The 72,089-nt window shown below is 38.4% G+C and overlaps 7 protein-coding genes across 7 annotated transcripts; 1 reads left to right on the top strand and 6 right to left on the bottom strand.

Annotated features, from left to right (window-relative positions):
- Window positions 1–16,974: 16,974 nt before the first annotated feature.
- Window positions 16,975–19,225, bottom strand: LOC139722293 (uncharacterized). Its single transcript, XM_071633602.1, has 3 exons — window positions 18,961–19,225; window positions 18,284–18,586; window positions 16,975–17,852 (listed from the first exon to the last, which is right to left on the bottom strand). Exons 2-3 carry the CDS (start codon window positions 18,574–18,576, stop codon window positions 17,165–17,167), a joined length of 981 nt encoding a protein of 326 aa, XP_071489703.1. The 5' UTR covers window positions 18,577–18,586; window positions 18,961–19,225; the 3' UTR covers window positions 16,975–17,164.
- Window positions 19,226–28,826: 9,601 nt separating this feature from the next.
- On the bottom strand, window positions 28,827–29,777 carry LOC139722334 (uncharacterized). Its single transcript, XM_071633644.1, has 2 exons — window positions 29,763–29,777; window positions 28,827–29,526 (listed from the first exon to the last, which is right to left on the bottom strand). The coding sequence occupies exons 1-2, from the start codon at window positions 29,775–29,777 to the stop codon at window positions 28,909–28,911; spliced, it is 633 nt and encodes a 210-aa protein (XP_071489745.1). The 3' UTR covers window positions 28,827–28,908.
- A 9,232-nt stretch (window positions 29,778–39,009) lies between these two features.
- LOC139722333 (uncharacterized) lies at window positions 39,010–40,342 on the bottom strand. The gene is made up of 2 exons (XM_071633643.1): window positions 40,056–40,342; window positions 39,010–39,700 (listed from the first exon to the last, which is right to left on the bottom strand). The coding sequence occupies exons 1-2, from the start codon at window positions 40,340–40,342 to the stop codon at window positions 39,010–39,012; spliced, it is 978 nt and encodes a 325-aa protein (XP_071489744.1).
- A 9,031-nt stretch (window positions 40,343–49,373) lies between these two features.
- On the bottom strand, window positions 49,374–51,089 carry LOC139722292 (uncharacterized). The gene is made up of 2 exons (XM_071633601.1): window positions 50,804–51,089; window positions 49,374–50,170 (listed from the first exon to the last, which is right to left on the bottom strand). The coding sequence occupies exons 1-2, from the start codon at window positions 51,082–51,084 to the stop codon at window positions 49,480–49,482; spliced, it is 972 nt and encodes a 323-aa protein (XP_071489702.1). The 5' UTR covers window positions 51,085–51,089; the 3' UTR covers window positions 49,374–49,479.
- Window positions 51,090–58,636: 7,547 nt separating this feature from the next.
- Window positions 58,637–60,311, bottom strand: LOC139722332 (uncharacterized). The gene is made up of 2 exons (XM_071633642.1): window positions 59,974–60,311; window positions 58,637–59,327 (listed from the first exon to the last, which is right to left on the bottom strand). The coding sequence occupies exons 1-2, from the start codon at window positions 60,252–60,254 to the stop codon at window positions 58,637–58,639; spliced, it is 972 nt and encodes a 323-aa protein (XP_071489743.1). The 5' UTR covers window positions 60,255–60,311.
- A 4,302-nt stretch (window positions 60,312–64,613) lies between these two features.
- On the bottom strand, window positions 64,614–65,356 carry LOC139722331 (uncharacterized). The gene has a single exon (XM_071633641.1). The coding sequence runs from the start codon at window positions 65,354–65,356 to the stop codon at window positions 64,637–64,639; it is 720 nt and encodes a 239-aa protein (XP_071489742.1). The 3' UTR covers window positions 64,614–64,636.
- A 3,662-nt stretch (window positions 65,357–69,018) lies between these two features.
- Window positions 69,019–71,309, top strand: LOC139722291 (uncharacterized). Its single transcript, XM_071633600.1, has 2 exons — window positions 69,019–69,296; window positions 69,886–71,309. Exons 1-2 carry the CDS (start codon window positions 69,019–69,021, stop codon window positions 70,571–70,573), a joined length of 966 nt encoding a protein of 321 aa, XP_071489701.1. The 3' UTR covers window positions 70,574–71,309.
- Window positions 71,310–72,089: the final 780 nt, after the last annotated feature.

Below are 72,089 nucleotides of genomic sequence, written 5' to 3'. Positions count from 1 at the left end.
AGTTTCAGCCTCTGGCACGCAGACGACACAAGTGATATGCGTAAAAGCATTGTTTGGTTGTGTTCAAGGCCGGTGAGAAGTCAAAAAAATATATATGCATTATCTGTTTTGACAGAAAATAAAGATAAACGCAATTGATGATATCCACGATAACGCCAACAAAGAAATGTTTATCGGCACTGATACTTCGTTCCCAACAGAGTCCCTTTTATAGGTTTTCCCGGTCAATTTCATACCTTTGTCACTCAAATTCATTAATGTGCATTCAAATTCACGCAGCGCACGCACGGGTATTCGGGCTCGTTTTTCGAGGGCACTCGAATAGCTTGAATCGAACGATAGGATTCCCTCACACCGGTTCACATAAGAGGGCACTATTCGAAAGTACCGAATACCTGCGAAAAGTATAGCAAAGTGGGAATCGAGCTTGTTCGATTTTCTTGCAGCGTATACCGTCTCTCGTTTATGAAATAATGACAATTTTGGTCTGGATTTGCCCGTTAGCAAAAATAAGCATGTAGACTGACATTCTGATGCAGTTTAGAAATTGTTAATAAGATTTGCTGCGATGTAGTAGGAAGAAATCCTCACTACATGGGACGGTGAGTAGCGAATAGCGAATAACGAATACCGAATACCGAATACCGAATACTTCTATGTGAACGTAGCCTAACTGTGTCTTCTTGAGGGTTCTACCACATTTCAACAGCTTGGTGAGAGGTGGTACATGTTCCTGAGTTAGAGCGCCGTTCCTGAGAAGACCAACTAGCAAGTCATTGGATTTCGGGTATAATGGTAATGTGACTTGTCGCATAGTCCGTGCCCAATCCAAGTTCCAGTCGTCGCCGTTGGATTTCGGGAATAGTGGTAATGTGACTTGTCGCATAGTCCGTGCCCAATCCAAGTTCTAGTCGTCGCCGTTGGATTTCGGGAATAGTGGTAATGTGACTTGTCGGTATGCCCTGTGCCCAAACCAAGTTCCAGTCGTCGCCTGGGGAAGTTGGTAACGGTGCGATATAAAGCACTTTACCCCGTGCCATCAACGATACCTGTGCCACCATATGGTTGTGAAAGGTGTTCCACGTTAGCGTGACTGAGTTGGTAGCAGAACTTGGTAACAAGAGTTGGTAGCAAAAGTTGGTAACAAAATAAGTGTACCAATTTAACATCCTCTACAAGTGACGTTTGGGAGTGACATACTTTAAGTGATGCTGAACTTGGTATGTGTGCCGCTTGTGTTGGTGAGCTGCTTCTGACACGACATAATACATGGTAGGTCACGCATGGTAGCATACAGACTAGTAGTTTTAATAATTTAAAGGGATCGTTGTAAACTGCAACAAAACGAACCCCGCCTACTTGGCCATCCTGACACGGCTCGCGGAGGCATTTGTACAGACATGCTGTCAAATAATACTCTCACACTCACGACGAGAAGGCGAGTTCGTCACAATATATATATATATATATATATATATATATATATATATATATACACACATATATATATATATGTATATATATATATATATATATATTATATATATATATATATATATATATATATATACATATATTTGTTTGTTTGTGTGTGTGTGTGTGTGTGTGTGTGTACGTGTGTGTAAAGAATAAAACATCGAATAGTTGAGCTCCATTTGCTTTGTGTGGTTGACACAGATAGTCCATGGGCCAAGACCCGAAAAATGGGTTAATGGTACCACCTGAGGTGGCAAAACCTTTTTGGTGTCATTTTGTTTGTCGGGCATAGATATGCTTATCAAGCTACGATAGCATTTCCAAATGAGTAGCTTGGTCATAATAAATGAATTTTTAACCAATTTGGTCTCGTTTTTATATCCTTATACTTCTGAATCGAAACTAACCACTATACAAAGAAGAGCACTGTCTTCTGCATGTCCACAGGTGTTCTGTTGTAAACGCGGTGCTCTTGGTCTTTATTCAAGGCAGCGAAGGGAATATACAAAGGGTTATGATGTCCATAGCTGTCACGCGGTGCGCTTAGTCTTTATCTAGACCAATGTACCGTTATCATATCTAAAGTTTCTAATAAAAGGGATTATCTATACTGTTTTTATATTACCCTCTCAACGAATAGATCAGTTTTAAACAAAAATCACCCTGTTCATTTACAATATTATTTATCAAAATGTATTGTATTGTACCGGTACAGTGTTTTTGCATTATCTCTCATTGTTGGATGGAAATAAAGCGACATTGGCGTGGTATTAGTGTTTTCACCGTAACGTTTTCACCGGAAAATGATAAATGATTGAAAAATACCGTAAAATTCACGAGGAATTGCTTTTGTTGTTGTTGTTGTTGTTTTCAGATAAAGGGATATACAATGTATCATAAGCTTGGATATTCCCTTCGCCGTCTTGTATAAACACTAAAGCGCTGTGGACATCATAACCTTTGGATATTCCCTTCGCTGCCTTGAATAAAGACTAAGCGCACCGCGTTGAGGTAAGCGCACCGCGTTTACCACCAGAAGCCCAGAATGTCTGCTTTGATTTTATGTTATAATGGTTTCAAAATTTCTATATTTTGTTTTTTGGTTTCAGTGTTCAATCGGAAAAGGAAACGTTCACATTAACAGACACCATCCCAGTCTTGGTCGGTATTGGAGGGGCCTAGGCTTGCACGCGGGCATGCCCAAGCTGAGAAGCCTGTTCACGACGAACCGGGCTGGCCAGAAAATACACAAAAACGGCCAATGATGGGTGGGTGACAGTCTGTTTATAAAATCTCCACAATTGCAGCAATAATGCAGCGGAAAATGTTTGAATTTGTATTGAATGATAATATTCATAAAGATATTCATATAAAATTTAACAGGTATTAGGCGTAAATATTCATAAATGAATGATACACGCCAAAAAATTAAAATAACAACAACAACAACAACAACAAAACACCTGTAGATATACAGAAGACGGTGCTCTTCTTTGTATAGTAGTTAGTTTCGATTCAGAAGGATAGGGATATAACAACGAGACCATGTTGGTTAAAAATTCATTTATTATGACTAAGCTACTCATTTGGAAATGTTATCATAGCTTGATAAGCATATCTATTCCCGACAAACAAAATGACACCAAGAAGGTTTTGCCACCTCAGGTGCTACCAATATCTGGCCTGGCCCATGGACTAAGACACAGCACGGAGCAAAGTTGCTTGACTAGCTACCCTTCAGTGAGCGCGCTCTCTCACATTAAAAACTGCACCTGCATCGAACAGTACTGTACTGAGTACATCTCGCCTGCCTTTCCCGTTTCAACATAAATGCTGGAGCTACAAGGGATGCGTCGCTGATCAAAAATCGCTCATTCAAATCAAATGTTGCGTAACGAGCTGATTGAAATGGATGCATTTGCTGCGGCTGTCTCGGAGGCGCGCTGAATTCCCTCCAATTAAAACGTCCTCTGCTCATACACGATCGCTCGATGATGGGATCCCCTGATCAATCACGGTACCGATGGCTGATCCTAGCTGGGATTGCTTCAATCAATTTTCTCGAGTTGGGGATTCTAAAGTCGTACGAGATATTCTACAAAGATTTGACAGTACAGATTCATTTGTCACCAGCCACAGCGGGTTTGGCTATGTCTAGTAGCCAAGGTCTGGCCTACGCTCTCGGTAAGACGATTCATCTGACCATACGAACTGGCACGCTCTAGACGTGGTAAAAACTGTTATTTTACATGGCTCTATAAAGAATCATAGAATGCCCTTTTCGTGATTCAAGTTAGGTCAATGTAGGTACAGAACTTTTTTTTTCCCCTAGACCAACCCCTATATCCCGAGACAATGTAACTCACTGGAAAACAAAGTAACCACATGCAGGTTAGCGAAAATCATTCGGATGAACTTTGGCATACATGGTTACCTTTTGGTGGAAAATGAAAACATATAGGACTGTGATAGTCAATATCTGTGCCTGGTAACATACAGTTGTACGTCAAAATTCATTCTCTTGATTGCATCACTGAACATAACTTTACTCAATTCTACTCAATAATCGCTTTGATGCCCACCTCATCCGCCACTCCCCATCTTTTCTGCACCCTTACGTGTGGCCTTACTTTTAATCTCAGCCTCAATACCAAGAGAAGGCAAATGTAATTTGACAAAGAGAATATCAGAATGCTTATACGCACTCCCCTCGAATCACTCCCGCATATCCGTCTCGGGATCCCCACAGATTACTTCATTTTCTGACGAAGAAACCTTTCGTAATTTTTGAACTAACGAACCTTCTGAGTAACACATCTTCGGAATATACGCAAAATGTTCGAAAATTCGAAGGTTTGTTTGTTAGTTTCTTTCTTTCTTTCTTTCTTTCTTTTCCGGACCAGGGAACATGTAGGCGTACGGAATGTGTTTTCGGAATAACGAACCTTTGGAATAACGAATATCATCAGTTTTAAACGTTGTCACTCTTTCAAAACAGGATATGTCAGTAAGACGCTACTTGGCGGGTTAACTTTGAGACAACTAATAATCATCGGCAGTCTGATGGGTTCTACCGGTCTAATAACATCGGCTTTCGCTCAGACAGGCAGCCAATTCGTCATTTCTTTGTGTGTGTCAGGTATGTTATTTTGCTATTTGATAAGGACAATTATCGTTTTGGATCATAAAATGAATGGGAAAGTGTGTTTTAAGCAGTTTTTCTACAACCATTTTTGTAGAGTAGTGAGATCATGTATGACTTAGAGGCCCCTTTTCATTTTCTTGAAAAATCCTTTGCACGCTCTTCATTTTTAACTCTAATAACTTTTAAAAGGACAATGCTACTGCTTTGAAAGTTGGGATTGATCATGGACAGAATGTGTTGATAAACCATGGTCAATTTCAGCTTAATTTGATAATCTTGTCATTGTTGCTGCTCCGATAGTTTACATCCTGTGTTTTTGACTCATTCATTGCACAGCTAGGGCGGTTTGGCAAAGATTGAGCTCTTAAACTGACCCTGTACTTCAGAGCCTCTTTTCTCAGTTCACACTTTTCCAGAGTGTGTGCTTACTTTCCAAAAAAAAAAAAAAAAAACCCATATCCCGCGACTTTTTGTTGGTTTTGTGATGCAGGGTTACATAATGTGCCTTTCTCGGATAGAGTTATGCTGGGGAGGGTAAGTGGTTTTCACGCACAACAAAGATCTTCTGAATTCTGGGAGAATGGGAAAGATACAATTGATATAATGGGTATCACTTGGTCAAAGCACAAACTTAAAGGAGATCCACGGGACGGCCTAACCTTTATAGCAGACACGCAAAATACACTTCAGCAATATCGCCGGCTAAAAATTCCGTGAACACAGAAAAGAAAGGTGAGGTCTGTGTATTTGTTTTTTTCTGCTCCAGAATTTCACCATAAAGAAAAGAAGTCACTCATTATGACAAACTTTAATGCCTAGAGGTTTCAATCATGTCATCCTACCAATGCTCTGTTTTATGAAGAGTTTTGGTTTATCATGATTTGATTTCTATCATATAAGTCTATTGGAGCCTTTGTCGTAAGAAAATTTATAATCGATTATAAATGTAGCAGCTCAACTGTGCTCTCTTTCATTCTCCTCCACAATCTCTCTCTCTCTCTCTCTCTCTCTCTCTCTCTCTCTCTCTGGATAACTGACCCTCTCCGTTTCATCCCAATCGTGTGTTATTTCAGCAAACTCTCTAGTGATAATTTTCGAGCCTCCGCTCGCCAGTCGTCTGAACATAACTGAGTGTCTTAAAGGACATGTCCACCTTCATATACATAAGGATTGAGAGAATGCAGCAATATTAGTAGAACGCATCAGTGAAAGTTTGAGGAAAATTGGACAATCCGTTCAAAAGTTACAAATATTTTAAGTATCTGCGCAGTCACTCCTGGAAGAGAAGACTACTACAGTGTATGATGTCACATGCGTACAATTATATAAGGAAAATAAAAAGAGAATTTCACAAAACTTTACTTTTTGAATAAAGTGCACATTTCCTCGACTTGCTACTGACGTATGTTAAGGGTACTATTATTCCCCCTGCCTCCTGAAAGAGAGAAGTCGAGTGTTCTTTTGCTATGCGAGAAAAATGGAAATATGTTGAATTTTCTTTATTCTTTATTTATATCGTTGTACTCATGTGACATCACAAGCTATAGCAGTCTTTTCATCCAGCCGTGACTGAGCAGAAACTTTAAAAATTCATAACTTTTTAACGGATTGTCCGATTTTGCTAAAACTCTCACTGATGTGTTCTACTAATATTGCTGCATTCACTCAACCCACATGTCTATGAAGGTGAACTTGTCCTTTAAATTACGGCGGATACAAATTCTTGGTACAATGTATTCTTAGCCAGACGGCGGAACAAAGTCTCTCCCTAAGAGTTTTAATTTTCATCCCATTTTATTGTTTTCTCAACCCAGATAGAACACAGTACAGTGCACTACTGTCACAATGAACACAGTTATACAATGTAACAAAATGTTGGTAACAACAAAGCAAAGATTAAGGTCTCCAAATTACCAGCTACGTCTTTTGATTTATATGGATACTTATTATTTCTTATTTGGTAAAAAAAAAACAACACACACACATTTTTTTTTTATAACCACAGAAAGCTGCTGATCACCAGGACTTTGTTATGATGAGAGTGGACTTTATACAAACAAAATAGATAGTTATTTGATTGTGGAAATCTCGTGCTGCTATTAGCAGATAATACAAATATATCGTTTTCAGAATTTGCCACCCTGGCGTTTTCTACGATATGTCAAATTGTCAGTTATAAATGAAACGTTTCTTTCGAAACACACACTGTTCATGCACATGATGTATATAAGTAACTTACATTGTGATTTTTTTTTATATCACCTTGGTAGACTTTAGAATATTCAATAATGTTCCTGAAAATGCCTACTGTATTTCTAAACCTGCCAAAAATGATAAGTTTCACGCTGTAGTTTAGTGTGTCATGTGTATGTCACATGTGTATGACATGACACAATTCCATTGTTTTTTGTTGTGATATTTCTCTGAGTTTGGACAGCCATCCAAGTGCTTATGTTTAGACATGACAAAAAGACTCTTTCACATCTTGTTACGACAGGAATATTAAAGCCAGAAACAGTTACATTGTCACCAGACGTATTCATTCTGATACTGGCACATTGCATAGTTTAAGTGTATCGATGTTCTTTTTGTTATTTCAGTATTTGTATCCTTGTGTATAACAGGGTATATTCATTGCGTTGCATATTTACACAGCTTTCTGGTGCGAAATTCATCACTGTTTGACATTAGATTACATACATGTACATCGTAGTAAACCAAACATTGCAAATCAAAAGTTGCAGGTAAATGTCGAAGCATTTGATTACACATCTCCGAGTGCGCCAGCCGCTTGTGAATTATAAGTTGTTTCAGGCTGCAGCTAAATGTTATGAAATAATGTTCAAACTTTGGTACAGTAATTGTTTTTATTTTATTTTCCGTTATGAACAGTGTGATTTTTTATGAAATAATGCTTCATATGTATATTAAGATTATATAACAATAATTTTCAAGGGCTTCTTTAGTGCCCTTTTTTATTACTCTCAAATATCCCACATATTCCATGTCGGTGACTTTATGATAATGATGTGTGTGTTATTGAATGCACATATCATTTCTGTTGATGATTACAGATGTGTAAACTGTATCTATTCTTGCAAGATTAGGCTCAACATGAGCCATAAAGATACTGGTAACAGATTTCACAACTGTGCTGTAGGAGCTCTGAAGTGAGAAAGAATACAACATTGCAGCTTTTATCATCCTGATGCATGTATTGACCTTCGTCTGTGTTCTTGCTTCCTTAAACTTGGGCGATGCGAGATTTAGTTTTCTAGTCTGTCATTACCTTTTAAGAAGAGTGCCATGACATAATTGTTTTGAGTACTGTTAAGAATCTTGATACATTGTAACTCTCATTTTTTAATGTTGATTTACCATGGGATTGCTGGAATATTGTGCTACCAGGATGAAAGCCAACTCGCAGGCCAGATGCATCAGCTTTTCTTAACAAATTAATGTGGGAACAGAAATGTAGGGATATTACAATAGTAATTGGTTTGAACTGAAAACGTGATTGCCGTTCACTATTTCACAGGATTCCGCAGGCTGTTTTTTCGTTCGTATTCATTTTGCTTCTCAAATCAAATTTTGGACAGATTCTATGTGGAATGGAAGTTGGTGTGTATTTATTGTGTAGTGTAATAATGGAACAGATTTGCACCCGTGCGGGTGTAACATTGCACCATTGTGGGTGCATCATTGCACCCCATTAGTAGGATGCCTTACCAGACAGGCTGTAGAATAATGTACCCCTTTTGGTGCCGATTTTGCACTCCTCTTTGAGCTGAATTGAATTGGCAGGTGGAAAATTGCACCCGCAAGAGTGCAGATATTTCCAAAAGGATGCAATATTGAAATCTAAAGATGCAGAGGTGCACCCATAAGTTAAATGACTGGGTGCAGAATTACATCCCTTGGATGCACCTTTGCACCCGAGATTGTGGGTGCAAGTTTGAACTCTGTGAGTGTGGTGCAAACTTGCGCCCTATAAGATGTATAATAAGGTAGCGATAAAGCAGTCGATTCCAAGTTTACATGAAACGAGCATTTTTGTATTCTGCTTTCCTATCAAGAAACATTGATAGGCCCTAATACTACATGAGCTGAAAGATAACTTATCTGAACAATACCTGATCATTCTCTCTCTCTCTCTCTCTCTCTCTCTCTCTCTTTATATACAGTATGCGATCTTTTGATGTAGTAATTGTTAAAAGATGGAGTCGGAGAAGTACGACGCAATAATACACTATTGCCTTAAAAAAATCGCGCAGTTCAATCACAAGAAGTATGAACACGCGTTTTATAGAAGTCAAATTTGCAAATTTGCATTGCTATTATTATATATATATATATATATATATATATATATATATATATATATATATATTATTTTAACTATACCTAAGTTCAGTAAAGATCCCTGAATCAGTGAATCGATGAATTAGTCTTGTGAGTGAAACCTTTTTCATCTTTCTTTCAGTGCATGTTTTCAAGTTCACTGTGTGTTTGATAACTTATTCCTTTCCAAAAAACAATAAAGGTTAGTATTTGCCTATTATTTAACAGCGTTACAAAATCGATTTCATGTAAATTTACTATGATGCTTGATGTAAAGCTTGAGATATATGAAACGTGCGCAAATTGAAACCGACGGCCTTTTTTTCCGAGGCATGCAATTTTCACAAATTGCCACTGGCATTCAATGCATATATAGTGCAAATAAGAATTTTTTTGCGTGCGTTTTAATTTCGCAAATCTTGACTCCGCGAAAATTTCATGCACGCGAAATTTGGGGTTTTACATTTTTTACCAGCTGATATGAAATAGATAATATATAGGGATTGCACTATAAGGTTATCTGACGATTTTCCCTTCATACATTATCATTCAGATGTATATTATGGCATCGTTACAAATTATACCGTTTTCAGAAATGCACAACTGAATTGAACAGAAATAAAAACCTTAGGTTTTCTGGCGGTTTTCGTCATGCTGCAGCCAAACATTCCTCGTTATTCTCATAATCGTGTAATAGCGCCCTCTTCGTCTTCGTCAATCGGAGAACAGGCATTGCATATCAAGCAAAACAATAACAAGAACAACAAAGAGGGAGAGGTGGGAAGAAGGAAGAAGATGAAGAAAAGAATAAACAGAAAAAAGAAGAGAAGGGAAGTTTAAAAGGAAGAGAACAAGAAGAAGACACGGTACACGCCTGGTCTTTTCACAATTTTGCATTGGAAATGAAACCTGAAGATAGCTTAATTACATTTTATCATTTAATGAGCAAGTGACGTGAGAATACTGAATGACATTCAGCACTGTTCAGTATGACTCTGTTTGCATGTATATATATATATACATATATATATATATTCACGCGAAAAAAAAATGTCATGATACCCCATTTAGGATGAAGACTGAACGAAATAAATAAATATTTTTAATATATAACAGAACAACAATAACCGGTGGTAGGCATTCACGAAGAAATTATAATTTTTCTTGAATTCTGTCTTGCTTTCGTATGATATCAAACAAAAATTTGTCCCGGAAAGAAACAATACATCATGGAAAAACTTAAGTGTGTTTTTTTTTTTCGCGGGCTGTAATCCTTATCATGCATCATTTCATTCTGTTCAAATATCATCGTGTGAAAATTGTCCAAGTTGTAGTCATAATTATAATTGTGCTGGCTAAGATTTGAATTGTAGACATCAACTGACCCTCAGGTTAGAAGAGGGAGGTATGGATTAAAAAGAAAGCAAAAAAACAAAAAACAAAAAACCTGCAGCAATGGAATCTGACTGAAAGATGCATACGAATTTCGTGAACAATCGATCGACGAGTAATAACGAAGTTTAAGTGTGGCGTTCTTCAAGGTCTGATGTAAAGAGAATAAAAAGTTAAAAAAAATCTGTTTCGGTTAAATTTTTTAACATGATTTAAATGCACACGTAGAAGTTACATTTTGGAAAGATATAAAGCACATGATTGATTTGGGTGGGGTTTTTTTTCGTCAAAAAGGGTGGAATTATTTTCTTATTTTTTTTTCTTTTTAAACAAAGAACAACGACTCCTGAGTAGAATAATTAAGCAAGTGACCGCCGGTCTGATTTCTAATGAGAATTCAAACTGTACTCTTGTGATCTACGAGATCTGAAGACATTTTACATTTTGGACAGGAAGTATTAAGATCACTATTTTTCCAAACACGCACACACACAGACACGTTCTTTTAACGATAGTCTTTATTTGAATTCATTCAATTTCCGCATTATCTTCACAAAGAAACAAAGAAACAATCTTCACAATCTTCACAGAGAAACAATACAAACATACTTAAGTAATCTACATTCAATACAAATGCTGTATAGCAAATAATAAAACACACTTGAATGATATATTGCTTACTCATCAATTATCTAGCGATCCACGTCCTACAAGCTTAGCTTTTTAGTGGATCGCTATTTTCCAAAATTGAAGTTATTTTCTGAAAGATCGCGAAGTATACATGTATACGCATCGTTCCTTCTGATTATTGTACATATGTTGATGTATAAAATTTATTTCGTATATTACATGAACCTTTTGTAAAAGTTTAGACAATATCATTTTATGATATGTATACTTTGTATTACGTTTTGATTTTCGTTGATTGGAAATAAACTATGATTGATTGAATGATAGATTAAACAAAAAATAAGCAGCTGCATTCTTCACTTGTGCTGATGAATCACATCCTTTTTTAACATTCAATAAAACATCAGTATTCTGTATAAATCTCACAATACAAAAAAGCTATCTTAATCAATTTGATCAAACTAATCAACATCTGTTTCACACAAACTACATACTTGAGAATACAGCATTTCGCCAAAACCTGCAGACTATCATATATATATATATATATATATATATATATATATATATTTATATATATATATATATATATATATATATATACATATACATATATATAATGAAGAGTTTGTTCGCAAAAACCGATAAGTCCATATTTGCCAAATGGAGATATTTGCGATTAAAGGTCAAGAAAAATAAAGAGAATAATAGGGAAATGTTTGCTTCTTTTGACCATAACTTCAAAAATATACTTTTATATGTAGTGACCAATATATCATTTAAAAGGAATTATTTTGTACTTTATGACAGAAACCGTACTTCAAAATCTTCAGAAATGGACTTATCGGTTTTTGCGAACAAACTCTTTGTATATATATATATATATATATATATATATATCATGAATGCGTATGTATTTGTATATACACTCTAAAATGAAATGGCAAATCCAACTTTCTGAGTGTTAGATTAACACTAACTAAAAGATTGGTGAAATGATCGGCATTTAAAATTTGATTTACTATTTATTTTTATATCCTTATCGAGTGGTCATGCATTCTCACGCCCCCTAATTGGCTACATTTTCTGAACTTTATCAGGGCAATGCAAAGATGAGATGTTATCGGTGTACAAGTGATCTTACTGTAAAAGTGCGCAGAATTGATGTAAAGTTTGTTCAACTGTAGTGTAAGATAAACAAATGACGTCTAGCACCATATTCGTTGTATTTTCTGTAGCCTAGCTTCCAGGTCGGAGCAGTTATTTTCTACTACCAAGTTGCTCGATGAGATCATTGCAGTAGTTAACATGATTATTGATAAAACATATATCTGTCATTTCAGCAAACAAGACAGTTAGTTTATGAAGAGAATTCTTGTTTATTTGTTTGTCTGTTGATCGTGTGCTTTGTATCAATCAAATGTGTAGAGACACGATCTATGCACAGTTATATTGACGGAATGAGTTTCCAGAATTGCACAAAAAAATAATCACATCAATGTATATACCTAGTAAACGCATTCATAAGCTAAAATTTTGATGTGTCTATTTCGAATTAAAAAAAAAACGTAGATCGTACAGAATCTCGGCTGTTATACTGTGAGCGTTGTGCCGATCGAAGCGTAGTACTGTATTGCAAATTACGTATGTATGAATATTATTATAACTCATTTATATTTATCTTATTATTTTATCTTTTTATATCTATCATTATCATAACTTTCAACCAAACAGGCAAACGCGCACTTCTCTCTCTCCCTCTCTCTCTCGCATATGTATATGTATACTATATGTTAGATATTTTATGTTATATATATTATATATTATATATTGTATATTATTTATCATATGTTATATGTTACATATTATATATTATATACTCATGCATGCGTGTATGTATATTGGGTATACCTTGTATACACTAGGGCAACCAGGTAGGCGAGAAAGCACATGAAGGCTGTGAGAATGTTTATAAGGAAGAATGATGAAAATGAGATAACAATGCATTTCTATAGCCTGGACACCAGGCTAGACCCCTTGGGTGCAAAGTACAATAATTTGATTGTACTTGAACTGGCAATCAGTTAACGCCGTATAGCAGAGGTGCTCATAGTATTGTGCTCTAAGGTTCACGCTGAGTGCTGTTTGAATAATTGGTTTGCTGAGGTCCATATAAGTACTGGTAGATTTTCTTCAAACTAAACTGACCCTAACTAAATAGTTTGAGTCACGTTGCATTTCTAGTCTACATGTCTCATTGTCTTGTTCGTGTTCGACAGAAAAAAGCATGCAATAACATTCTAGGAGGCATCGGGTAAAATTGCTTTTACTTGCAGAAAAAGAAACATCACAAATCTTTAAAATAAAATCATTCTTTGGTTGCAATTAAAGAAATTACACCTTTAGTCCTTGCAACATGTGATTTTATTCTTGCTATGTTTCATAAAAGTCATGAGAGGATCCCAGGATATTGATATCCTAATGCAGCACGAAAATTATTGAAGATAAGGAGAATAAACCTCCAAACATTATGGTCAAAAGTTTCGAACCGTGTAGGTTCATGTAGTTTTGAAGAATCAGTCTTCAGGGAATTGCCCTGGATGTCTGTTTAATAGGCTCTCAAGCATTTTGATACAACAATCTTCAAAGCAAACAAAACCCCTTGTGTATCAAATATTATTCCTTTCTTGGAATAGAATATTAGAAAATTGTTAGAAGTGCAGTAAAAATGTATATTTGAAAATTGCATTTTTATTTTGCATGCCACAAGCAGGTAATGACTATATTTTTTGCTAATTGGGCTCTATGCTGCATGGCCTCTTGGTTGTAGACTGGTTGTATTTTGAATCGCATTGAGCTTGTTGTTCCACCCTTGCATGCATTATCTGAATACGTCCACTGTCTTGCCATTCTAGAATTGACATAACTTTAATACACAAATGTTTTCCGTCACTTACACACTAGTGGCACTTACTAATATTCCCTTTAAACATGTCAATATCTTTTGTAAATGCAAACAGTAATGTACTTCGTTCTTTGCCATAACTGTAAGTTTGCTGTCGCGACAAAGCGATACCATGTCATAGGTTACCTCAACACCGATACTCGAAAATCCACATGTGTATGACTCATAATGGCAGCTGTATTCCATGCAGCGAATCGAATACTAGGGTTGACATTATTTTTGATGGGATTACAAAATGTTCCCCGCGTTAAATTTCTAAGGGTAACCATTAACAAACTCTCTTGGAAAATCTTATGTTGGCAACAGAAAGGTTCTCTAACAATATCTTTTGATACATTGGTGTTAAAAACGTAAGCAGGTAAGTGCAGAAGCGGAGAAATCAAAAGCAAAGCATAAAATGATGTACGTGCCTCACGCGCACCAAGTTTAAGTGTAACACTTTTTAGGTTTACCTCTCTTTCACCTTAAAGGCAGGCTTTCAGTGTTTGCTCTAGTCGATGAAATTGACATATTTTCATATCAGAAAGGTGTTGTACGTTATAGAATATATAGAATATATGTATTTTCCTTATGATTTATAATGATGCCTATGTTTCCTTTCCTTTTCTTTCTTTTTCTCGCTTTCACACTCTCACTCTGTCACACTATCTGTCGTTGAAGTCAGTTGAATTTACATATAGTTTCATTATTCAGAGCACATGTTTCACAGTCCCATATTTTTCTCTTTTTTTTTGTTTTGCATTATTATTATCATTATGTTGTTGTTGTTTTTGCTGTGATTGTTTCCTGCGGCCTATCACTCAATCATATTGGTATCTATCATTTTGTTTAAGTCTAGTAGGGGATGAAAACATTCCTGTTTTAGCAGTATAAATAGCTTCGGACTGTAGAAAGATGTTGTGTGTCTTCATTCTGTGGTATTGAGGGAAAGACAAATGTTAGCCGTTATTTTGCTCATACGTCGAATCCCCTTTTGAAGATGATGGGTGCATTCGTGTGTGTGTGTGTGTGTGTGTGTGTGTGTGTGTGTGTTTGTGTGTGTGTATACGTTTAGGGAGGTTCTTGGGAGAGAAACGATTGTTTGCTCTTTCTTATTATCTCGACAATTATACAGTTGGCAATTAGACACACGCATTCCATATAATCAATTATACAAGTGAGGTGGGGAAGGATTAGGGTACACCAGGCGAGGACGGACAATGGTTGATCTCGTTTAATGTCAGCACAGGTTACTGAGGTCACAAAGATAATATTCGTTGTTCTTGCTTTTTACTGTACCTTGGAAAAATGCGATGAAACCTTAAATACAAAGAGAGAAAAAAAGCAACCTATGCTTGTGTATGTTTGCATGGTTATAGGCCTACGTTTATCAAGGTAATCATCTCTTCCAGATAAACACCACGCTTTTGATTCTGGCTTTATGAAACATGATGACTAATGGTGTTTCGGTTCGTGGCACTGAACAGAAAGATGTACATTCACATTTCCATTAGCACTCTTTTATCCAAATTTACATTTATCATTGCATGATGGTACTAAATAAAACAATAGGGAGACGTACATTTGCATTATCATTCTGATCTTAATTAACAGTATTTACACTGAAGTACGTTCTAAAGACAATATTCTAGAAGTAAACAAAACTTGCTATCAAAAGAATGAAAAAAAAAACAGCAGCGCAATTATTTCAAGATCGTATCGAATAAGGACATAATGATTATATGTGTTCAATGTTAACTGTAGTTCTTTTTCTTGTCAAACAGCTCTTTAAAATGATCATCATGAATAATTATGTAAATGAGTGCACTCAATGACAGCGTAAGCTCAAGCTTACGCTGTCATTATCTCACTATTCAGCGTAAAAAGAGAAGGTAGTGTCCTTTAAAAGGCTTACTGAAATGGTCTACTTCACTATATGTATAATCTACATAAATCCCTCTATAATAAAATGACGTTCAGAACTTCTGTCTATTCAACCGTTTAGCCTGTTATACGCTTTAGATATCTTCATTATCTTTCATAGCAGTAGCAACAACATACGAGAAAGATAGGCGGAGAAGATGAGAGTATAAAGCATAAACTTTGTACAGCTGTAGCAAAAAAAAAAAAAGTGAATTGCTTGTGGCTATACGGTACATTAATCTAAAAAGTTATACAAGATTTTAAGGATATTGTACAAGCTGGAAGATTCATGAAGAATCTTCTGGTAGCCATAGGAAAGTGATGATCACTCCCCTATGGTAGCTTTTCGTGATTTGGTTACATTTTATGGGAGATTATAGGCATTGCATCCTCTGTGTATTATGCGATGTCAACAAGGTGTTATGTTCTCCGTGTATTATGTTCGATAGAGCAATGATGTACATGCAAGGTTTAAGATCTGAGGGTACTTCCAGCCTCATATCTTGCTCCGATCTTCAATCATTAACATGCAAACTTATATCTTACGTTAAATGTTTGCAGAGATAAGACAAGGTGATAACGGCTGTGAGCTGTTATGGGGTACCAATATTCTTCATTATTCTGGAGAACACAACAATACTGTCGAACAAGCCCTAACAATGTTAACTGCATGCAATGGAGTAATGATTATAACGTACAATCATCAACAGTGGAAATTCAAAATTATATGCAAAAAACAACAACATGTTTTCATGACTGATATTAATATTAGCCATTTTCGCATCTGCTCGGAGCAAACAAACGTAATGGTTTTTCTCGGTTTTTGCTCGAAAATACAGAATCCGAACTTTACTACGATCTTCCTGAGTATGTATCGTGTAGATTCCGATATCTTTTTTGAAGAAGTATTGGTTTTCCCAAAGAATCGGCAACTTATTGTTATAATGGATTGAAGAAAAAACGAAAGCAGTTATTTTAAGTGATATGTGTACATTTGCTCATCGGAAATTGCGTATAACATGAGACAGCAGCATTCAAGTCAAGGTCACACTGAAACGTTATTACATCAGTAAGCCAAACCACTTTGCTAAATAGAACGTCTGTCAAATTTCTTGAACGCACGTCCAGCAAACAAACAGATACAGACGACTTTATCATCATTTCAGTAATGTAACACCATCAAGTGGGTGTTATTGCATCCGAGACTAACCTACAGGAGAGTTATCGTACAATGGATATCTGAGTCAAGAAGTTGGGTATCTATTAGCTGAGATAGAAAAAGAAGAAAGAACGAATGTCCCGAACAAACTATTTTAAGGGGTTATTCTAAGCTTATGCATTTCCTCGTAGTACGGCATTTCTTTCTCGGCAACCTCCCTGATATCCTTTGTTACCCCGTCAAGAGAAGCGGAAGTAGATGAAGCTTTAAAACAAGTACTCTTAAAGGCGTTGGCAAACCACATGTTATAGCGCGGAGCGTCGAGGACGTTTGAACAGACACTTTGCCACTTACGGACCACATCGGATGAGGCGTCCCAAGTTACGTAATCGTCGGAGTACGGGATACCCAGTGCGCGGAAGAGCAATGGAAGTATGGTTGCCGGATCCTCCATGAGTTCATCGATGTCGACAATGACCGGGTTGCTATCAACGTTTTCTCGAACGTAGCACCATAATTCGTGGATTGCTTTGAAAAAGTAGGGCGTTCCTTCTTTTGGTGGAGGAGCATAATCTATAATGTGGAAAGTTTCTGGATCCGGTTTCGAGAAACCTGGTGGTAGATCCTTGGGATCCGCTCCTTCTATTGCTTCCAGCATTGTCTTCCGAAAGGATTTGTACGCCTTCACAGGATGTCGTATGAGGAAGAAATGTCGAAAACCACTGGATGGATCAGGTAGGTACTGGTATCGGCTTGGTGGCATGCCGCTGGCCATGTCTTTGACGAAGACGAATTTTGTGGTAGAAGGAATCGAGTCGAATTTTTGCTTCAGTTTAATAGGTCTGCGGGTATAAGGACAGAACTATGTTAATGTTAGTTATTAATGAATCTTCAAGCTCCGTTATACTCTTATGCACGCCGAAAAGAACTGATTAAAATTAGTGCTCTTCAAATTGTGGTGACGCAGAAAGTTTTAGAACATGAATCACCTGGTCGCGACATTCTGGTAGATCTAACAAAAGCACCACAGTATTAGCCATGTACTTTAAGGTCAATTAAGATTTACATCAACATTTCAATTTCACTTTGCATAGCCCCTTCGGTTTTTGCGAGCGTTTAAATCGTTCAAGGAGAAACACGTTGTGATCCAAGGCATTTCTGTCAGCATTCCTATAATAAAAGTCGAAATGTTTGTTTATGTTTATACTGAACAATTTTGTCGCAAATACTTTGATGAAGTCATGGTACGTTTGAAAAACACTATAACACTTACGACAGTAGGTCGAGTTTGAAGCTCTGCGTGTCACATCCCAAATTCAATTTCTTTACTGCGTCTAAGTAAACCTCCTCGTTACCGTCAATATCAATAGGAAGCTGCTCGAAGTCGGTGTAATATAGTTCTCGAAAGTCTTTGGCGATTTTTGAAACGACATACGGCTCGAGCCAGACTTCGGCGCCGTCAACGAAGCTCATGCATTTTGTCATTGCTGTCGACACCGAGCGGGGAACGCACCACATGATGACTCGTGCGTTTCCGTCGCTTGTAAATTTTGCGTCAGTGGTCATTTCCGTCTTCCTACAAAGGGCGAACAGCACGTTGCATTGTTTCAAAGAGAATAATATTCTACATGAGATAAAAGAAGTTTCTACATTCACGCAGCAATTACATATCTTATGTATATCCCCTACCATCGTCAACATTTAAATAGACTTTTCATTATCTTCCTTTGAACCAAAAAGAAAGAAAATAGATCTTTTCATTACGATAGGAAAAAAATAAACAGATTGAGGATTTCAGTTTGAGCAGTTGGTCTTTCAAGACATTAGCAAGCTTTGAAAGATGATTTCTTTCTCTACATAAAATAACTTTTATTTTTCAAACTGACTTGTGGATACGTAGTTCTAGCTTTTCACTTTTGCTTGATCTCATAACATGCATCATAAGCTTACCAGACTGTACACGCCGTGTTCCGTTAAAACTGTTCTCTCTTTCCCTTCGAGACGTTTTGGCATCAATCGTCCTCTGACGAACGGTCAAATACGGCAATGCGTTTCGCGTTGAGAATGTAAGTGTATGTTCGATATCTTGCCGTAGTATTTTCAATCGTTCAGACACACACCGATCTTTTGTGAACTTTCTGAAGTGGTTCGGTCTCAAAGTGGCGTGATAGATAAATCAACGTGATTAGTGCAAACATTTTATATTGTGTACCTGACCTTTGTAGAGCATTATGACATGAATGCATAAACTTCAAGGTTATAAGACCTTTTACGTCAGTCCTCTTCAATGAAAATGGCAGTGTGTGAAAGTGTTTATTACATCTGTTTAACAACATTGCTGATACAAGTTATTGGCACAAATTAAAGTATGATGACCTCAGAAAAATTGTCTTTCTGTAACTTTTGCTGTATCTGGAATGGTTACAGTTCGCTATTCGGAAGATTCATTTTTAGAAGGTTCGGTAATCTCAATATGACATACGGTTAGTTATTCATTTCATTTTATTTTCATTCAATTTTATTTCATTTTCGAAGGTTCGTTAATGTAAAAATGAAATAAGGTTTATGATTACAAAGGTGAGTTAATCCAAAAAAGAAATAAGGTTCGTACAATAATGGTAATTCCGAAGGTTCGTTACTTACTACCTTATTTCATTTTCGGAATAACGCACCTTCGGAATAACGACCTTATTTCATTTTTAGATCAACGAACCTTCGGAATAACCAGCATCACCGATGTAAAATATTATATATCATTCCTTAAGGCCACATCACACCTTTCCGGGTAAGCCTTGCGTGCGACTTGCGAAGAACATTTTTTACTGCAAGGAGGTCCCCGCAGATGACCCGTACATGACAGTTACTAGCACGTATCTCACCCGTAGTTACGCGGAGTTACCCACGCAAGTCCCATTCACCCGCAGTCAAGTTTAGGACCTGTCACACCTTTAAATCGGACTTGCGTGCGTACCTCCGAGCAACAATGGGTGAGATTACGCGCTAGGTACATTCAGGTGCGGACTAACTGCTGGGAGGTCCGGGTAGCAAAAATCTTTCCCCGCAAGGCTTCCCAAGACACGGTGTGACAAGGCCTTGAGCATGCTCAAAACTCGTTCCGGGCGAGTCGCGGTGGTTTGTCCGCAGATGAACACGCAGTAGGAGGCCCTTAGCGGCAGTACTTCGCAGTCATTCGTTTATCTAAAAATGGATCGGTTTCAAAGCTCTCACGCAGGTCACACGTATTACACGCAAGTAGCAGGTAAATATCACGCATCTTAGCAGTAAGACGCAAGTACGGAACTCGCCAACATCCTTGTACGCCCGCAGAAAATTCTCCTGCGTACTGCAAAATCCCTACTCGCAACAAGCCCCCGTAGCTAACCCGGCAATGAGTGACAGGGCCGTTAGCAATATTGACCTACCACACAGTGCATTTGGGTTGGGGGCTAGCAGCTGCATAAGGATGTACATGTATTGCAGTAGCAAGTCAGTAGCAATGCAGGGTCGGCCTTCCCCATTGCGTTCGGTTGGTTGTGTATATAATATTTTTAATCGAATGACCATGTACACGCATTCGAGATCGCTCCTACGCAAGTGATCCAAAGGTACATTCCTTTGGCAGTGGGTGTTGACACTGATATCATCGCGACTGACACCAGTGTCATGGCTGCAGGCTCCCACGAATCAACTCCTGGATGATAACGCAACGCCGCGCAGTGTTGCCCAGATGGACCGGTAGTAATGACGAAAATGGCGTCAACAGGATGAAGTGCCCGGTACAATCATCAGATGCTAACCGGATGGAGAATCTGCGGGATGACTTCAAGTGAGCTCTCACCAACCACCGACCATCCACCAGGGAGGTTTTCACCCCGCTCTATCTGCAGGACCGAAAGTAGCATCACCCAAGAAACACCGCGTGTGTTGCGACACGGATTGTCGCCCCTACACGGATTGTCGCCTCCTGCTGGGGGCGACAATCCGTGACGGGCGTTGGCGGCACGGATTGTCGCCCCCGTCACGGATTGTCGCCTGGCGACAATCCGTGACGAGGGCTTGCGGCACGGATTGTCGCCTGCCCTCGAAGCACATTTTGCTGGGTAATATCGTTCTGGACATAATCATTGAAATACTAACACATAACTTACATGGCTACATCCATGCAAACATGCCATGTAAAAAGTCATGATGAGGTTTCAAGGAAGTGTGTATGTGCGCGTGCACATGCTAATTTAGTGTCCGTTTGTGCGTGTGTGTGTGTGTGTGTGTGTGTGTGTGTGTTTGTGTGTGTGATGGAAGAATGTGTTTATTATGTCAGTTTTTTGCGTATGTGTTTTTTAGCTGCGCGTGGGGAGGGATACCTAGTAAGCTGTTGCTGGCATAAACGTTGATATTGATTTTATCAGCAGCTTTGAATTTGATGAGTTTGTTTGGCAGATTTGTATATGAATTCGGAGTGGAGCTTGCGTGCGGGCGGATGCTGCTTTTCTGCATACGGTCCATTATGTCTTATTTATCAACATTGGGAAATCGTTTCATCAGGAAGGAATGTGGTATCGGTTCGGGTGTGCGTCGGTACGTGGGAAGGGGTTACATTTCGTTATTGCAAAAGTTTGTTATTCTGAAGGCTCATTCGTCCGAAGGCTCATTCGTCCGAAGGCTCATTATTCCGAAGATTCGTTATTCCGAATTTCATTTTTGGATCAACGAACCTCTAGGTATAGGGAATTGTGTGTTTCGGATAAATGAAGCCTCGGAAAAAACGAAACTTCGGAATAACGAACCTTCGCGTGTGTGTGTGTGTGTGTGTGTGTGTGTATGTATTTGGGTTGGTGAATGTGGGTGTGGGATGATTAGGTTTTGTTAAATCAGGGGTTGGTGGGTTGAGGATTGGATTTGAAGAAGGATAGTTATAAATGGTATGACAGATGTTGGTAGGATTTAATATTTAGGATAGATGTAGGCCCTAGATTTGTTTCGGTTGGGGAGGGGAGGGGGTGGTCGGGTTTTTTTTTTATGACTGATTTCATGCTAGATTTGTGTAATGTATTTGTGTTTTTTATGTATATGCCCTTGTAAGTAAGAAGGTGTTACATGATCCAAACCAATGTATTCAAGGAATATAGGTTTGGTAGGGCCCTACATGTCAAAACTTTCTCGTGAAGAAATTGTTAGTAGGGTTGGTCTATAATCGAGTTATTTATGTTGAAGTGAGATTATTTGTGGTATAAATTGACAAATGGATTTGTTTGTGTTTCGAATTGCCATTTGTAACTTTTTTTTTCATGTTACACCCAGAATGGGTCGATTTATGAAATGATTTGAATGAAATCAATAAATATCGAGGAAAAAAGTGTTGAGTTGGTTTATTTGCATTATGAGGATTTGTTTGAGTGTTTGTTGGTGTTTGTTTGTATAAAGTATGTATTAGCGGTGTGCAATGGCAGTTCGTTTGTGCTAAAATCAACTAACGATTGACAATTTTTTTACGGCGTGTGGAAATTATTCGCTCGATGCATAAAGCATGCCGACCTATTCTGGGACAAAGAATGTGGTATGGACGTTCTAGTTTATAAGACTGATGGAAGAAAATGACTGCAGTGAAAAATGAACAAAGACAAATAACATTTGGGAGGGTACCTCCCTCGTATGTATTTTCTCTCGGTCTCTCTCTCGCCTAGCCCGCCTCACCGCTGATGTTGGTTGACACACCCATACTATTTTTAGATCAACGCTGGTGTGAATTTTTCAAACACGTGCTCATACACTCTGAAGCGTTTGTATTACCACAGTAGCGCCAATATATTCCACATACACACGTAAGCATACAGGCACACGTATACACACAAACAAACCACTACCACTATACGACCACCACACATGCACAGTTTCTACATATTTATGGTATTATTATACTCCAAACACACACACATACACACACACACACACACACACACAAAATCATACACATCACATATCATGCAGCTCACAATACACACACACACGCACACATACACACACACACACACACACACGCATAACTTATCAGTCATACCCATCCCACCAAAGCTTAACACCGAGGAACCACCCCGAGCCCGGGCGACAATCCGTGACGGGGCGACAATCCGTGTCGCAACAATTTTTATTTTGCCAACACGGATTGTCGCCTTCGAGGTCAAAAACTGGGAACTGCACAAGCGTCACGGATTGTCGCCCCGAGCAGGAGGCGACAATCCGTGTAGGGGCGACAATCCGTGTCGCAACATCGTGGTCTGATAGGTGACTCTTCCAAGCAGGACACGCGCTATCATCCGCAGGCGCGGGTACCCTACAAAATGCTAAGACTTCTTGAGCTTTACATGACAAATTGCTTGTGACATGTTGATAGAATATACCTAATCAACTGCTTATTATGATGATAAGTTCTTAAATCATTGGCTAGAAATTCATTAAAAGCAACACTTATGTTAACGTAATTTATTGTCTCCTGTGTAATGCAGTACTTTTAGCACGAAAATGAATGTAACTATCGAGCGCTCGTGGTGATATTTTGTTCACAATCACAGTCATGAATATGATAACAATGAGAAGATAACAATCAATCAGTGAGTAATTACAGACCAATATCGTTACTTACTTCTTAGTCTAAAGTACTTTAAAAATATAAAACATAGCATCGTAAGCAATAAACAGTTTAGCTTTCGCCGGAAACACAACACTACATAATATACCCTTCTGACATTCATTAACCAAATTGATAATTCAGTGTACTCGTCTCTCCAAGGCCCTCAATACCAAAGACCATGCAACACTTCTCCACAAATTATGTCACTATGGGATTCTAGGAAGGGCCTTAGAGTGGTTTAGAAATTATTTATCAAACCACAAGTAATATCATGTAAACGTTAACGGTATCTCTTCTTTCAAGCAATTTATCTCTTTCCGTGTACCTGAACGCAGCTCACTTCGGCCACATTATGAACGACGTTCAAATATCCTCAAATATATTGCAGTTTACCATATGCTGATGATTCCAGCATATTTTAATCCTATTCCGACCCTTTTCAACTCGTTGCCAAATTAAGCAATGCGCACTTTTTCATGTTATTGCTTGGATGAAAGCTAACAAGTTATGAATCAATTTGAAAAGACTTCCAATACGATTTTCAGAACATCTTCCCAATCCAGTATTATTAGATTATATTCCTTTTACAAAGGTTGCTTTCACTTTCACTGAATGTCTTGGTGTTTTTTCCAGCTACTTCCTTAGAAATTCGTATTAATGACATTTGTAAGTGATTTCTCGTTTATATAGGAATAACAGCTAAACTTGAATATGCCTTGCCAACAGCAAAATTTTGATGTTTTATTCTACATTAATTTCTCCGTATTACTCAAGAGGATCTTATTGTCACAGAAGAAGATTCTTCAAAATCTTATGGCTATTTAGGCACTCACTCATAATTTGTTTATTCAGAATTAAAACGTTAAAATAATTGATATGTATCAGATGCAACACTATCAATCCATATACAACCTTCACAACAATAATGTTCCATCAGTAATTTATTTGTTCTTAATGGGGAAGGCTAGTAACTGATCAGTAGGAATCAGTGGAAGTGCTGGGAGATGATGATTGTTCCAGTCCTTATTGGATTCATTCAGGAGTACAATATCTATTGTTGTGTGAAAATTATTTGCTTCAGAATGGTCTCATATTCAAGTAATGGGCAGTTTAATGTTTCCAGGTTAGCATGCCTGGTCAGTGACGGGGCATTAAGCTGCACATCACTTGAATATGAGACCGTTCTGAAGCAAATAATTTTCACACAATAGATATATGATGCATTATAAAATGGGTTCAAGAACGTAGCCAATAGGAAGTGCTGAAATGAGTCACGTGGGCTTTGATTACTTTAGTACCATTGCACTGCAGTACCAGTGCGCACTCAATCAGTTGTTACAAGTGCGTCGCGCGCTACTATACGCGCTGTCAATCCTGTAAACAACTTCTAGTTCGGGCTGCCGGCCGGCCTTTCTTGTGTGCATAACATATTATGTGGCGTACGTATACAGTACTTGTATACGTACAGTACTTACATGTGCGGGATTTCCGAGTGCGACGTGCTTGACTCGACTCTCTCGAGCGAGTGCTACATGTAGCTGACTGGTATTGATGAATGACCCACAAAGGTACGTGAAAAATGCTGTTAGTTTTCGACCCATTTTATAAAACAAATGATGCAGAGGATTATTTCGTGGCGTTAGTGGAGATGCAGCTCACTCTCGGGTATTAACAATGTAGTGCAACATGCACTCGGCTTCGCCTCGTGCATGTTTCACAATGGTAAATACCCTCGAGTGCGCTACGCCTCCACTAACGCACTCTATCCTGTGCATCATTTGTATACTCTTAAATGAATCCCGCAAGAATTGGAACAATCATCCCCCAGCATTCGCACTGATTTCCACTGATCAGTTACTAGCCTTCCCCTTTAATAACTAAATACAAAAATACCCCACAAGACATTCTAGCTGCAACCATCTACCCTTTAAGTGAACATTGTTTTTTGTTTGTTTATGTGTTTGTTTGGTTTTGTTTTTTTTTTTTGCCTAAAATACGTTTATTTACCGTGCACCCAAAATTTGGAACTCTCTTCCTGTTGAAATGACAAATTCAGTAAGACTTGTAACATTCAAAATCATGTTATTCCTTTATTCAGTCGTTACTGCAACACAAAAGACAACAAACAACCTTGCTCCAAGCGTGACATTGAAAAAAGTGCAAAGATGGGCTACTTTTTTTTTCTTAGAGCGTATAAGGAAATGTGCCGGTAGGCCTATGTATAAGAATTTCAGAGTTTGGCAGCCATAGTATCCTAAGACCCTAGAAATAGTCTAAGACCATCAAAAAACATTGGGGGAGGGTAAAACATGGTTTGGTCTAAAATCTGACTTTAGCACCAAGACGATTATAAGACTCTCTTGAATGATGGACCATGATAAACTACTGCAGGCCTATAGAGAATACCAACTCCGTATATGAGTAGACCTATAGGCAACCGGTTCCTCCAGGGGTAAACCGCTTACCTCTCCGTCTCTCCAGGCGCCAGGCCCATCTCGTTCTTGAAGGATCCTCATCATTAAGGATGAAGATAGAAATTATGGTCGAACGCCAACAAGTGCATTAATTAAGACCTGCATGCACAACAATTGGCAGCCAGAATTACATTGGCGAAACATAATGAAGAGTGCAGGCACGTCCAACCAATGGTGGAACTGCTGGACGGAATGATTATTCGTCCACCATTTTATCTTGTTGTATGTTATTCTTATTGTGATTATGTCGTTCGCTAGTAAAAGGTAGGCTTCCTGGTCCGGTAATATGGCAGGGGCCGCGGAACTGGGGGGGGGGGGGGGGCTGCAGCCCCCTCCCCCCCCCCCCCCCACACACACACACACTTTTGGTTCGTGAAAAAAAAGAAAAAAAAGAGGTAAAAATCGGGGCAAAAATCACAACACCCATGAATTTAGATTTCCAAAGATTCTGCCCTTACATATAGTTCCCGTCTAAGCACCGGCGGAGGGGGAGGGGGAGTGGAGGGGGCGATGGGTGCGGTCGCCCTCCTTAAGATTCTGAATAATTCTGAGTGCACAAGACTTATCACTTACATTCCGAAAAATCAATAGTTCCCTCATGTACAAGGGGAATATCCCCTTTTAAACAACCCTTTCCTCTCTGAGTTCCCCAATCATTTTTTTTTTTTGATAATTTCCACCCCCGGTCCCGCAATCCCCCCCCCCCCCCCCGACACACACACACACTGAAAAGCGTTCCGCGGCCCCTGTATGGTTCCTGAGAGCACTCCAATGAGGATATCAATGTGCAATATTAAATAGGTTAGTCAAATACCGGTTAGTGATTGGCTAAACAAAGTCACGTGATGGAGGTACATTCGTTATGTTCTCCCATGGGCGAACATTCTTGGTAATGTTCTCCCATGGGAAAAATTTTCACGTAACAAATGACAGAAGGCCTAGGTCCGCGCGCGCACAGTGAATTTGGCTCTGCGCGAGCGAGCGATCGAGTGCGTTGTGCTGCATGCATGCTGTGGTTGCAAAGATCGTACACTGAATCTCTACGATCTTTGGTGATTGACGTTGACGTATTTGACTAAGCTATATAATATAACAGATGATGACTTTTGTTGTCGGGAACATGTACCAAACGTTCCACCCTCAGGGTTTAAAATGCTATTTCGGGAGGCTATAAGTTCCTCGACTTCGTCTCGGGACTTATAACCTCCCTCAATAGCATTTCAAACCCTTCGGGTGGAACATTCGGTATGTTCCCTCCCCCGCCAGTCATTATCTATATATCAATGTCATACTCCCATTCTCTTCTTTATCGCCAGCACTGGCGTCTATAGCTTATGACATAATCGTGCCACTTGTGCATGCTCATATAGCTCTTTACGATACTTATCAATATTCATCTTCATTATGTTCACTGCCAATGTATTTCCATTCAAGATTCTTACCTATACTTTTTCTCGCTAACTCAGCAGTAATAGTATTTCATATACTAGTAGATAAAGTACAAAAGCAATTGCAATCCATACATAATACGACAAGTCATAACTACCGGACATTAGCATATTAATGCCCAGTGAAAAGTAAATTTAGGTCTTTAGGCAAAGTATAGAACTGATAACATTATATTAGTAATTTTGATTAGGATCCGTATTCCATTTTAAAATGCCAGTCATGAGTGAACTAATGCCGGGTGAAAAGAATATTTTGCCGTAATAGGCAAATGAAAGACTGGTTACGAAATACCACTTTTGTAATAATCCATAAACCTGATTTGTACGAGGAAAGTCTCACGCTCCGTTTTGGTTGACAGGGTGTTTGCAATACAGTATAGCATCAACAATTCTTTGCTTTTCAGTTTCATATCAAAGTATTGCAGACTGGACGTTGTGTGGTATTGTGAGGTTCTATGAAGGAGCTTATTTATTATTCAATAGTTACGTAAACGATATAATCAAGTCTTCCCTAATTCTCATCCGTAATTCCTTGCTGACGATACATTCGCCATTTCTTCATATTGAGATTTAGGAATTCTTGCTAATCGCTTGAATAGTGAATTATGTACTGTTAAAGCTAAAAGATCTTTTATCTGAACAAAGTGGTTATTTTCTGAAATTCTTAAATACTATCTCACCATGTATCTAAATATTGTATTTCTCACGAGGAAACTCATTTTTATCGCAACATCATAAAGCTTCATTGAATTCATGTTTAAGAACCATGCACGTTCATGTTTAAAGTACAAATCAAATCTACTGCCCTCATTCTTTTGCAACATTATTTCGCGCAAACTCAACATCCATACAATCATAATCTTATTCGCTGTTCGAAAGACTATCCTCTCATTAACCCAAAAACTGTTCTAGCCCAGAATTTAAGCAGACCTTCTAGAAGAACTTACCTGATGAACTAAAAACAGTATGCATCTCATTTCTCCTATGAAGATTCATCTAATCAAAAGGTTCTTGCTAGCGGAATATATAGCCAGCAATCATTTTTATTTTTTAGTTTCTGTCACTAACAATCTATGATGGAACTAATATCTCATTTGAAACAGCCTCATCCTTCCCCTTATTAATGATTATAAATCGAGCATGTTTTACTTCAAAGGTCACATTGAATTTTAGCAAGCAAAGTATGTGACCTCTATTTCATTGTAAATCACATGCTCATGTTTTAATTGACAATTATGTGACAAGTGAGTGAGAATTGCATACCCAGGAGTTACCATAATTTCAATCCAACCACAAGTCAACGAGGTGGCTCTCTAGTTGAGGTAATTAACTATTAAGAAGTGTCCTGAATTTACAGAGGGGTTACTCTAAGCTTGTGCATTTCCTCGTAGTATGGCATTTCCTTCTCGGCAACCTCGATGATATCCTTTGTCGCTCCGTCAAGAGAAGCGGAAGTAGAGGAAGGTTTAAAACAAGTACTCTTAAAGGCGTTGGCAAACCACATATTATAGCGCGGAGCGTCGAGGACGTTTGAACAGACACTATGCCACTTACGGACCACATCGGATGAGGCGTCCCAAGTTACGTAATTCTCGGAGTACGGGATACCAAGTGCCCGGAAAAGCAGTGGAAGTAAGGTTGCCGGATCCTCCATGAGTTCATCGATGTCGACAATAACCGGGTCGTTATCGACGTTTTCTCGAATGTGGCACCATAATTCGTGGATTGCCTTGAAAAAGTAAGGCGTTCCTTCCTCCGGTGGAGGTGCATAATCTATAATGTGAAAGGTTTCTGGATCCGGTTTCGGGAAACCTGGCGGTAGATCCTCGGGATCCATTCCCTCTATTGCTTCTAGCATTGTCTTCCGAAAGGATTTGTACGCCTTCACAGGATGTCGTATGAGGAAGAAATGTCGAAAACCACTGGATGGATCAGGCAGGTATAGCCTGTTCGTTGCATCGGCATTGATCTAAGAAAAGCAATCCTACGGAATGGCAAATGGTGAGCATTGTATGCAATGTACTCAACGCATAATTGTACATTAAAATCAAGTTCAAGTTCAGTTTTCATACTTCAGCTCTTAAGGTTTTGCAGGCGATTGACATCAGTTCAGTCAAGAAGGAACAAGTTGTAACAGGGTATTTTTGTTCCCATTCCTGTATCTAAGGTCCAAGTTTCGTCTTTATGTATACAAGACAGTTTTACGTGTATCACGAACATTAATATTAAAGTCATGATCCGTCTGGAAAAAGTATTACTTACGACAGCAGGTCGAGTTTGAAGTTCTGTAGGTCACCTCCCAAGTTTAAATCTTTTGCTGTCTCGTGGTAGACCTCTTCGTTGCCATCAATATCAAGAGGAAACGGGTCGGAGTCAGCATGATACAGTTTACGGACGTCCTTGGCTACTTTGGAAATGACGTACGGCTCCAACCAGACTTCCGCCCCGTCAACGAAGCTCATGCATTTTGTCATTGCTGTCGACACCGAGCGGGGAACGCACCACATGATGACTCTTGCGGGTCCGTCGCCCCCAGTTCGTGCGTCAGTGGCCATCTTATCCCTCCTACAAAGGGTGATTAACAGACCGTCTAAAATTTTACTCTAGAGGGAGGAACATTTTGTATGAAGTGAAAGAAATTCCAAAATTCAAACTACAAGTTACGTTGATATAATCATTGGTTCTTTAACATTCGAGAGAAAAGATTAACATTTTTCAATACCTGGACTTACGATACATTAATCCCTTCCTAGAAAAGAAAAAATAAGAGTCTCTATTCAATTACGTACAAATTATTTTGGATAATGATTTTGTGTAGACCAGCTAATCTCTCTTGAAATTACCAAGCTTTAAACTCATGTGGTTTCTCTTCCACATTACTCAATGACGGACCACACTGCTTTACCGATAATTAAAAGACAAACGTTATTATGCATAGCTTCTATTTTTATAAATGACTTGTAACACAGATGCATATTCTTCGCTATCGAAGCAAAACTGTCATATCGATACATAACTTTGCTTTTTGCTTGATCTCATAACATTTATCATTAAGCTTACCAGTGCACGACGTGTTCCGCTCAAAATGTTCTAGTTTTTCCCTCTGAGACGTATTGGCGTCAACAGCCCTCGGACGAACGATCAAATACGGCGATGCGTTCGGCGCTTCGAATGCAAATGTGTGTTCGATATCTTGCTGTGGTATCCCCGTATTATTGACACAAACCGATCTTACAAACTGTGTAAAGTGGCCCAGTCTTACGGTGGCGTGGTATGTAAGTCAATATTTGGCTTGCGAATCTTAGGAAAGCAGTTTAAATTGTAAACCTGACCTTCGTCCGACATTAAGAAATGAATGTATGAACTTCAAGGTTATATTACAAGACCTTCTTTCTGAATGCGTCAGTCCTCTTGTCAATGGAATGGACTGTTTTAACTGGAGTGTTCTATGATATAAATGTGATATTGCCAATGCAAGCTATTTGCATTAGTTAAAGTACACTCTGGAAAGATTTCCAGAGTGTAACTTATACTGCACTGTCTCTAAACTAATGTGCATTATTCCCTTGAAATTGAGCTTGCACGCGGTGCATGTTGCTTTCGGGGATATCAACTGCTCACATCAACAAGCGTGTTTAGGGCAATTACCCCCTTGGCAATTAAATATACCCCAGACCCTTCCCCTGACACTAAACCCTTATCCCAGTCCTGAACTTAATCCTAACCGTAACCCAAACTCTAACCCTTAATCTAACCCTAACCCTAATCTTTGCTCTGACCTTATCACTAACCCGTATTTAGCCGGGGAGGGGGGGGGGGGGGATAATTGTCCTCAGGGGTTACCCTGCTGATACGCAACAAGCCAATAAATGTGGTGTCGGGCTGTCTAACCCATTGTGTTCCTCTTGGTTGTATAAAGTTTTGTCACGTAACTATCAAAACCATGCATGACCACGATTTATATGACTTCGAGATTGTTGGGCTCTGTCACACCTTTCCGGTGCAAGCCTTGCGAAGAACAATGTTTGCCATCCGAATGTCCCCGCAGATGGCCCGCACATGACAGTACCTTCCACGTATCTCGCCTGTAGTTGCCCTGAGTTGAGCAAGCAAGTCCCATTTACCTGCAGCCAAGTTTAGGCCCTAGCTGTCACACCTTTCCGGGCAAGCTACACGGGCTTGTTATGTGGGGATTTTCCACCATGCTGGACAATTTTTATTCATTTATTTATTTTTTTTGCGGGCGGGCGGGCAAGGATCTGGGGGCGTTTCGCATGCACCTTACCTGTTGGACCAGTGCTACTTACAATCTATGTACTTAATGTATTCCGTGTGACCTGCGTGTCAGGCGGATGAGTATGGAGTGAGGGCTGACAACTCGCTGAAGGAATCCCTCTGAAGGAATATAATATGCCAGAGGTAGCACAGAATGTCATTATCTTGGTAGCAGCCGACTCTCAAGTAAACCAGCAGAAAGGCAGTATATAACTGACCCTCAGCGTCCACGCAATTTGCTCGCATAGCTGGCTCCACACCAGCTTCACGGATGTTAACAGTATCGACACCATTCCTTGCCAGTAAAACACCCTTATTATGCTCGAAGAATGCCGGCAGATGACGTGTGTGTCTGGCGCGTAGGCATAAACCCACGGGCAACTTACGTATTTCAAGCGGATTGACTGCCTGTGACCTGCGGCAAGTACGGGTCTCATACTGGTGTTCTGCGTGGACCTTTGCAAGGCAATACGCGCGACTCACCAGGAACAAGTTTTGAGCATGACATCTCAGACAACGAAGGGCAAGATACGTGCTAGGTACTGTTAGGTGCAGGCCATCTGCGGGGAGCTCGGGGTAGCAAAATAATGTTGTTTTCCGCAAGTCAACACACAAGGCTTCCCCAGACACGATGTGACAAGGCCTTAAGCACGCTCAAAACTTGTTAAAGATGAGTAGCGGGGGTTTGCCCGCAGAGGTCAACGTAGAACACGAGTAAGAGGCCCTTGGCGGCAGCACCTCTCAGGCAACACCCACGCAGTTACCACGCAGCTGTAACGCAGGTACTTCGCAGTGCCCGTATGTCACTCGGAACTGAAAATGGATCGGCTTCGAAGCTCTCACGCAGGTCAACTGGGATACACGCAAGTAGAAGGTAAGTAGGTAATGACTTACGTGAGAGCTTTGAGACCGATCCGTTTTCTGTTACGAGCGACTTACAGGTACTGAGAAGTACTTGCGTTGGAGTTGCCTGAGAGATGATGCCGGTATGGGTCTCCTACTGGTGTTCTGCGTTAACCTCTGCGAGCGTACCCCCACGACTCACTCGGAACAAGTTTTGAGCATACTCAAGGCCTTATCATACCGTATCTGGGGAAGTTTTGCGGCTTGACTTGCGAGGAAACAAATTTGCTACCTGGAGCTCTCCGCAGTTGGTCCGCACCTGACAGTATCTAGCGCATATCTCGCCTGTAGTTGCCCGGATGTGCGAACGAAGTCCGATTTAACCTCAGCCAAGTTTTGAGCATGACCAAAACTTTTTCCGGGTGAGTCGCGGGGATGCCCGGAGAGGTCCACTCAAAACGCCAGTAGGAGGCCCTGAGCGGAGGCATCTCGCAGGCAACTCCCACGCAGGTACTTCGCAGTCCCCATATATGCAGTCAAAATAATGACATTTTGTCAGACTTATGCCATTCCTTCAGAGGAATTCCATCACTGAGTTGTCAGCCCCCACGTGCCTGGAACACAGGTCACACAGTATACCCGCAAGTATAGAATTTAAGTAGAACGCGTCTAGCAACTAAGACACATGCACTGACTCGCCCAAATCCTTGTCCGCCCTCGGAAAATTGTCTGGTATGCTGGAAAATTCCTACACGCAACAATCCCACGTAGCTTGCCCGGAAAGATGTGACAGGGCCTAAACATGTTTGCGAGTAAAAAGATTGACGTGCGCACCTCCGGGCGACTACGGGTGAGATACGTGCTAGGTACTGTCATGTGCGGGTCATCTGCGGGGACCTCCGGGTAGTCAAAATTGTTCTTCGCAAGTCGCACGCAAGGCGTGCCCGGAAAGGTGTGGCACTGCCTTTAAACTTGACTGAGGAGAAATAGGACTTGCGTGCACACTATGGCTGGTAATTCTAATTCTAATTCTAATTTTTCTTTGAATGTTAGTACTTGTATGTTCACTCTTTAGGCTTCCCGTATCTCTTCCGAGGACTCGCATGTCGAGTTGTTTTTTTTTTCAGCATTATTCAAATCGTATTATTACACTATTGTGAACATTGCTAAATCAACTGTTCTTACGTCTGCAGAATGTGGTTGTCTGTATATCACTATTTTGTATCGAGAAGATTCTGTTATTGCCCCGGGTATTTTGCCTTTCATTTTTGTTTTTATTTATTTTGGTCCTACGTTGCATCCGTGCTCCTCATATGTATCTTGCACTCTATTCAGAATTTGGGACCTACGCTTAACAAGCTCGCTTTTAAGTAGGTTCCATCATATTTCTTTAGCGTTATACATAGAGCAAACGTACGATGATTGACCGCTATGTTTTATATGTTTACATTAACTTACTGTGCATCCAAGCCGGATATTATGATTCACTATGTTTTTATTATATTTGATGTACATTCCTCCATTGAGAAATATGAAAATAAATTGAATTGAAAAAGATACGTACTAGGCACTGTCATGTGCGGGCCATCTGCGAGAACCTCCGGAAAGCAAAAATAAAATGCCTACGACAAGTCATACGCATGGCTTACACTCTGACGCTGAAAGGTGTGACAGGACCTTAAAGGGATCATACAGTTTTGGTTCAGACCTAATTTCAGGTTTCTAACATTTTTTTGGTGAAATAATGCGAAACTTCTTATGAAATATGAAAGAGCATGTAATTGTATGATTACTTCAAAGTTTATTTGATGATCATTGGTTTTGAAATGGCTGAGATATCCAAAAAAGAGCGATTCTAATAAAGTGTAGGACCCACACTTCATTACAATTGCTTTGTTTTACTTTGTTTTTGGATGTTTCAGTCATTCCAAACCCGATTTCCATCAAATAAACTTTGAATTCCTCTTAAAATGGTATGCTCTGTACTATATCATAAGTGTTTTCTTGGTATCTTGCAAAAAGTTGAAAGCCCAATTCTCATCTCCACCAATACTGTACTTATCCCTTTAAACGTCTGCTTGGAACTGCCTTAAAACAATCCTCATGACTGTCCCGTTTCTTAGTACAAGAGGGCATTATAATAATTGACTGCATAACAGTGACTTCATTGTAAGGAATCTTCCCCATTGACTTTTGTATTACCAACTGCATTTGACCAGGGGGAAATCATCTTCGATATTATCTTTTGTACAGTTTTTTTTTTTTAAATACAATTATTATACATCCTGGATCTGGATGTTTAGCCCTTTTGAATGGTACGAAGGGTCAACAATAACTATGTTGATGGTATTAAAGGTGGATTAAACGTCAATATACATGGTGACATGGAAGTCTTAAAATGAGCGTTATTACTTGCACATGTTGAATATTAACTCATAACATATTAAAGTTGGAACATTTTGAAATCTTTGACAAATTACTTTTTTGTTATCATCCTCTCATTATGAACCACTTTGTGCTACTCTCTTTTGTGATTTTGTGATTTTTTTTTTTCGTTTTCTTTTGTAACAGACATTTTCAACCTTAGGTATCCATAATTATTCAGTAATTATTTACCCGCTTTTGCACTTTCTATTTTTGTCTAACAATTTAGCCCGACACGTCTAAATGTTCCTTTAGAGTATGTGTATAATTGATGTAACCTCATACAAATTCTGTATTGTGGTTCAAGAACTGATTACAAAGATATCAAGAAATTTGAATTACTGATTCAGGGTTATACGACATAAATCTTAGATACCTAAAAGCAACGAAAAATGGAAAAGATCGATACAAAATGAGTCACAGTACAAAGATCTTAGAAAGAAAGTACTCGCAGAATCCAGTCCAGTGCTGTGAAAATGTCTGTAAACATTTAAATTGTTTTACTTTGTTTTTGGATGTTTCAGTCATTCCAAACCCGATTTCCATCAAATAAACTTTGAATTCCTCTTAAAATGGTATGCTCTGTACTATATCATAAGTGTTTTCTTGGTATCTTGCAAAAAGTTGAAAGCCCAATTCTCATCTCCACCAATACTGTACTTATCCCTTTAAACGTCTGCTTGGAACTGCCTTAAAACAATCCTCATGACTGTCCCGTTTCTTAGTACAAGAGGGCATTATAATAATTGACTGCATAACAGTGACTTCATTGTAAGGAATCTTCCCCATTGACTTTTGTATTACCAACTGCATTTGACCAGGGGGAAATCATCTTCGATATTATCTTTTGTACAGTTTTTTTTTTTAAATACAATTATTATACATCCTGGATCTGGATGTTTAGCCCTTTTGAATGGTACGAAGGGTCAACAATAACTATGTTGATGGTATTAAAGGTGGATTAAACGTCAATATACATGGTGACATGGAAGTCTTAAAATGAGCGTTATTACTTGCACATGTTGAATATTAACTCATAACATATTAAAGTTGGAACATTTTGAAATCTTTGACAAATTACTTTTTTGTTATCATCCTCTCATTATGAACCACTTTGTGCTACTCTCTTTTGTGATTTTGTGATTTTTTTTTTCGTTTTCTTTTGTAACAGACATTTTCAACCTTAGGTATCCATAATTATTCAGTAATTATTTACCCGCTTTTGCACTTTCTATTTTTGTCTAACAATTTAGCCCGACACGTCTAAATGTTCCTTTAGAGTATGTGTATAATTGATGTAACCTCATACAAATTCTGTATTGTGGTTCAAGGACTGATTACAAAGATATCAAGAAATTTGAATTACTGATTCAGGGTTATACGACATAAATCTTAGATACCTAAAAGCAACGAAAAATTGAAAAGATCGATACAAAATGAGTCACAGTACAAAGATCTTAGAAAGAAAGTACTCGCAGAATCCAGTCCAGTGCTGTGAAAATGTCTGTAAACATTTAATGAATTATGTTATTAATGCACTCCAACCAGCAAAATAGAACTATTACCATTAATATCATGATAACACCAAAGATGATATAAGAAAAGCCTAGCAACTATCAATGGTACAGATGAAAAATTAATTGTAAATGCGCTTTATGATCTTTTTCTTGTAACTATTGAAAATTAATGATTGTCAAAACAAGACACTGATCTGTGATTAATATCACAATATATCATCTATGTGTAATGTCTAATAATGGTTATAATAATTCACAACAAAATTCTCCGTGCGCTTGATATAACATATACAATCATCAGTACTTAAACAGATAAGTTTTCAGTGCCTTCTTGAAAGAATCTAATTGTGCATTTGTCGTGCCTAAAGGCATGTGAGCTCGTACCAGCTCTAAAATTTTTAGTACCAATTTATACATGGGCACTATTTTCAAACCTTTCTTCGGAAATTTGTATCGCGCATGCTTGAAGTGATCTTTTCTTTGCGAATGATATCGTTTCCGTACAACTCTCCCTTGGATTAGGAATGTAGATTTGTACGCACTTAAACGCACGCACACACACACACACACACACACACACACGAACTTTAACCTTCAATCGTGAATATCATGTTCCTGTCAACGACAGTAACGGAAACCTATTCCTCCGACTAAGGACTATAAGATAAAAACAACTGTAGAGTAATTCATCTGTTTTTTTTCTGAATTTGTCTTAACCCTAAGCTAGTGAGAAATCAAAATGAAGAATAAAGAGAGACTTTGATGACATTGTCGTTATCATTTTGATCGATTCCAAGCTATGGAGAAAGAAGATCTGCTCCGGCTTCGTGGCTACATCCGTAACCATAAAAACCGAGAAACTGGATTTAAAAAACAAACAAACAAACTTTTTACACTACACCATCATTTGATTAGGATCCATATCATCAGGTTATTATTACCAGGCATTATCAAACTTAAGCTAAGTGAACAGTAGGTATGGTCTTTAAGTTGAAATAAAAAGGGTAATACTCATCCAGATATTTCATTATAAAAAGGATCCTTATCACCATATTATGATAATGTGGGATACTTTAAATTTCTATCTAGGAGCCATTCTTTTTGTGATAATGTTGAATTTCTTACAAAACGTTATGCCCCAGTCACATGGACATCCCGGATCACCCCGGACCAACCCGGATCTGATCCGGGGAGAAATCCGTGTTGACACCGGGAGGCCAACACGGCAACTTTTGGATGTCAAAACATCCGGCGTCATCCGGGGATTGCCGTGTTGGCAGAGCAATCCGGGTGGTCCGTGTGGCTGCCGTGTAGATGCCGTGTTGATCCGTGTAGCTGCCGTGTTGATATGTGTAGATGCCGTGTTTGTCCGTGTAGACGCAGCGCTCTTCCGGCCTCATCCGTGTAGCTGCTGTGTTGATACCGTGTGTACAGTCATACCAAAATCCCGGATCTCCCCGAATCTCCCCGGACGTCCCCGGATTTCCCCGGATCACCGTGTAGATCCTTGAGCATCCGTGTTTATATGTGACTGGGGCATTATATTCATGAATCATAATATTATAACAAACTACTTCAATAGTTTACATGGACTTAATCATCTGTAGGTGTAAATATCGCAACTACTTGTCATTTCAGAACGAACAATCTAGTATACGTGGGTTAAATTTGATATATGTATCGAAAGCTTTCCTCTTCGCGACAAGACTCCATTTCATTTGTAGTTGTTAAATTCGATCCTCAACTATTAAACAATGAAGGACCATACTTCCATACCACAAAATATTCTATCAAAAACATTTGGAATTCAATTTCTTATCCTTTCGCTAGCATATCTTTGCAGAAAATGTACTTCATGATTTGGGGTCTTTTATGCTTTTTTGTTTGGGGGGGGGGGTTCGCTGAAAAAAAGGAAGAATATTTTCAATATTTGCCAAACTGCAAGCAGAAACATTTTGTTTCTGATAAAATTTTGAAGAAGAATTATTGATTTGCTGAGGAATCAATACTTTCTTGCCATGGTACACTGACGAATAGAAGTATTGATTTTAAATTCACTACACTGACTTGTGTATGTTTTGCTTTAGTAGTAGTAACGCGTATAAGATCTGACACCATTTTACTTATGGTCGCACTGAAATGTAATTACCTCAGTATAACACCAAGTCAATTTACTTCTGGACGGCTTTCAAAATTTAATGTTAAGAACTCATGTCTAGGAAAGAAAAGAGACGAGTTATTCCCGTTAAATCACTTTGCGTGATTACGTAATTGTGTGACAAGTGGATAAACTTGTATACCCGAGGGTAACCATATTTTAAAAGTAAACCTAAATCAATAAGTGGGTTCTCTACCTGAGGTATTTATAAAGAATAAACTAGTGTCTTTAGAATTTACGAAGGGGTTATTCTAAACTTGTACATTTCCTCGTAGTACGGCATTTCTTTCTCGGCAACCTCCCTGATATCCTTTGTCGCCCCGTCAAGAGAAGCGGAAGTGGGAGAAGGTTTGAAACAAGTACTCTTAAAGGCATTGGCAAACCACACATTATAGCGTGGAGCCTCAAGTACATTTGAACAGACATTCTGCCACGTACGGACCACATCGGATGAGGCGTCCCAAGTTACGTAATCCTCTGAGTACGGAATACCCAGTGCCCGGAAGAGCAGTGGAAGTAATGTTGCCGGATCATCCACGAGTTCATCGATGTCGACAATGACCGGGTTGTCATCGACGTTTTCTCGAATGTGGCACCATAATTCGTGGATTGCCTTGAAAAAGTAAAGCGTTCCTTCCTCGGGTGCCGGTGCATAATTCATAACATTGAAGGTTTCTGGGTCCGGTTTCGTCATATTCCATAGTACTTGATCGGGATCTGATCCCTCTACTGTTTTCAGCAGTGTTTTCCTAAAAGATTTGTACGTCTTCACAGGATGTCGTATGAGGAAGCAATGTCGAAAACCACTGGATGGATCAGGCAGGTACTTGTATCGGCTTGGTGGCATGCCGAAGGCCATGTCTTTGATGAAGACAAATTTCTTGGTTGGAGGAATCGAGTCGAATATTTGCTTCAGTTTAGCAGGTCTATGGATATGAGGATAGAGATAATGATTGATGAGTTTTCTAGTTTCTATATATTTTTGTGTACGCCTTGAATTTCTAATATTATTATGAAGTAATACACCTCAGACTGTGGGTACAAAGAATGGAACAATCATTTTCTTTGAGTGTAATTGTAAAGTCGTGTAAGTTGTGCAAACATTTGAGATTGTTTTAGCATAAGCGGACCAAGTTGTAATACAAAACATTTTTCCCATTCCTATATTTCTACTTTCAAAAATGTCCCTTAATGTACATTAGGCTCTACACAATTCTGAGACAAGTAGGACATACACCTACTATCATACGGTAATGATTTGTTTGTAAACATGACACTTACGACAGCAGGTCGAGCTTGAAGGACTTTGTGTCAACACCCAAATTTAAGTTCTTTGCTGTTTCAACGTAGATCTCCTCGTTACCATCAATATCAGCAGGAAGCGGGACGGAAAGATAACCTTCACAAATTTCTCTGGCAATCCTGGAAATAACGTACGGCTCCAGCCAGACTTCTGCACCGTCAACAAAACTCAAGCATTTTGTCATTCCTGTCGACACCGACCGGGGAGAGCACCACATGATAACCCGTGCTGGTTCGTCGTATGTAGCTTCTGCGTCAGTGGCCATTTTATTTCTCCGAAAGGATGGCTAGCGGGTTATGGAAAGCAGATACACACATTTCATCGATAACGTTGCTCAAATCAATATATTTTTTTAAAGACTGATTTTGATTCACCTGATCATGGTATGTCAGAATGTTGGCATGTTTGTCACTCCATGGCACACCATTTGCAAAATCTCGTCACTTTATGACGATATTTTGTAAAGAGTATAATACACTTTACTATAAAAAATGATGTCATAAAGCGATCGTGACATCACAAAGCGAGACATCGTGCGCTGCTTCGTATACCATCACTATGTGAAAAGAATGTAACAATTTCTAACAAAAAGCTATGACGTCACATATCACTTCTGACATCGCGCACTGGTTTGTAACGTCAGTCTGCGAAATGTTACCATTTCGAACACAATTGTGACATAACAAAGCAATGATGACATCGTGCGCTGCTTCGTAACGTCATTCTGTGAAATGTTACAATTTCGAACAAAACAATTGTGACATAATAAAGCAATGGTGACATCGTGCGCTGCTTCAAAACGTCACTCTGTGAAATGTTACCATTACGAACAAAACAATTGTGACATAACAAAGCAATGATGACATCGCGCACTGCTTCGTAACGTCACTCTGTGAAATGTTACCATTTCGAACAATACAATTGTGACATAACAAAGCAATGATGACATCGCGCACTGCTCTGTGAAATGTTACAATTTCGAATAAAACAATTGTGACATAACAAAGCACTTCTGACATCGCGCACTGCTCCGAAACGTCACTCTATGAAATGTACAATTTCGAGAAAAAAAAACAACAATTGTGACATAACAAAGCAATGATGACATTGTGTGCTGCTTCGTAACGTCACTCTGTGAATTGTAACAATTTCGCACAAGAAAAAAGCGACATAAATAAGCAATACTGACATCGTTGGCTGCAGCTGCGTACGGTCAGTGTAGGATCCCTCCGCAACATCACATCAACCACACGACTTCTCGCCTATCACTTTTCCCTTCTTTTATTAAAGTATCAGACCCGAAATATGTATATAGAGATATATATACAGTTAACAACAACATTATTCATACCCCTGGGAAATTTTTAGTTTTGAGCAGATTTCTCACAAGTAAAGGATTAAGTGATGTGATTGGGTGTTATATCTTAACATTTCTATTGTTATGCAAATGATGTGAAACTGTAATTAATGTCAATTTATAGAGGACAAATAAGAGTAAAAAGTTAATCACTCCATCATTCACTTGTAAGAAATCTGCTCAAAACTAATAATTTCTCAGGGTATGAATAATTTTGTTGTTAACTATATATATATATATATATATATATATATATATATATACAGGTATAAACTCCATTTAAAGTATTCTCGTTACAACTCTAAGCCTCGGTGCCTCCAAAAATATTCTTTACTTCGGGGGTGTGCCCTTCAATGAATAGTATTATTTTGGCGTCGTTTTAAACAGAAACTCTCAAGGCAATGTACACTAGCATTAGGCAATGACGGACCCATCCATTATAGTTATCTATCATTGAAAAGCGAGCTTTAAGTATTTAGTTATGTAATGTTTTGACTTTGAAATATCAGAAACAAATTTCTGGACTTATTTTGTACAAGTACAAACATTATACTTACAGAGCAGTTCGGTACTAGGTCAACAGTAGCAATGTCTTGCGCGTAATGTAATAGCTGGTGCTTACCTATACACGTAGCGTTTAGCTGAAAACGGACCCTCTTATACCCTTCGATACGTTTTTCGTGTTAGCAACCCGAATTTAGTTCAAATCTTATGCGTGTCGCGTTGTAAATGCCAGTGTGTATTGGATATCTTGCCACTATTATCTATCTAAACCTCTCTTTTGTTGACACAAAGAGATTTTACAAACTTTGTATAGTAGGTAGGTCTCGTGATGGCGTGATAGTTAAGTCGTTTTTCCAAAGCTTACAATAAAATTCACCGGCGTAGCCGGGGGGAGGGGTGGGCTCGCCCCTAACCCCCAGGATTTAGAAATGAGATTATCCCATAAATGTGAGATACAAGAAGAAATCCCCGAGATATTTGAAATCCTTTCCTCCGTTTTTTTTTTCCTGTTAGAATTTTTCATTCTTTTTTATTTTCAGGATGAAATAAAATTAAGTGAGAAGTGATCATACTACGGTGACAAGTTTAGCAGACCCCGCGTCTTAAGCCTATATTACGCGTGCGTTCGTATGTACACACGTAGGCCTACCCCTCGTATTGGAAGGTTTGCTGATAGCCCTCCCCATAGCGTCCCCCTGTATACTCGTCCCCCTCCATCTATAGACTGTAAGGCTACACTTTGGAGATTGACAGTTTTCTAAATATTCCACAAAATGTATGCACCAGATCATTGAATTGAATTATAAATAATCTCCCTCTTGTGGGAGGGGCAATAGCGTTTACCTCCTCCCATCCTTCTGCTGCTTGGTCTCCCTCCACAGACTTACTGTTCTTCATTGAAAACTTTCTCAATATTCAACTAAAACGTGTTGGCCAGATCGTTGAATTTCAGTGCAAAAGCTCCCTCAAAATTGATACGGGAGAGATATTAATTGGTCCTCTGTATAGAGTTAGTACATTTTTTGGAATGACAATTATGAAAACGGATTGACGCCAGACGATTGTAATATTTTGAGCTCATATTAATTTTTACGTTAATTGGACCTTATATATCAATTGCATGTTTCTAACAAGAAAGCACACACACACACACACACACACACACACACACACACACTGAAGGAATATACACATATACATGTCCTTGCATGAATCCTTTCCTTTTCTCGGTCTTTCGTTTCGTTTCTTTTATTTTATTTTCAACAAAGAGATACAATGTACAAGCATTAATTAAAGGAAATTAATATGGAAATGAAAATGTTTTCATACTGTTCCTCCCTGCAATCAAATTGGCCAAAAAAAAAAGAAGAAGAAGAAAGAAAAGTGGTTTGAAAATTAGATATTTCTATTTCTATCAAAAAGTTTTAACTATAGGAGACGGACGACCCATCCTAACCCCCCCCCCCCCCCCCCCATGTCCTGGCTTCGCCGCTGATAAAGTTTGATCTCTGTTTACCTGAACTTTGTCCGAAATTCTGTAATATCTATCATTCTTTTTAACTGACCACAAAGCACCGGTGGGCATATCCGGTGGGCATATCCACTCTACGTATTATAGGCAGTAACAATTTAACGAGTAGATGTCCAACTGTTCTACCCAATGAACTCCATTGGCTGGGTACATTTTTGCCAAGATAATGACAGCATATTCGGGGTGGCAAATCTTGTTGTTTTCTATAAGGGTTCCTAAATTGCTACAACACAGGGTTTCTGAATAAAGTAATTTCCGGACTTTATTCAACAACTTGAATCATGATGTCCGCTCACTGCAGATCCTTGATTCCTGGGGTTAGATATTTTCTAACTATTTTTTTTTTCATTTTCCATCTAGGAAGATGGCTAGACAGCCCATATTTAGCTGTTCTAGCTGGTCTTCCATGGGATTTAGCTGGGTATGAAGCGGGACCACTTCATCGGTTTATAGACACCTTCCTCTATGCGATGAATGAAGCGGGATGTTTTCATGTAGGCCTATACATGAGTTGTGACTGTTGCTCACATGGGACCTCCATTTTATATTGGGGTGTTTGGCATCTTACTTGATGAGACTATCACACACAACATCGCACAGTTACAACTGGGAATCGAACCCTGGTCCTTAGATTTGGAGACAGACGCGCTATCGACTGAGCCAAATCACAACCCTACAAGGTCTGTAGCCTGGGCAGTGGGTATTGATACTTTTTGCCTTGGTGGGCACAGCTTCCTGCTGCCCCCAATCCTTTGACCATGCAAGTTTTTCCACTTAGGATTATCATCTAACAATGTTCCTGACATATTTTGCGACTATGTCGCATTTTTTTTTACTCTACATACCACATTAAGCCACTGAGGATATCATCTCCGATTCTTTGGAATTTTACATCCCATGTTTTCTTAGATGGATTAAACTCGGACACAGGTCGCGTTCGAGCTCTCAAAAAGCGAACCAAAGCAACCAATGTGACACCATATCATGCCATATTTGGAACGTTCAACCGCTCTTCGGAGAAAGAGTACCACATGATATTTGTTTTGTATGTTTGTTTGCTTGTTTGTTTGTTCTTACTCAGAGGGGATCACACGTTTTATAGCACCCATGGTCATGAACCTATACGCGGTTACTTCAACACATTTATTATTTTCATTTTCTTGCATGATGAAAGAGCACTTGGCTTGACTCTTTCAGAAAAACAGGAGGGATGATATTACTTCAAACATTTTGTATATGGGATATCAAAGGATTATCTTCTTTACATAAACATTAAACTTTAAAAAAATCAGTACTTTTGAAAAGATTGTCTGTTTCCTCTCCATCTTCATTGTTATGTGCTGGTAATATATCTGGCATTCTAACTGATTTCGTGTGCTGTACCTGCATGGGTATCCCTGTGAATACTTCTGATAATGTAGGACTTTTCAAACGTTACCATATTTCTAGAAATGGAAAAACTGCTTGCGTTCGTAAAATTCTAATATTACACTCTTAAAATATCCGAGTCAGAACTGACCCGGAACTGGGTCCGTTGGGGTCACACGCCGTTCCGGGTCAAAAATGACTTGGAATTTGGTCATGAAGACCCCGAATGGGGTCACCCTGACCCAATTCATGACTCTGAATGGGTCATATCTGTCCCCATTCCTTGTCATTTCTGACCCGGAACGGTGTGTGACCCCAACGGACCCAGTTCCGGGTCAGTTCTGACCGGATGTTTTAAGAGTGTATATTCAAGTAATGAAAGTCATGTTTTCCTAAATGATTTAGTAGCTAGCTGTGATCTCGTTACTCTTAGACGTCTGTTGGGTTTTTTTTTTTCACATTTTCCGTTTTTTTTTTTAATACATTATTATTTTCATAGCTGCACATCCCGTAGGCATCCCGTTGAATAGCCGGTATACTCTTCCGTATCCATGTATCACTTGCGTTCTGTTCCTTTCAATGTACTTTTCCCCAGCAAGACTATTAATGCAAATGTATAGAACACGTCTCACAACATAATGCACCGGTTTTTAAATTGAACAAAATAAACAACGTTTTAATTGTGAGTGAATACTAAAATGCTTAAATGCGATTTCATGAAGTCTGCAACAATAAATGCGTGTACCCGTTCAAAAATAAATGTAAACATAGAAAAGTCATTTGCGCAATGAGTGTTTAAAGCATTTCCAATGAATAAAAAGTATGTTTACGTCAATGATTGTTTGATAAAAACAGAATACCATCCTTGCTACTTTGATTGCGCGAAGTGCTAAACTAATTGCTAAGAAAGAATTTTAATGCTGGAATATAGGCACTGTGTAATCACATTATCTTCTTTACAAATGCACCGTTTATGCAATGTATGACAACACACATCATGTTCGTGGATATTTCTGATCATTGAGCTTAGTAACGAGGCCTTTCATTCACGTGTCCCTTCATCTTAAGCCCCTTAGGCAGAAATTGACTCCGTTCACTCATTCTTTTCTTCTTATTCCTGCTCTTCTTGGGCACCCATGTGATCTTTGGGTTTCTGTATAATGTACATTATGTACATCACACATGTTCCACCCCCAACATATTTTTAGGGTGTGTGCAATTGTGTATTTCTGACTTTGTAATTTTGATATATATTTGCCATAGTCAGACGTCAGCATGTTTAAAAGATTCAATGCATCAACAGTATATCATAATGTTCTATTCTTATAGTCTCAAACATACCTCTTCATTTCATTAGTATTTCAGTTTAATTAGTTACGTCATATAGTTTGATGTATCGAAATGTTAATTATTAGTCATTTTGCTTATACATGTGATCTGTTTGTTATTTGTGTCATGTAATGTTCTGTTATCTTGCCAGTGGAGGAACATAATCTGTATTTTTAATTCAGACAATGAATGATTGAATTGAATTGAATTGAATTGAATTGAATTGTTGCTGGGTAGGGCTAGCTCCCGACAATCATTTTGCTTGCTAAGGCAACTTTTGCGAACAAAACGTGCATAGAAATAAACCCAATACCGAAAAGCGGACTTTGAATGACCGCTTCGCCGATTACTTTTTTCCGAATCTGACGAACATTTCAGATTTGATTCCAATGAATACAGCTTGGAGTTATAAAGAAATAAATTTCACAGAAATAAGCCATCACATCTGGTCAAAACCTGAATTTAATGATTGCCATATCAGCTCGACTGGCGAGCTTAGAAATCAGACAGGAAAAACCCATGATTCAAATGGACATGCTACGGCATTGTCCTTGGATGTATAACCTAGCTTGAATAGGATGGCCCCATCTTCACTGAATGTACATTAAAAGTAAAACACAGGGCCCACCATAGTAGAGATGTTCTTAGAATATGATGGCAGTCCCCTGTTGTGTTTTCTCCCTTGATTTTTATGTGGTTATAAATGTATTATGCCAATTCACTATTTTCCTACGTGTATTGTGACAAGGGACAGTTTTGTTACGGAAGCGACAACTCGTATCGGTATTCATATAATTTATTTTTGTATTCATGCATAGACCTATTTTGTACCTATTCTCATAGAAATAAAACGAGGCAAAATCAAATGAAATTCAATTTGAATTATTTTCAAGGAATGTTACAGTGTCAAATTTTTCTTTGTTTGTTTGCTTTTATTTCTGCGTTCAATCAGATGCAATTTGAATGCAAACTTCAAAAAGTACAAAGACAAAGAATAACAAGTGCAGTGAAATAAATCGATAACAGTACATAAATAGATACACATAGATGATTGCATTGAGCAATGTAGATACACAGAAACATAAGATAAGATATACAGTATTTTTCAGTAAACAACAGAGATCATTGAATGCAGGAGACCACCATCATAAGCGATGAAGCTTAAAATGGATGGAGGCCTCATAAAATGACTATCCAACGACATAACTCTCTTGGAGGAAGGTGATCAGGTGAGTGCAGTGCAGTTGCAGGTGAGAGTGCAAGATGCAGTTGAAGGAAGAAAATAGAGATTGACAATAAGATGACAATCTATACTATAAATATTTGTTAGCTCAATTGGTTTGGAGAATATAATTGTATCAAATATCGTTTTAGTGAAGCTTTCAAAGAATAAATGCTTGAACAAGACTTTATATTATCCGGGAGATTATTCCAAATGTCCGGACCCAAATGTCTTATAGATTTATGTGTCACTAATAATTTGGGATTCAAAAGATGGAAATTTCTACATATACGAGTAGGGTACGAATGGACAGAAGTATTGAACCTAAACATGTTATCAAACATGTCATATCAAATATAATGGCTGATAAACATTTGATAATAAACATATCAAATAATGGCTGATGTCACCTTATCGTGGTAAATTCTTGTAACATTGAATAATTTCATGAAACCATTATCATTTTATTTATTCAATGTGAGTAAAACTATATGAAGAGTCATTCTGTTCGCGATTTGGATGACATTGCAATGTGATGCTACTATAGGGAGACAAAAGTGAAAGCGCGCCAGTCATATATCTTTCACTTTGACTAGGTGTTTGCCACGGTATATTGTTTAGGGGGTATTCTTTTTTGATATATCTGGAGCCATTATTAAATGTGACACATGTTGTATTTATTATTTTTCTTACGGTTTTGTGATTGGATTACTTATTCACGAAATATGATGCAAAAATTTTACTCTTCGGTATCAACTTGGTCAAAACATACGTGACTAAGTAACCTGCATTTTAGTACGGTCTTCTGTGTCACACGACAGAACACAATACACGTACTTATTCCTAATCAAATGAAAAAAGTACATGCACCATAGACGATTGTACTAGTAGCATACCTTGAATATATGGCACATCATATGGCACATCATAATCATAACACATGATTCATCCCTATGCTAAAGAGCAGGCTCAGTGTATCTAAACAAAAGATATTGCAGCAACATCTCCTCTGGTACTTCAGTGTACTCAAGTAGTTGAGCAATGTGACGTACATTATTAATTCTATGAATCTTATTCATTCCATGCAGTCCATATAAAAGTTAAAGAGCAGGCTATTGGTCTATATCCAAACAGGAGTTATACCGGCAATGCCTCCTCTGGTACTTCAGTACTCAAATAGTTCAGTATCAAATCTATGAATTTCATGTATCCAATGCATTTTATAACGATTTTATGAATTTTGAACTGAATTTCATTGAATTCAGATTAAATGGAAGAGTCTGCGCTTAAAAGCATTATTTACCGTTTGCAGTTGAAACAAAAACCGCGTTTTAGTGCTACAAAATAGTTCCAGAATATGGGTTAGAGATAGAAACAACCATTGTAAAATTGTTAATCAGTATAATCAATGTTACGTAGTTGATATATAAACAATGTAGTTATGATAAAACTGTTTCTAGAATAATAAAGCTGTATACAGTTATGAATTATTGAGAAAAATAGTGATATCTCCTTATAGTTCAGGCTTTATTGTAAAATTTTTATATGGTAGGATGTTTTGTGATACAACTGACCTAAACATATGCATCAAAGTGTGATAACTTAAACATTTTTTTTTTTCAAATCATTGCTCCCAATTCATGGTAAACAATACCTTTAACTCTATAGGGTCTATATGTCTTTCTAAGTATTATTAGGACAAGTAGGTCTAAAGACAGCAATATGGTTTTCAAAGAGCTATTGATCTGCTCCAGAAACCAACAAATTCATGTTATGCTGGATTCGAAAATGATGTTGGTGATTTTTAATCTGATATCATTTCAGTTTGACTACACTAAAACATGTCTGAATCTCACGTCTAACAAACAAAGAGATACAACAGGTTACTACTATTCTATTCCCGTAAATCATATTCTAAGTTCATATCAATAATATGATTGAAAAATGTTCTTCTTTGTTTTGTTTTGCTTTTTTTTTTTTGGGGGGGGGGGGGGGTTAGCATACACGAAGATCACTATAATAAATTTTCAACCCAAACCTAGTCAATGAGTATATAGGTTCACTAGCTGAAGTTCAATTAGTGTCCCGAATTTACGAAGGGGTTATTCTAAACTTGTACATTTCCTCGTAGTACGGCATTTCCTTCTCTGCAACCTCCTTGATATCTTTTGTCGCCCCGTCAAGAGAAGCGGAAGTAGAGGAAGGTTTGAAACAAGTACTCTTAAAGGCGTTGGCAAACCACAGGTTATAGCGTGGAGCATCGAGGACGTTCGAACACACACTGTGCCACTTCAGGACAACATCGGATGAGGCGTCCCAAGTTACGTAATCCTTGGAGTACGGGATACCCAGTGCGCGGAAGAGCAGTGGAAGTATGGTTGCCGGGTCATCCATGACTTCATCGATATCGACAATGACCGGGTTGTTATCGATGTTTTCTCGAATGTGGCACCACAATTCGTGGATTTCCTTGAAAAAGTAAAGCGTTCCTTCCTCCGGTGGCTGTGCATAATCCATAACATTGAAGTTTTCTGGGTCTGGTTTCGGCATACCCTGTGGTAGATCCTTGGGATCCACTCCTTCTACTGATTTCAGCAATGTCTTCCGAAAGGATTTGTACGCCTTCACAGGATGACGTATAAGGAAGCAATGTCGAAAACCACTGGATGGATGAGGCAGATACTGGTATCGGCTTGGTGGCATACCAAAGGCCATGTCTTTGACGAAGACAAATTTAGTGGTTTGAGGAATCGAGTCGAATATTTGCTTTAGTCTAACAGGTCTGTGGATAAGGGGAGAAGTGATTATAGTTACGTATCTTCTTTGACTTCTCATACATGTACACGATTAAAAAAATAAAATGCTTTTTTAGATGTAAGCTATAACATAGAATTTAAAAAGAAATGTGAAGATAACATTTCACCGCATTGTAAGTGACATACATATTGACTTACTCAAAGTGTAAAAATTGTAATTTTAAACATCAAGAGTTCTAGTTCACTTGGCATAGCTCTTTGAGTATTGCAAGACACTGACATTGTTTGAGTCTAGGAGGATAATCAAGTCGAGAGTATTCGCCCTAATTCCTATTTCTAATCGTTTTTTCTCTTTAATTTCTACTGAGTTTGATAAACAAATATGGTACGAAAGCACTGTCATTCATAAGGTGAGTCGTCATTTGCTCCTGCGACAATTATTCTGGTCTTATCATCTCTAAGGACTTAGCGCTAGAATTAGGGTTATGATAGGGGTTTAGGTATAGTTTGATATGAAGATTAGGATTAGGGTTAGGTTTTGTTTGTGGATAGAATTTATGTTTGGCTTACCGTGCAGATATTTCGTGGGAGCAATTGTCGCAGAAGCAAATGTCATAAAACTCATACTGACATGGTACGTTTCAAAAACGTAGACTTACGACAATAGATCGAGTTTGAAGTTCTGTGTGTCACCTCCCATATTCAAGTTTTTCGCAGCATCCAGGTAAACCTCTTCGTTACCATCAATTTCAAGAGGAAGCGGATCGGAATTGTATAGTTCCCTGGCAAACCTGGAAATGACGTACGGCTCGAGCCAGATTTCGGCGCCGTCAACGAAGCTCATGCATTTTGTCATCGCTGTCGACACCGAGCGGGGAACGCACCACATGATGACTCGTGCGTTTCCGTCACCTCCTGCCATGTTTGCGTCAGAAGCCATTTTATTCCTCCTACAAAGGGTTTTTAAGCAGGTTAAAGAAGATATTACTGGTAGTATTACAGAGGGGAAGAAGTGACTCAAACGCAAAAATAGAAAGCTATAGCATTCACTAGACAAGAGTAATGTTGCAATACTGGTTCCTTCAAAATGATCATATAATTGCAATTGTCAGCATCGAAACTTATCTTTCATTATTCATTTTATTATTTATCATTATTTCATTATTGTAACTTGAGTAAAAATGTAGAGTTTCACAGATCTAATGAACGTCATTGGTATAAATACCATTAGATATAGATAGACGGCATTTTGATCGGTGCTTTTGTTTAGCGCAGCTGATCTCCCAGTTGCAACATTTAAAATTACATAATATATATATATATATATATATATATATATATATATATATATATACATATTCAGATTCTCACGGAGCCCTTATGTAGTCGCTCAAGGAAAGACGAACTTCATCTGCATAGTTTCAAAACAAGTGTATAAATTTCTTTGGTGAAAAAGCAAAACTATCTTATGGATACGTAGCAGTAGTCTGCTATTCGCTTGATCTCCGACCATGCGCTATTAAGCTTACCAATACACGCCCTGTTGCGCTAAAATTGCCACTCTTTCGCTTTGAGACTTTTTCGTGTCAGCAACCCTCCGACGAGTGGTTCGATGCAGATTGTGTTTAGCGTCTTCAATGCAAGTACGTATGTTCGATATCTCGCTGTGGTACTTTCTGTCATAGCTTGTCTCTTTCTTGTTGGCACAAAGCGATCTTCAAAACTTCGAGAAGTGGTCCGGTCTCACGGTGGCGTGATAGTGAAGTCAACGTGATGACTCAGCAAAAGCAGCAAAATATTTTGAATTATGTACCTGACCTTCGTCCGATATATCGAATTGAATGTGTAAACATCAAGGTTGCACGACGTTTTATGCTCCTCCACGAAGTGTCGCCAGAGGCATTATGTTTTCAGGTTGTCCGTCCTTCCGTTCGTCTTTCCGTCCGTCCGTCCTTCCATGATCCGTCCTTCCGTCCGTCCCTCCGTCCGTCCCTCCGTAATGAATTTTGTGGACAGCGTAACTAAAAAAAAAGCAACAACATTTGTCAAAGTATCCTAATGAGACTTGGTATGTCTATACTGTGTGAGTGGATGAAATTGTGCCACACAACTTTTGGGTGCACATGCTCAAGGTCAAAGGTCAAGGTCAATTGCTCAAAATTTCACTATTTCCCCCATATCTATGCTATGCCTGAAGTTATTTCTCGAAGCTTAGTGTAAACATGTATTACCCTAGAAAGATTCTTTAGAGAAACTTTCGGGAAGTGAGGTCGATGGTCAAAGGTCATGTGAAAGTGCTAATTTTTCACTTTTTCTCCTTATCTCGGAAATGGTCCAAAGTATTCTCGTGGAACTTAGAACATGTGCATGTACTGCCTGACAATGATTATTTTTCTTGGGAATTTTTTAGTCACGGGGTCAAAGGTAGAGAGCGACATATCTAGGTCAGAGTAAACATTTATCATCTTCTTTATGGTAATGAAGGCGTCTGAATAGGATTGTTTTATCAAATCCATTTATCTGACGTGGGTTATAATACATTTTAACCCAAATGCAATATCAACACTGCGTATAGGAAACAAAGTACAAGTAAAAAAAAAAAAAAAAAAAACTCGGGTTTTTTTTTCTTGACTTTTGTGTGAGATAAAAATATCGATTAGCCAAACACAGGGCGGAGATTTGTGTCAGTCGGTAGCGCGTGTGCCTCCAGCGAATGGACGCAGGTTAGATTCCCAAGTCTAACTGAGCAAGGCTGCATGTCATCATAAATTGTGCGCCAGTATTAAAAAGGAAAAGCCGGACGACCTCAGATACGATGTGGAGAGACTTTATTCACTGAGCCCGAGAGGACTACTCTAACTTGTTAACAACAGAGGGCGTTAATCATGTATACATACAAATGTACATCGTACATGTATTCAACATAACCATAACATATGGCGGTGAGAGAGTCGTAACTCATGCACGTAAAAAAAGATCGTTCATTCATCGCAAAAAGCAGGGTGCATATTCCCGGTGAAGTGGTCCCGCCTCTCACCCAACTGGACCCCATGGAAGACCAGCTAGTGCAGCTGAATATGGGCTACAGTCATCTTCTCAGATGGAAAAATTAAACAAACAAAAAACTGACTTTGAGCGAAGTCTGAATTGTTGCCTCGTTATATTGCCCAATAAGCTCGACGTGAATCACTAGATACATGCATTGATAATCACCTGGAAGGAACAAACTGCACCAGAAAACCAAGGACAAACTCAAAACTCTCACGCCATTGCCTATTCTTTGGTTTGGTTTTATTTTGCATTTTAACATATCTATACAACATGAAAGCCTTGATTATTGTTCTCAATGTTACGAAAAACATGATATACAATGTAAACAGAACTTAACTGCAGATTTGTTGTTAATTAGTTTCAAAATAAGGAATATTCATGAAGGGAAAATTCAGCAGACCGCACATAATTATATCGGAGGCCTATTGTAAAATAAATCATACAGAGAAGTAATCTGACCAGTACTACAGCCCCTCTTATATAAAATTATTCCAAATCTTAAGTTCTGGTAATTTACGTCACATGACACGGTAGTATGAATTTCTTTATCAACCTCCCGCAGGCTATCGAAGCTAAATCATTATTACTGATTACAATTCATTTCGCTATACACTCACGCTTCCCATTTAACGTGCTCAAGGCCTAATACATTAACAACGATGATTGCAATATTGGAGACATAAAAATCCATATTTCATATTCTGCTATTGCAGAAAAGTGATACATGTATATCAGTTATAACAGTCTCATTCCCTGCTTAAAAAAACAGTGTCCCACAGCGTGTTCACAATGCGTTTACGTAGTCGACTATTATGTGAAAACGTTCGAATCTAACAGTGTGAATAAGATTTCACATTGTGCTGTAGTTTTTCACAGCGAGTTCACATAGTAAATTTCTGTATCACACTGAATCAACACTGTGAAAGGATGATTCACAATGTGTTCATGACGTTAAAACGCTCGAATTTAACAGAGTGTGAAGAGATTCCACACTGTGTTCACTATATGTTTCACTGTGTGACACTGTGTTCTTACCAGCAAGGTTTTTACCACTTAACGAATTCTTCTTTCATTCATATACGGTAGGTCCTACGAAGGTTGCCTACATGTCAAACTACATGTACAATATTCGTGTACAGTATGTAAAAAAATATATATATAATTGGATTTTTGCATTGATAACTTGCAATATAAACATGTTTAAACTATCCAAATGCTACTTCAGGATCGTAAATATAACATCTTAACTATATTTTTCAGAAAATCCCATTTAATTTGGTTAAGTGGTCACAGAGAAATGTGGATCGTTTTAACGTATTTCATGGGTTTGATTCTTCCAAGTTTAGCAATTGGATGCTCGTAGAACTGCACATTAATGTGTGAACAAAATGAACAGAACTTGGGGGAAGGGATTCCTGACATGCTCTACAAAACTCCTCATTTCTATTTTACCACTGAAGCAAATCGGATGGGGTTTTCTGTAAGATGCGGGCAATAAGTCATAATTCCATACCATGAAATTGTATTTGGATTGATTCGCTAATTTAAAGTTATCATTGTAGAAGATACTGCTATAATTTTCTTGGGACATACGGTATAAATACTGTCACATATACTAGCTGCCTAACTAATTACCAAAAAAAAAAAAAAAAGAAAAAGAGAGAAATAGAATCCAACAATAGTACATTATGATGGTACCTTGTCTTTTAATGACATTTATTGTTCTTTAGATATTAATGACGTAAATGTCTTACTTTATATGGTTGTCTCCGGTTATAACATTAAGGGTTAAAATGTGTAACATTAAGGATTGGCTATGGTTAATACATTTATGGTCGATATTTTATTTAGCTCCATGGGGTGACAGCGACCATGACAACATGCACAATGGAAAACTATGCATACATACAATACTTTTTTATTTCCTAATCGGTCGAGATATGTGTTTGAATGGTTCGTAGGCTCTACGGTTAAGATTTATACGACGTTTCTCTATCGAGTTTTGGTACTAACATTATGTGTGTGAACAGGAGGTTAGAGTTAAAATGCATTATATTTACAAAGGTCAATGCATTTTGGGTAAAAATGTATAGCATTAGGTTCGATATTGCATTCCCGAGGATACTGGGGGAGTTTGCCAGGAAAAGTTCGAAAGTTCTGAAAAGTCACCCAGCACTATACCACGTTTCCTTTCGTACTACAGCTACAACCGGAAGTTATCGGGAGATCAATGGTGAGATCGTCCAAGCGTATACCGCTTCCATGCTTATCACTCGGGGGATCACCTGGGAGATTCCTGGGAAACAAACGGTGAACACCTGCAATATGTATCTATATCTATCTATCTATCTATCTATCTCTCTCTCTCTCTCTCTCTCTCTCTCTATATATATATATATATATATATATAGAGAGAGAGAGAGAGAGAGAGAGAGAGAGGAGAGATCTGCCTGAACCGCTATGACGTCTCCGTGGCCTAGCGGTTTAAGGCGTTGGCGTTCCATGCCAAAGACCCCGGTTCGACTCCCGGCGCAGACCATTTTTTTCAACTCTTGCGCTTTTCCAAAAAGGAGGAACAGGAAGAGGAATGATGTCAAAGCTACGCACCGAATTCTCCTTCCTTTCTCATATCTCACACACACACACACACACACACACACACACACACACACACATATATATATATATATATATATATATATATATATATATATATATACATATATATATATACAGTTAACAACAAAATTATTCATACCCCTGAGGAATTATTAGTTTTGAGCAGCTTTCTTACAAGTGAAGGATGGAGTGATGGTGATTGGGTGCTAACTTTTTGCTCTTATTTGTCCTCTGTAAATTGACATTAATTCCAGTTTCACCTCTTTTGCATAACAATAGAAATGTTGAGATATAACACCCAATCACCATCACTCCATCATTTACTTGTAAGAATTGTGCTCAAAACAAAAAACAAAAAATCCCAGGGATATGAATAATTTTGCTGTTAGCTGTATATATATATATATATATATATATATATATATATATATATATATATATTCATACCAGCGAATGAATTCCGGATTATATTTCTTGTCCGGTCTTCTGAGGTGCAAGCACACGTTATGTCACAGGCGCGACACGGTCCGCAAGACGTTGTTGGTATTATGCTAACCCTGGAATGCTACCCGGGAATTTACATTTCATACTACATCGTCACCCTCAAAGAGGTACATGTATTTGAGTGCGACGAGTGCCGATCGCATTTAATGTAGGCACGGACAAAGGATGGTCGAATTGGACTGAATGATTGCCCGTTGGACAGTACAAAATATAATTAACCTTATTTCTTAAAGTCTTATCTCAAACAAACTGCAATTTTCGGTTACCTCTAATTCGAATGATATCGATATCTATATTTTCTAGTCTGGAGCAAACGATGGGCCCAAAACCATGAAAACCTAACTGTACAAACACGTAAGAAGAAAATCAAAACCACCTAGTTGGTCGTCTTTCCCTTACCCATGTGAGGGATGATAATTCAAATGAATATGCAATAAACAGTATGCTCCCATCAGGAAGCATAACCCCAACTTGACCAGGATGGGCCCAACTCGTAAATATATCTGCTTATATCTTCTTCTTCTTCTTTAAAAAACAAAACAAAAAACTTTGTATATATTTTTACATAGAAATAAAACAAAGTCAAATCAAATTCAATTTGTATGAAATGTAAGTGTGGCAATCCATTTTCAATGTCAACTTGTCATAACACTGAATAGTTTTAGAACATTATTATACAACGCCCAAGTAGATCCTTGTAATTTGATTGGAGGATTGTCGGTGACGTGATATTCAATAAGTACTCCATTCAACGCGCCGTGCAATTTTGATTCTATTTTTGCGTGCAACTTGGTTCGATTTTTTCGTTCTATTCCACGGTTCGAGAAATTGTACGATACTGCATGTACCGTGTGTTGCATATTGCAGCTAGCGCGGTGAACGTGTGCGGTACATCCCATGCGCGTATGTAGGCCTTCGTACGTAGTGCTAGTGTACGTGTATGAGCGCTAGCTGTTACCTGTATCTACACTGATTGCACAAGCCAGAAAGAGAATCGCAGTGGATCCACATGTAAGTATGGCTAAATTTTTCATATAGACTTCTAGGCCTACTTAGACCTACCCAACAATCCTCCAACCAAACAGAGATCTACTTGGACGTTGTATAAAACAAATAGTGTATGGTCTTTACTCGTGCAATTACCATTGCACTCGTGACCATTCACTATTTGTATATTATGTCATGTCTTAGATATTAGTGAAGAGTCATTCTCTTCGGGTGGTTTGGTTGACCTTGACCAAATCCGAAAACGCGTCATTTAAAGAGCATCCATCTATTTAGAATATGAATTTGCTATGTTATTAGTGTCTACTCATTATGTAAATGATTGCCATTAAGACTGGAGCAATCGTTGTCATTAAGTGGCTACATGTGATATTGATGGTTTGTCTGAGATGTGTCATTCCCTCACTATTGCAAGTTAAGTATGCTTAAGGATCGAGCTGGCCGAAGTTGTAGTTTAGTATGGTATTCTTTGTAACATGACATAAAACAATTGCTTTTCCCATAAAACAGTCCAAAAGTGATGCAGGTAAGTATATAACAAGTTGAATATTTTGCATATCTGACTCGTGAAACATGAATCATCTCAAAGCTAAAGAGCTCGATAAGTCTATCCAAACAAAGGTTGTAAGAGCAACAATTTAGGTATATCTGCACTCAAAAAGTTGAGGAATGTGATGTACATTTTCAACTTTATATGAAACTTAGACATTCTATACATATCATACCAAAGTTAAAGAGCAGGCAAAGTCTATCTAAACAAAAGTTATGGCAACAGCTCCTCTAGTTCTTTAGTACCCAAATAGTTGAGTGATGTTACGTTATCAAATACATTATCAAATCTATAAATTGCATGTATTCAGTGCATTTCACAATGACAGAATTAAGCTGAACTTCATCAATTTCAGTGAAAAATGGAAGAGTCTCCGCTTAACGCCGGTACGTCTTTCTGAATATGTGACAAGTAGGTTACGATAGCGTTTTAAAGAGTAATTGATCAGCTCCAGAATTATGCCTGTGATAATAGATTTGAAAATGATATTTCTGAATTCAAATCTGGCACCACTTTAGTCATGGTCAAATTGAAACGTGTCTGGAATTTATTTCTAGTAAACAAAGGATACAGCCGGTTACCCCTATTTCATCCCAGTAAATCTCATTTTTAGTTCATATATGTATTTACTTAAATTTTCTGTGGCAAGTGGAGAAACTTGCATACAGGAAGATTATCATTATCATTGTAGTGATTTTCTTTTAACGCAAATCTAAGTCAATAAGTTCACTCTTCTAGCCGAGGTTTGATTAGTGTCCCGAATTTACGGAGGGGCTATTCTAAACCTGTGCATTTCCTCGTAGTACGGCATTTCCATATCGGCAACCTCCCTGATATCCTTTGTCGCCCCGTCAAGGGAAGTGGAAGTAGAGGAAGATTTAAAACAAGTACTCTTAAAGGCGTCAGCAAACCACATATTATAGCGCGGAGCGTCGAGGACGTTCGAACAGAAACTTTGCCACGTGCGGACCACATCGGATGAGGCGTCCCAAGTTACGTAATCCTCGGAGTATGGGATACCTAGTGCGCGGAAGAGCAGTGGAAGTAAGGTTGCCGGATCTTCCATGAGTTCATCGATGTCGACAATGACCGGGTCGTTATCGACGTTTTCTCGAATGTGGCACCACAATTCGTGGATTTCCCTGAAAAAGTAAAGCGTTCCTTCCTCCGGTGGCTGTGCATAATCCATAACATTGAAGTTTTCTAGATCCGGTTTCGGCATACCCTGTGGTAGATCCTTGGGATCCACTCCTTCTACTGATTTCAGCAATATCTTCCGAAAGGATTTGTACACCTTCACAGGATGACGTATGAGGAAGCAATGTCGAAAACCACTGGATGGATCAGGCAGGTACTTGTATCGGCTTGGTGGCATGCCAAAGGCCATGTCTTTGATGAAGACAAATTTAGTGGTTTGAGGAATCGAGTCGAATATTTGCTTCAGTCTAACAGGTCTGTGGATAAGGACAGAAGTAATTACAGTGATGTATCTTATTTGACTTCTCATACACGAATGAAAATGAATTGAATCCTTGGTTTAAGATGTTGGCTAGATAGAATTTAAAAACAAATCATGGAGATCAACTACATTTCACCGCATTCTAATGGACATGTGTATACCATGGACTTTACTTAAATGGGAATTGTAATTCAGATCAAGAGTTCAAGTTTACTTGTCATAGCTCTTTAGGTTTTCCAAGCCATTTACATTGTTTGAGTCTAGGAAGAAAGGCAAGTTGCAAGTATTCACCCTCATTCCTATTCTTGATTCATTTTTTTTTCCTCTTTAATAATTATTATACTGACTGTAATAAACAAGTGCTACGAAAACACTGTTTATACAGACAGTGACACGGCATTTGCTCCTACGACAATTATTCCGGTCTTATTTTCTCTAAAAGGACCTAGTGTTAGAGTTAGGGATATGATAGTGGTTCAGGTTTACTTTGATATGAGGATTAAGATTAGGGTTTAGGTTATGTTTGTAGATGTAATTTATGTTTGGCTTAGCGTGCAGATATTTCATGGAAGCTATTGTCGCAGGAGCTAATGTCATGGAACCCATACAGACATAGTACGTTTCGAAAACAGAAGACTTACGACAATAGATCGAGTTTGAAGTTCTCTGTGTCACCTCCCATATTCAAGTTTTTCGCTGCATCCAGGTAAACCTCTTCGTTACCATCAATTTCAAGAGGAAGCGGATCGGAATGATATAGTTCCCTGGCCATCCTGGAAAAGACGTACGGCTCTAGCCAGATTTCGGCGCCGTCAACGAAGCTCATGCATTTTGTCATTGCTGTCGACACAGAGCGGGGAACGCACCACATGATGATGCGTGCGTTGTTGTCACCTCCTGCCATGTTCGCGTCACATGCCATTTTATTCCTCCTACAAATTGTTTTAGGCAGGTTAAAGAAGACATTTTTACAGAGGGAAGGAAGTGACTCAAACGCAGTAATAGAAAGCTAATATTCATTAGACAAAATGTATGTTGCAATATATACTGGTTCCTTCAAAATGATCAAATAAGTGGTAACCATTTTCAGTATCTAAACTGGTCTTTCATTATCGTAGTTCGAATAAAAATGTAGTTTCACAAAAGCTAATGAACGTTAGTGATTTAAATAGATACCATTTTGATTGGTAGGTTTGTTGAGAGCAGCTGATCTCCCAGTCGCAACATTTAAAATTACACACACACACACGCATATATATATACATAATATTGGGCCGTGACGCGAGAAAAGGGCCCTTAGGGCATTATATACCGAAAATGAGTTTTCACCTCCATATTGTACAAGAAACTCTGACGTATTTGGATATGCAAATCTCTGTCTGAAATTCCACTCCTAAATGCTCCAATTACCACATTCAAAACAGCATGTTTTGTCCAAATCCTGTCACTTTTTGATGCGTCTATGCATTTCCGCGTAGTTAACTAGTTGATCTTTTTTGCGCGTATTGCTTTGTTAAACGTCCGCGTCGTTTTCTAGCGTTTGCGCGCAGCGCCGCTAAGGGCCCTTTTCTCGCGTCACGGCCCATATATATATATATATATATATATATAATATATATATATATAAATATAATATATATATATATATAATATATACATAATAATAATAATAATAATATATATATATATATATATATATATATATATATAATTATATAGGCCTATATGATATGGTCTTTACTCGTGCAATGGAACAAGATTGTACCATTGTACCATCGCACTCGTGACCATTCACTATTTGTATAATATACATGTACATACATTCTGAATCGATGACCGAGCCCCTATGTCGTCGCTCAAGGAAAGACGAACTTCATCTGCATAGTTTCAAAACAAGTGTATCAATTTCTTTGGTGAAGAAGGAATAAAGCTGTCTAATGGATATGTAGCAGTAGCTATGCTTGATCTCGTACCATGCGCTGCAAAGCTTACCAGTGCTCGTCTTGTTCCGCGAAAATTGTTCCTCTTTCCTTTTGAGATCCTTTCGTGTCAGCAACTCTCCGACGAATGGTTCGATGTTAATTGTGTCTCTGTTTTGAGTGCAAGTATGTGTTCGATATCTCGCAGTGGCATTTTCTGCCATAGCTTGTCTCTTTCTTATTGACACAAAGCGATCTTAAAAACATTGTGAAGTGGATCTGTCTTACGGTGGCGTGATAGTAAAGTCGACGTGATTAACTTGCGATAGCTACAAAGCATCTTAAGTTGTGAACCTGACCTTCGTCCCATAATGACATGAATGTGTAAACGTATAAGGGTTAAACGTCCTTTTCAGACTATATTAATCATATTCTTATGGTAATGACAGTTTCTGAATAGGAATGTTTTATCAAATACGTTCATTTGACATTACTTGTAAAACAATTTATCCGAATTGCAATATCAACACATAATGTGATAAAGGCAGCGTATCAGGAAACAAAGACAAGAACTATGCTCGTTTTTTCTTTCTTCGCTTGTCTCTGTGTTACCATAGTGTGAGATAAGAATATAAATTAGACAAACATAGAGCAGTGATTTGGTTCAGTCGGTAGCGCGTGTACCTCCAGATAATGGACCCAGGTTTGATTCCCAAGTCGAATTGAGCAGTGCTGCGTGTCATCAAACAGTATGAGAGGGTCACAAGTCAGGCACGTAAAAGATCAATCATCGCAAAGAGCAGGGTGCATAACCTGGTGAAGTGGTCCCGCCTCACATCCAACTGGACCCCATGGAAGACCAGCTAGTGCAACTGAATATTGGTTATCCAGTCATCTTCTCACATGGAATAAATAAATAAGTAAATAAATAAATAAATAAATAAATAAATAAATAAATAAATAAATAAATAAATAAATAAATAAATAGATAAACAAACATACTGACTTTGAGTGAAGTCTGAATTGTTGTTCGATACATTGCCCAACAAGCTCAACGTGAATCACAAGTTAAATACATGCATTGCTAATTATATTGGAAGGAAATACAAAATGTACCAGAAAAAATAAGGACAAACTACAAAATCCCATTCCCTTGCCCATGTATTGATTTGCTGTGGTTTGGTTTTATTTTTGTATTTTCAACATTCCTATAAGAAATAAAGCTTGATCATTTTCAATAATATTTCAAACATCAGAATATACAATGAAAATGGAACTTTCAAGTTTGTTATTAATCAATTTCAAATAAAAGGAATGTTCAGGACGGGAAAATAAAGCAGACCGCACATCGTAAGCCCATTGCATTATACAATTACAAATCATATAGAGACGTAATCTGACCAGTACTACAGCCCCTCTGATATAAAATCATTCCAAATTTTACGTCCTGATCATTTATATCACATAACGCGGCACTATGATCTTTTTTTATTTAGCCCCTGCAGGTTAACGCACCTAAATCATTACTACAATTCCTTTGCTATAGACTAATACTTCCCACTTTTTCTGCTACATTAACAACGATGTTTGCAATATTGGAGACATAAATCTATCATGCCTTGCTCCAATCCAAATTCCGTATTCTGCTAATACAGAAAAGTGATATATCAGTTAAACAGCCTCATTCCTTTCTGGAAAGAAAACAATGTCCCACAGTGTGTTCACAATGTGTTTACATGGTCGACTATTATGTGAAAACGCTCGAATACAACAGTGTGAAGATGATTGCACATTGTGGTGTACTTTTGCACAGAAAGCTCACATAGTAATGTTGTGTTACACACTGTGAATCCGTACTGTGAAAGGATGATTCACAATATGTTCATGACGTTAAACCGCTCGAATTTAACAGAGTGTGACAAAATTCCCCACTGTGTTCGCTTTATGTTTACCCCGTGTTCACATTGTGTTTCTCACTGTGTGACACTGTGTTCTTACCAGCAGGGTTTTTACCACTCAACGAATTCTGCTTTCATTCATATACGGTAGGTCCTACGAAGGTTGCCTACATGTCCAACTACAAATTAGTGTTTTAATACTGTCAAGTAAACCAGCTGCCTGTAACTACCAAAACTGAAAAAAAAAAGAATCCAACAATAGAACATCATAAAATGATACCTTGTTTTTCAATTACATATTGATGACTCTTTAGATATCAATGAGGTGAAATGTCTTACATTTATAGCGTTGTCTCGGGTTATAACATTCAGGGTTAAAATGTATAATAAGGGTGGACTAAGGTTTATACATTTATGTTCGATATCTTATCTCCATGGGGCGACAGCGACCATGACAAAATGAAAAATGACAAACTGTGCATCTATACAATTTCTTTTTCCCACTAATAGGTCGAGATATGTGTTTGAATGGTTCGTTACCTCTACGTTTAAAACTTAAACGACGTTTCTTTATCAAGTTTCGGTATGAAAATTTTGTGTCTGAACAGGGGTAAGACTTAATTATGTAATACATTTAGGGTCGATTCGTTTTGGGTGACAATGTTTAGCATTACGTTCGATATTGCATTCCCGGGGATACTGGGGAGTTTGCCAGGAATTGTTCAACGAGTTCTGAAAAGTCACCAGGCACTGTTCGTATTATAAATACTATGAAATTATAAAATATTATGTCTATCAAATCAAAAGTTGTAAAAGCATCATCTTCTCTAATATGTTAGTACTCCTATAGTTGAGTAATGTGGCGTCCATTTTCAACTCCATGAGATGTATGCATTCTATACATTTCATACCGAAGTTAAAGAGCACCCTAGGCTTTCTAAATTAAAGTTATAACAACTTCTCCTCTAGTTCTTCAGGTTGAGTAAAGATACGTACATTATCAACTCTATAAACTGCATGCATTCAAGAATTTCACAATGACGGAATTATGAACTGAATTTCATCGATTTCAGTGAAAAATAGAAGAGTCTGTGCCTACCGCCAGTTCGTGTGTCTGAGTATGACAACAAGTAGGTTACGATAGCTTTCTAAAGAGCTATTGATCTGCTCCGGAAGCAAACAATTGCCTGTAATAATAGATTTGAAAATGACATTTGTGAATTCAAATCTGACAGCACTTTAGTCATGGTCACATTGAAAAGTGTCTGGAATTTACTTCTAGTCAACAAAGGATACAGCAGGTTACCACAATTTCATTCCTGTAAATTGCATGTTAAGTTAATACTAACTGAAATTTTCTGTGGCAAGTGGTTGAAATTGCATACACGAGGACGACCATAATATTATTACAGTGATTTTTTTTTTAATGCAAACTTACGCCAAAAAGAGGACCCTCTGGTAGGTGTTTGAATGGTGTACCGAATTTACTAAGGGGTTATTCTAAACTTGTACATTTCCTCGTAGTACGGCATTTCCTTCTCTGCAATATCCCTGATATCCTTTGTCACCCCGTCAAGAGAAGCGGAAGTAGAGGAAGGTTTGAAACAAGTACTCTTAAAGGCGTTGGCAAACCACAGTTTATAGCGTGGAGCCTCGAGGACGTTCGAACAGACACTGTGCCACTTCAGGACCACATCGGATGAGGCGTCCCAAGTTAGGTAATCCTCGGAGTACGGGATACCGAGTGCGCGGAAGAGCAGTGGAAGTATGGTTGCCGGATCCTCCATGAGTTCATCGATATCGACAATGACCGGGTTGTTATCGACGTTTTCTCGAATGTGGCACCACAATTCGTGGATTTCCCTGAAAAAGTAAAACGTTCCTTCCTCCGGTGCCGGTGCAAAATCCATAACATCAAAGTTTTCTGGGTCTGGTTTCGGCATACCCTGTGGTAGATCCTTGGGATCCACTCCTTCTACTGATTTCAGCAATGTCTTCCGAAAGGATTTGTACGCCTTCACAGGATGACGTATGAGGAAGCAATGTCGAAAACCACTGGATGGATCAGGCAGGTACTTGTATCGGCTTGGTGGCATACCAAAGGCCATGTCTTTGACGAAGACAAATTTCGTGGTGGGAGGAATCGAGTCGAATATTTGCTTCAGTCTAACAGGTCTGTGGATGAGGACAAAAGATATCATAGACATGCTTTGTTATTGTTGTTTTTTATTGACTTCTCAAATAGGATAAACAAAACCATTAAGCAATTGTAATTTAGATCAAGAGTTCAAGTTTACTTGGCATAGCTCTTTACGTTTTGCAAGCCATTGACATTGTTTGAGTCTAGGAGGAAAGGCAAGTCGTAAGTATTCGTCCTCACTCCTATTTTTAATTATATTGTTTCTTTATTTCATTACTGAGTATATTAAACAAATTTGACACAAACACTGCCAAACAGACATGGTACGTTTAATAAAACATAACACTTACGACAATAGATCGAGTTTGAAGTTCTGTGTGTCACCTCCGAAATTCAAATTTTTTGCTGCATCCAGGTAAGCCTCTTCGTTACCATCAAATTCAGCAGGAAGCGAGTCGGAGTCGGAATTATATAGTTTACGGAATTCTCTGGCCATCCTGGAAATGACGTATGACTCCAGCCAGATTTCGGCCCCGTCAACGAAGCTCATGCATTTTGTCATTGCTGTCGACACCGAGCGGGGAACGCACCACATGATGACTCGTGCGCGCCCGTCTTCTGCCGTTCTTGGGTCAGTGGCCATTTTATTCCTTCTGCAAATGGTGGTCATCGGGTTAAAGACGATATTGTTCCAGAGGAAAGAAAGTGATTGAAACGAAATGAAAAAGAGCTAACATCCACCCGACAAGAGTTGAGTTGCAAACATGGTTCTTCAAAAGATCAAATAATTACAATTTTAAGAATCTAACCTCCTCTTACATTTTTGCAGTTCGAAAAAAAAAAGTTCAGTTACACAACCATTTATAAAACATATAGTGGCCTATCAGATAGATTACTTCTTAGTCGTTGACGAACGACACTTCTTCATCACTCTACAAAGTTTCTCTCCTTATAAATTACTTTTTATCAAGAAGCAAAACTATCTTATGGATGTAAGAGTAGCCTTTCCTATTCGACTGATCTCGTACCATGCGCTATGATGCTTACCAGTACACGCCTTGTTGCGTTAAAATTGCCACCCTTTCACGTTGAGAGCTTTTCGCGTCAGCAACCCTCCGACGAATGGTTCGATGCAGATTGTGTTTAGCGTCTTGAATGGAAGTGTGTTCTATATCTCGAGGTGGTACTTTCTATCATAGCTTGTCTTTTTCTTGTTGACACAAAGCGATCTTAACAACTTTGTGAAGTGGTTCAACCTCACGGGGGCGTGATAGTGAAGTCAATGTGATTACTTTAATAGCGAAAGCAAAAAAAAAAAAAAATTCAATTGTGTACCTGACCTTCGTCCAACATAATGAATTGAATGTGTAAACACCAAGGTTGCACGACCTTTTCAGAATACATTAGTCATCTTCTTTATGTTGAGTAGATAGCCTTTTCAAAACCGTTTATTCGGCCAGACATAACTCGTAGAAGTTATTTGAACAAATCAAAAAATCCCGGAGACAGAATTTCCTCATGCAACTTTCGCTATATCTGGAACAATACATAATTCCTTTGCACTTGATCAAACACAGTGTGTGGATTTCAGGCATATAGACTCTTCACATCAGTAACGTAGAGGCTGGGACAGGCTGGGACAGGCTGGGACAGGCCGACACCGCTACGTTACTGATGTGTAAATGATGGGGTATCCACGTGGTGTGTTTTGGTCAATTGGAAATGAATTATACATCTTGCAGATATAGCGAAATTTGCATCAAGCAAATCTGTCTCTAGGGTTTTTTTTTAATTTGACAAACATATCTACATACACACTGTTTTATCACAAAGAAGAAAACTAATGTACTCTGAAAAGGTCCTGTAACCTTGAAGTTTACACATTCATCTCATCATGACGGACGAAGTTCAGACACACAACTCAAAATGCTTTGTAGCTTTCGCAAATCAATCACGTTGACTCTACTATCTCGCCACCGTGAGACCAACCATTTCACAAAGTTTGTAAGATCACCTTGTGCCCAAAAGAGAGAGAGAGAGAGAGAGAGAGAGAGAGAGCCAAGATATTATAGAAAGTACCACTGCGAGATATCAACACACACTTGCATTCAAAACGCTTGACACAATTAACATCGAACCATTCGTCGGAGGGTTGCTGACACGAAAAGATCTCAAAAGGAAAGAGGGACAATTTTTAGCGCAACAGGCCGTGTACCGGTAAGCTATATAGCGCATGGCACGAGATCAAGAGAATAGCAGAGAGTACTTTTGCTTCCTCACCTGTAAATTATACAGGTGAAGTTCGTTTTTCCGTCAGCAATTCAGGATGTATATATATATATATATATATATATATATATATATATATATGGGTTGTGCGCACCCTGCTCTTGGCGACAAGTAAAATCATGATCTTTTACGTGCATGAGTTGGGACCCTCCCACACTATATGATGACACACAGCATTGCTCAGATCGACTATAGGGAATCAAACCTGGGTCCATTATCTGGAGGCACAACGCGCTACCGACTGAACCAAATCACTGCTCTATGTTTGTCTAATTCATATTCTTATCTCACAATAAAAAAGAAAATGTCAGTGATATTAATGGCATCACAGAGACAAGCAAAGAAAGAGAAACCGAGCAGAGCTGTTGTCTTTGTTTCCATTACGCTTCAAATATCTCATTTAGTGCGGATATTGCAATCAGGGTTAAAATATATTACAAGTAATGTCAAATAAACGGATTTGATAAAACATTCATATTCAGATATTGTCATTACCATCAAGAATATGATTAATGAATTCTGAAAAGGTCGTATAACTTGACGTTTACACATTCATGTCGTTATGTCGGACGAAGGTCAGGTACACAACTAAAAATGCTTTGTAGCTATCGCAAGTTAATCACGTTGACTTTACTATCACGCCACCGTGAGACCGAACCACTTCACAAAGTTTGTAAGATCGTTGTGTGTCAACAACAAAGAGCCAAGATTTGATAGAAGGTACCACTGCGAGACATCGAACACACATACTTGTACTCAAAACGCTAGACACAATTAACATCGGACCATTCGTCGGAGGTTTGCTGACACGAAGAGATCCCAAAGGGAAGAGGGACAATTTTTCCCGCAAACAGGGCGTGCACTGGTAAGCTTTACAGCGCATGGTACGATATCGAGCTTAGCTACTGCTACATATCCATTAGATAGTTTTGCTTCTTCACCAAAGAATTTGATACACTTGTTTGAAACTATGCAGATGAAGTTCGTCTTTTCTTGAGCGACGATATAGGGGCTCGGTCATCGATTCAGAATGTACATTTATACATATATATATATATATATATATATATACATATATGTGTGTGTGTGTGTGTGTGTGTGTGTGTATTTGCAGGTTTATATACGTTCCTAATTCTAAATGTTGCTACTGGGAGATCAGCCGCTCGAAACAAAACTACCGATCAAACTGGTATCTATTTAGATCACTAACGTTCATTAGATTTGTGAAACTCTACATCTTTATTCGAATTATGATAATGAAAGGTGCAGTTTAGATGCTGAAAATGGTTACCACTTATTCGATCATTTGAAGGAACCAGTATTGCAACATTAATATTGTCTAGTGAATGTTAACTTTCTATTACTGCGTTTGAGGCACTTCCTTCTCTCTGTAACAATATCTTCTTGAAACTGCTTAAAACTCTTTGTAGGAGCAATAAAATGGCTACTGACCCCAAAACGACCGAAGACGGGCGTGCACGAGTCATCATGTGGTGCGTTCCCCGCTCGGTGTCGACAGCGATGACAAAATGCATGAGCTTCGTTGACGGCGCCGAAGTCTGGCTCGAGCCGTATGTCATTTCCAGGTTTGCCAGGGAACTATATAAATCCGATCCGCTTCCTCTTGATATTGCTGGTAACGAAGAGGTTTACCTGGATGCTGCAAAAAGTTTGAATTTGGGCGTCGACACACAGAGCTTCAATCTCGATCTATTGTCGTAAGTGGTTTTTTTTTTCCACGAAACGTACCATGTCTGTATGGATTCCATGACATTAACTCCTGCGAGAATTGCTCCCATAAAATATCTGCACGCTAAGCCAAACATCCTTCCCACCAACGTAATCTTCAATCCAATCCTAATCATTACATCAAACCAAACCTAAACCGTTATCACAACCCTAACCTTAATCCTAAATCCTTGGAGAAAATAAGCACTTGTTGCAATAGACAATGGCGTGATTGCGTCGATTCTGTTTAGTACGTTCAGCAACTTATAAAAATATTGAATTCAAAACTAGGAATGAGGTAGAATACTCACTACTTCCCTTTCCTCCTAGACTCAAACAATGCCAATCAGCCAATGGCTTACAAAACCTAAAGAACTATACCAAGCGAACTTGATCTAAATTACAATTACCCTTTAAGTAAGTCGATATCAATTAGGATGCAGTGAAAATGTTATTCATCTTCAAATATTCTTATTCTGCATAATCAACATCTTAAGCGTTGTATTTTAATGATCTTTAATCGTGTATGAGAAGTCAAAGAGGATTCATTACTACAATTACTCCTGTCCTTATCCACAGACCTGTTAGGCTAAAGCAAAAATTCGACTCAATTCTTCCCACCACGAAATTTGTCTTCATCAAAGACATGGCCACCGGCATGCCTCCGAGCCGATACAAGTACCTCCCTGATCCATCCAGTGGTTTTCGACATTGCTTCCTCATACGACATCCTGTGAAGGCGTACAAATCTCTTCGGAAGACATTCCTGAAATCAGTAGAAGGAGTGGATCCAGAAGACCTACCATGGGGCATACCGAAAGTGGACCCGGAAAACTTCCATATTATGGATTTTGCACCACCCCCGGAGGAAGGAACGTTTTACGCTTTTAGGGAAATCCACAAATTGTGGTGCCACATTCGAGAAAACGTCGATAACAACCCGGTCATTGTCGACATCGATGAACTCATGGAGGATCCGGCAATCATACTTCCACTGCTCTTCCGCGCACTGGGTATCCCGTACTCCGAGGATTACGTAACTTGGGACGCCTCATCCGATGTGGTCCTGAAGTGGCACAGTGTGTGTTCGAACGTCCTCGAGGCTCCGCGTTATAACCTGTGGTTTGCCAACGCCTTTAAGAGTACTTGTTTTAAACCTTCCTCCACTTCCGCTTCTCTTGATGGGGTGACAAATGATATCAGGGAGGTTGCCGAGAAGGAAATGCCCTACTACGAGGAAATGTACAAGTTTAGAATAACACCTTAGTAAGTTCGGGACAGTAATTACACCTCAGCTAGAAAATAAACTTATTGACTTAGGTTTGCGTCATTAATCGTGGTATTCCTCGTGCATGTAATTTCCCCCACTTGACAATTTCCTATAATACGAGCGTAGAATATGAATTACAGGAATGAAGTAGTGTTACATCCTTCGTTTGCTAAACATGAGTTCCAGACACGTTTCAATGTGACCATGACTAAAATGCTGTCAGATTTGAAATCATATTAATATCATTTTCAAAGATATCATTACATGAAATTGTTGGTTTCTGGCACAGACCAATAGCTCTTTAAAAAGTCGTATCTACTTGCCACATACTCAGAAAGACGTATTGAGGTTTGCAAAGCGCAGAATTCTCCATTCTTAGCTGAAATCGATGAAATGCAGTTCATAATTAAGCCATGACGAAATCCATTGAACGCGTAAGATTCATTAAATAGTGGGTAACTAGACCTAAGTAGCAACCGCTTGCTATACAATTACGTAAAATGTGAATTGCTATAGATATTAAAGTGTTTTACAGAAATGGAATAGTGGTAACCTTGTTTTTCCTTTGTTTGGTTGACATGAATTCCAGCCATGACTACGATGCTATCAGATTTTAAATCACTACATGGTACTATCATGTTCAAATCTATAGTATCCCACGGAATCGTTGGTTTTGGGGGCAAATCAAAAGTTCTTCCAAAAGTTATCGTAACTCACTTGTCACGTACTCAGATAGGAGCCTATAGTGTAGACTCTTGCATTTTTAATTGAGGAATTCCATTTCATAGGTATTAGCCTTTATAAAATGCAAAGAATGCCTAAGATTCTTAGAGTTGATAATGTACGTCACATTACTCGACTGTTTTAGTACTACTATGCCAGAGGAGATATTGCTGCTACAGCTCTTTAGCTTTAAGATGATTCATGTTTCACCAGGCAGATATGTATGTATTCTGCTCAAATTCTGATTTTCATTTACTCCTAAGAACCCTTAATACTGAATTACTGAAATTGTCTGTATGGTTTAAGAGTAATAGATTATCACTTAACTTGAAAAGACAAATTTTATTTATTTTCATAATAAGAAGCATAAAAATGAAATGCAACATTTGAATATTACGGTGGATGGTATATCACTGGAACAAAAAGAAAGTATCAAATTTCTCGGAATATCATGTAAATGAAAATATGAAATGGAACACTCATGTGCAATACATCTCTGATAAAGTGTCTCGTAACGTTGGTATACTCCATAACCTTTTAAGTATTATGTCCCTAAGAATATTTTATTCATGCTATGTAACTCGTTGATATCACCGTACATTTCATGCTGCAACATTGTATGGGCAACTTCAAAAAGTCACATTACTATTACTTCTACAAAAGAAAGCTATACGTATGTGCACCAGCCCAGGTTATCGAGACCATTCAGATCCTTTATTCGCTGAAATAAAAACACTCAAGATAAATTACATTAATTTTTTGCAAAACTCACTCTTTATGTTTCGCTTAC

The sequence above is a fragment of the Diadema antillarum genome, unplaced genomic scaffold (assembly GCF_040938485.1).
Source record: "Diadema antillarum isolate AM-2024a unplaced genomic scaffold, OU_Dant_1.0 scf00000163, whole genome shotgun sequence".
In the NCBI taxonomy this organism is placed as follows: domain Eukaryota; kingdom Metazoa; phylum Echinodermata; class Echinoidea; order Diadematoida; family Diadematidae; genus Diadema; species Diadema antillarum.
This window is presented reverse-complemented; position numbering and strand designations above follow the sequence as displayed.

Excerpts from the sequence above, each read along its gene's own strand:
- LOC139722293 (XM_071633602.1), bottom strand. The coding sequence starts at position 18,576 with ATGACCACTGACGCAAAATTTACAAGCGACGGAAACGCACGAGTCATC. Across the intron at positions 17,853-18,283 it reads TTCAAACTCGACCTACTGTC|ACCTATTAAACTGAAGCAAA; the intron begins GTAAGTGTTATA and ends TTATACCCGCAG.
- LOC139722333 (XM_071633643.1), bottom strand. The coding sequence starts at position 40,342 with ATGGCCACTGACGCAGAAGCTACATACGACGAACCAGCACGGGTTATC. Across the intron at positions 39,701-40,055 it reads TTCAAGCTCGACCTGCTGTC|ACCTGCTAAACTGAAGCAAA; the intron begins GTAAGTGTCATG and ends TCATATCCATAG.
- LOC139722292 (XM_071633601.1), bottom strand. The coding sequence starts at position 51,084 with ATGGCTTCTGACGCAAACATGGCAGGAGGTGACGGAAACGCACGAGTC. Across the intron at positions 50,171-50,803 it reads TTCAAACTCGATCTATTGTC|ACCTGTTAGACTAAAGCAAA; the intron begins GTAAGTCTACGT and ends CCTTATCCACAG.
- LOC139722332 (XM_071633642.1), bottom strand. The coding sequence starts at position 60,254 with ATGGCATGTGACGCGAACATGGCAGGAGGTGACAACAACGCACGCATC. Across the intron at positions 59,328-59,973 it reads TTCAAACTCGATCTATTGTC|ACCTGTTAGACTGAAGCAAA; the intron begins GTAAGTCTTCTG and ends CCTTATCCACAG.
- LOC139722331 (XM_071633641.1), bottom strand. The coding sequence starts at position 65,356 with ATGTCTATGATATCTTTTGTCCTCATCCACAGACCTGTTAGACTGAAG.
- LOC139722291 (XM_071633600.1), top strand. The coding sequence starts at position 69,019 with ATGGCTACTGACCCCAAAACGACCGAAGACGGGCGTGCACGAGTCATC. Across the intron at positions 69,297-69,885 it reads TTCAATCTCGATCTATTGTC|ACCTGTTAGGCTAAAGCAAA; the intron begins GTAAGTGGTTTT and ends CCTTATCCACAG.